Here is a 72,089-nt window from a genome sequence, read left to right on the forward strand (position 1 = left end):
AACAGCTGTCATGACGTCACCTGTATGATTAGGTGACGTCGCCAGCAAGAGACGCTGTCAGTGGACCAACACGAGACTATTTTCTGCTAGCAGATGCGCGCGCTTCTTGCGTTTCCACCCCGGACGCTGAGGAAGGGCACACAAATAGGTGGATAGACGAGCCGACGAACGCAACCTAGCGAAGGAAAGAGCGAAACGAGAAAGTGCGTGCAACTCCGCCAGCGTTCTTTGTAGACTCGTGCACAACTACAACGCCACAACTAAATTTCGACCTCTGGGTTGTTTACCTCGACATTGCTGACATTTTTGACACAATGCTACTGAATGAGTGAACTTTCATGACTCTTCTGAGCCGCTTTATTTTACGCTTCGTATGAATTATTTCACGTGTGATGCATGGATTGTGTTTTCTGAGGTTTTTTTTTAAGTTTCGGGACAAGTACGTCGATGCAGTGCTTAACAATATTTCTAAATGTTGTCCATAACATATTTACCGTCGACTGTTCGTCTGAGGAGAGGTCCGCGAAGTTAGGAAATTCATGAGCAAGGTATGTCATGATGGCAGCGTCGTCCGCTGTGTTAAATGCAAGCACCTGTTTTGATGTGGTTTCGGTAGGAATATGACTTGGATATTGCAAACAACACGAAACTATTTTGTGGTTAGACAAGCCTTCCAATGGCCCTACTTTAAAGGTAGATTTTGAAAAGTGATCGCTTATAAAGACAAGATCTAGAACAAAGTGGAAGAGCCTTGAATACGCGTTTGAACTGTGACGACTTGTGCAAGGTTAAATGTGAGCATGATATCTGTAAGCACGTTACCAGTTTTCGTCGCCGGATTCAGCGAGTCCCTTTTTCACTTCAGGTAGATTAAAGGTAATAATGTTCCTGTCACGAGGTACGTGTGCAAGCATATAATCAAAAAGTACTTCTAAAAATGATACTTTAGCATCAGGTGGTCTGGAGACAGCACTGATGTAGGTTATTTCATTCATAACGTAGAATTTACACCATATTGCCTCTGTAACAGAAGTTATGGGCATAAGTGAGTGCACGGAATATGTGGCATTTTTTCTATTCGCTACCGGAACTGTCCCTCTTTTGGCATACCACTACTGCATTTACTATTTGTCTATGAATATTACAATCACAGTTGGCAACTTTAGATGGAATAAATGGATGCACACATTTTAGTCCACAGCAAAGCTAATGGGCGCAGTAGGGGTAGTAAAAGGGCCGCTGTACGAGGGCTCCACTGGCTGCCATGGATCTCTGGGTTTGGTAGAGGAGAGCGCGTCGACATCGTCTTCGTAAATATCTCTTTTTAGGTCCTTTGCTCGAGTTTGGGAAAATTGATCTCGCGGTGTACCGATGTACATACCAACGTGATGTGGGCGCGAGTGCACTTCTCTCAAAGAGCATGCGTCCGTGTACATGCATAGCGTTTATTGCGCATGTTTTTATTGCCTATGTCAGCCTCACAACTGTGCCCTTTGCAAGGCTCTCAAGCCGGTGACTTTTTTCCGTGTGTTTCTCTGATTCTTGATTACACCTCGTGGTGCGGACGGATGCTTCTCAGGAATCGTGGTCACTGGCGCTGATATCAACAGATAATGAATCCGCTCTCTCGTTGACTTCCCCCCCTTCGCCCCAGAAACAGTAAGGTTGAAGTCTGGGTCAGTTGGTACATAACGTTGAAACAATGAACCATTCATAAGTACGGCAAAGAAAGGATGGAAGTGTCACACATGACGGCTGGACTATCAGTTGAGTCGACCACTTCCCTCATTTGTCCTTTTGATTGCATTAGCCATAGGTAGGGAAACTTTTAACATCATTTAAACATCGTTATATATAACTGGCCGATATCAGCAAGCAGTACACAAGACTGGCCATTACTTCGTAAACAGTGGCTAGTGGTCATCACTGCTTGTAGCATGCAAGAGTATGGTTCCAAGCGTCCTTACTAAAATAGTAAAAACTAAACGAAAATGGCAATTTGGTGTCAGGACCTGAGTAACTCTTCGACTTGATCATAAATTGTCCTAGGTGTCGCTAGAGCGTGTCAGACTTTGCCACACGTTGTCAGACATCGCGAGACGTTGTGTGCGAGTTTCGAAAAATGGCTTCGTGTGAAAGGGACCAGGACATCATTCTCAAAGTTTTTAGTCCATAACTTCGCTTTCTTACTATACGGATGCCTTAGTTATGTGTCCAACGCTAGCACTGGCAGTGTTTTTTTCTTAAACGTTGTTATAGCTTCTTTTGTGAATACGGTCCTTGAGGATCAAGTCGAGCTTATGTGCGATTTAAAACCAGTCAACACTGCTTAGAGGATGCAACACAAGTAGAAGAAGTAGACAGTCCTGAGCTCGTCCAGTCACTTCGTCTACATGTGTTATCTTGTCCACACGAATTTAGCTCACATTGATCTCGCACGAGTTAGCCCCACAACACGGTTTACTCACGTAAGATGTTTCGCTCCCGACTTCTTTTTGTAGCAGCACCTGCAATAAAAAAATTGAAATTCCTCACCTCCACTCTTTTATATCGAGCAATATAGCTATTGGTTTAACATTTGCGAATTAAATTATACTGGTTGGTAGCTACGCTTGGAATAGGAGACACCCTGGTCACTTTATAGAGTTAATGTTTGAGTAATGTTACCAGGATACGTCCTATCAGCAGCATGCTTACCCCTCTGTCTTACGCATCAAAGAACACAGTCCTCGACACTGTAACAAGCAAGAGTCACTGACTTCCAGCGACCTTGCCAAACAGCTCACGTCCGACGCCTTTACAAAATTGGAGAGGAGGTGCGGCATAGCATTGCGTCCGGTTCTCGCCCTTCTGATACAGGTGATCGCGCCGTACTTGAATGTATCCTCCAATAATAGCTGCTCACGTTCAATACTCCTTTAGGCGTTAAACGAATTCTTCTTGGGACCTGTATAAAAGCAACAGCGAAGGGCTGCGAATTCGCAGTCTTGTTATCATCTCGACAAGAGGAACACTACCCCTTCAACGATCCACCATGTTCACCAAGGTGCAGTGGAGTTCGTCTCTTCTGTAGTTGGCCGCCATCGCTGACGGCGACGGGCTTACGCATCTCTTTTTTCTGGAATCGTGCATTGCAGGTCCTTCTCTGCTGCCTTGTGGCCGTCGCTGCCTCTGCTCCCGTCGAGGAATACGTAAGTTTTCGCTCATTGTTACGTCAGCTTCAATGCAAATTTCGAGGTTGCCTTAAGAACAATAGTTTGTTGAGCTGAATGGTAACCTATATATTTGCATCGAAAAAATTGAACTTTAACTTCGCATTAAGTGGCACTTAGAAGCTCAAAATACAATTAAATATTTTGACTGCCGTCTGAACGGCAGCGATTTCTTGTCGTCGGCGTGCTGCAAAACATTCTTATCGGTCATCTGAGGCGAGATGGCGCCCACGCAAGCAGGTAGTTAGCTACACGGTGCTCCGGCCGCGAGAAAAGTCGTTTAAGCAACGTAAAAAAAAACTCTGTATACATTTGTTTCTTGTCAATGCTTAAATATCTATTAGAATTACTTAATCTAAAAAGGACAGCACTTGCGAAGGCATCGTTGTCGAGAAACATTTGGAGCCGTCTTAGGCCTCAATATAATCAACTTGTCGACGACGTAGTCGAAATACAACGATTGTTTAAACGAGCACAGCGGTCGATTCCTCCAAGCGCGAAAACACGAAACTTGTGATGTTGCAGTTATAAATTTATATTTGTTTCCAGCCGCAACAACTGATTCATCTAAATTTTCTAAACGACCAGTGCAAGTGGCGCTTGGAATATAAAAATCTGTAGCACCTTCGATAGAGGTGCCAAATTGACTAATACATTGCAGTTATGCGAAGGTCGAATAACTGTTGCAAGGATCATCCTATAGTAGAAAGTAATCTAGTCCTACGCAGAAATTTCCCATTCCGACTAAGCGCTTTCAGTCTGGATACAGCCTGCTTGAACAGAGAAAAAAGCAGAGGAGTGTTGGAAAATTAAGTGTTATCTTCCCGCTCTCTTTCCTCTGTGCAGCCACCGCAGCCATACAGCTTCAGCTACGACACCACCGACGAGTTCGGCACCCGCCTGACCCGCGAGGAGTCCGGTGACGCCAACAACAACAAGGTCGGCTCCTACAGCTACACCGACGCCAACGGCATCTCCCGTACCGTCAAGTACACCGCCGATGCCGAGGGTTTCCACGCCACCGTCGAGACCAACGAGCCAGGAACCAAGAGCTCCAACCCAGCCGATGCCCTGTACACCTCCGCCGCCGTTGAGGTCGCCCCAGCCCCAGCCGCCGCTGTCGTCGCCAAGCCCGTTGTCGCCGCCGTGAAGCCCGTGGTCGTTCAGGCCGCCCCAGCTCCAGTCACCGTTCACGCCGTTCAGGCCGTGCACCCAGCCCAGTTCGACGTGCACGCTGTGCACCCTGCTCAGTTCGCCGTGCACGCTGCCCCCGTTGCCTACACCACTGGCCACCAAGTGGCCCCCCTGACCCTGGTCCACGCAGCTCCCTTCACCATCGGCAAGGCCAAAGCTTAAGCGAAGCATCACTATACATCACCAACACGGACCACGTTGGCAAACACGTTGATTAAACCCGCGCACGTTGCTGCTGCCGGAAGCCAATGGCAACGCATCGTGCACCCCGACTGAACCAATACTACACGAAATACTTTGGAGGTCTTGCTGCTCGTCACTATTTATGTTTAACGAAGAAGTTTATCACATGTTCCCGTTGACAAAGACATTTTAAATAAATACCGCATTTTTTTTTAAAACCAACTGCAGTTGTTAGTTGAAGCCCACATCTACATTTCACACTGCACATTGGATATATTTGGGTCAAAATCTTTCACTGTACGTTCAGTTTCACGTAATCAGTCTTTTATATTGCCTTATCTTAACAGGTGGAAAAGAACCATGGTGTATTGCCATGTTTTACCCTTTTCAGCATAAAAGTTATCAAATGAAATTCCTTCGCTAGACGCCCTAGTCTTGATAACGAATGCGCAAGCAGAGTCTGTTCTGTTATTCTGCAGAAACATACTACTACGTAGAACTGAGAATTGGTTAAAAAGGAATCTGGAAGCATAACAATAATAATTGTTGACGTTTTATGTCCCAAAATCGACTTGACTATGCGAGACGCCTTAATGGAGGGCTACGGAGCTTTTGATCACCTGGTATTCTTTCACGTGCACCTATATCTGAGCACACGGGCCTCTAGCATTTTCTCTTCATCGAAATGTGGACGCCGCGGCTGGAATTACATATCGCGACCTTGTGGTCAGCAGTCGAGCACCATAACTACTAGGCTACCGCGGGGGGTTCTGAATGGATTCTGAAGTCTTCTGACGCGAACTTTTCGAACACGCAATCCATACTTATGTGGCTTTTTTGTATAAATTAGCACCAAAATATTGTTGTTCACCCGATTTCAACTACACTTTCGCCGAAATCTTTAAGGCTGCTATACGTTCAATCTTCCCCGATGTAGAGCAATATGTTCTTGAATGTTGCTAGGTGATTATGTAAAACATAATTTTTGCGATCTCTCTTTTACCACCAATATTTTCATAATAACCAAATGCGCGTGTTTAAGCAATGCGAACGACGAGACAGGGAAGAAATCCGGCAGATCACACGCATTGTTGTAACCGGTTTGATGCGAAGCAGTCAGCGAGTAGCTGCCTATATATGCTGCATATATATAGGTGCCTATATAGACACTGCCTTTCGCAAGCTGCACCGAAATGTCTGGGAAAATTCCAGATTATTTTAGAATCTCTTTAGTAGCACGGAATGTTGCCGTAGCTTTGAAGCAAGTTTCTCATTGTGGCGGCAACGTTTTGTCAACATTGGGTGGCACTAGGGTCCTCAATAGCCTTGAGCGCGCCAGCGCGAACAGAGTTTATTTTAGAACTAGCGCTGCCACCATTGATAAGACTCGAAGTTTGATGCCACATGTATAACTGCCGGCGAGCCTAACCGCAGATCAGATTACTCGACGGCTGACGACTGTTCCTGCCGCTATCAGTGTACAGCGTGATTCGCTTGTACGTTGGCTTTCATTTTCCGGGCACAGGTTCGTCTGAATAAAGAGTTTCGTATTTCCCAGTCTTTTTGCCGGCTTCGTCAACGTCATGACCACGTGATAGTACCTATGTATGTGCGTGTGTACGTTTGTATATGTGTGCGTGTACATAACACATATGCAAAAATAAAAAACTTCGGTGAAGGCCCGACCCCACCTCCCACCCCTTATCTACGTCAGTGGTAGGCGTATAGATAGATAGATAGATAGATAGATAGATAGATAGATAGATAGATAGATAGATAGATAGATAGATAGATAGATAGATAGATAGAAAGATAGATAGATAGATAGATAGATAGATAGATAGATAGATAGATAGATAGATAGATAGATAGATAGATAGATAGATAGATAGATAGATAGATAGATAGATAGATAGATAGAAACGGTCAAAGCGCATTTGGTTCGCTAAGAAATTCTTCGCATTTAAGTACCAACAGTACACAGTGCGGTAAAAGGAAGCACACAATGTCCGTCATTCTCGCTGTTTCGCGACAATGCTTACGTGAGCCAACTAACATGACTCCTTCTACAGAAGTACGTGCTCTCTCAGTGCGCCGTAGCGATGCCTTTTCCGACGTTAAACATTTTCGTGATTTTTGTGCTTCGCAAGTGGTCAGAACAACGGTACAATCTGAATCACACTTGTCTAGAGCAGCCGGTTGGCCGCTTCAGCCACCCTTTTTTGCTAAAAATATGCAGAGAGCGACGCCGGAATGAAACCAAACCTAGCCATACCGTATATCGCATCACTGTGCTACCATTGAAGCACGCACGGAAGCTTGTAGCTAACATAAAGTAGCAGCTGCGGACGGCGCCACCTTCCACAGCCACGTGCTCGACCGCTCCAGACATGTGTGATTCAGACTGCAAGCCCACGAAAACGACGGGATAGGCCGCACGTGAGTGGTGGATAAGACTATAGCATGGAATCAAGCATAACTTACACTCTTAATCAGGTATTGGCTAAATGCTGGCTATATCCGGGAAACGAGACGGAAAATCTCCAATTCCCTCGCTATATCTAGCACTTTAAGCGGGACCTGATTAAGAGTCTATCGCTGCAAAACAGCGGTCGAGGCCTTTCTTCAAGATGAAGATAAAAGGAACAGTATATAGAATGCACAGAAAGGTATTAAAAAAAGATATTTAAAGCAGTTACGCATGCCTAGCACCTCTTCCGCTTTACTTTTTCTGAAAACCTTATGTCTTTCTATTGTTATTGCGGAAACAAGCCTTTGTTAACTTGAAGAACTGTTACTAGTTGCGCTTAACCCTACAAAGCCTTCAGACATTGTAGACTTAACTATCTATGATAGGTCAGGAAAGCCGTAACTCACCTTACTTGCCAATACAGCACTCAGTGATCTGAATTCATTAGATGACGCAATGCACAAGATGTCCGCCGTAGCACTCACGGCATAAATTAGCACTGACGCTTTATTTATGAGAATGTCTCAAAATATTATCAATAAGTTTCCTTTGTTCACTCCAGATTTTAGCGGCATAGTGCCAATAAAGCTCCTAGAGCTCTGCAATCATGCAACAGAAAAATGATCTCGATGCAATACCTAAAACATCTGGAATGGCCTCGTAGGCAAAAGATGTTTCTGAAATAATGGAAGTTTGGCCAGCTGGTATTCCATTTCAGCAGGCAGCGCACAAGACAAGACAAGGCGGGTTGAAAACGGATGAAGGCAAGCGGTAACTTCGAACAAAGTTATTTCTACAGCATCCTCTCCATATTTAGGGGTGTGATGCTGTATCAATAAATCATTTGGTAGTTATGCGTTTCCCTTCATCCGTTTCCAACCTGTCCTTGTATTGCGCTGCGCGTTAGATGCTGAGATTAATTTATGGTATAAACGAATGTAACTGCTAAATGTTTCCTGATTTTGCGCCTGAGCATTGCTTCAACCTCTTTCGATTTAAGGAATGCTCGTGCGTGTACACATAGGAGTTACGAAATCTACACACCCGGTCTGAGTCTTTGCTTGCGTGGAAGTCTTAACAAGCGTTTCTTTGAATCTCAATGCCTTAGATGCCTCATCAAACGCGAACGTTAATGGACCATTGGCGGCGTCGCCGGTGCCACTATGACGTCACATAACATTCCGACATGTGATGGCATCATCATATGACATCATCGTTTGGTCAAAAGTGGGATGAAGGCCAGAAAGCTTGAAATGCCTACAATTCTGGAGGCATTGTGAAACCACGTTAGGTGCAGAAAGATTTCGGGGTAAGGGACCTAGAATGATTCGTACATCGATTGAGCAGAAAAACAAGATGCCTTTCGCATTTGCATATGGGACCCTGTGAGGACCCTGTCATCATCATCAGCAAAAGCATCAACAAGATGAGCAGCTGCGTAAGTTGGCGTGTTGCCTTACGGACACGTAGTGGGCCGTTCGCCGATTCGCAAAAGGAAGAATTACGGCGTAGTGGGCACTGCGCAGCTGTACTTGCAGTAGGCGTTCTTCGTTTGAAACGGCCAATGTTACGCGCACAGGCGTTCGTTTCCATGACGCAATGTTGATGCATGCACCGAAAACCGAAGCGAGACTAGCAATTGAGAAAGCGATGCGCACGAGGCCTGATTACATTATCGCGTTCTACGCTTGAAGGCGAAGCTCAAGCGTCCTCCATGTTTTTTACAGCACTGCATCTTTTTCATGCTTTCAGGCACTGACTGCGGGGCGCGAGGGCTCATGAACTACACGGATAGTTTCCTAACCACGTGTGTACACGTATTTCCGCACATGAGTGTTGTGGTCAAGAGCAGCAAGCAAATTTGCTTCACTGCTGTTATGTAAGTTTACTTTTTTAGGTAGTAGAAATCTCAACAGGGTTTGTTGCTGAGCTAGTTGGTTCATCACTTGAGAAATACAGGTATAGCGCAAAAAAGTATGGGGACGAAGTGAAGCCATGAACTGACAAAAACGGGCGCCACGTGTTTGTCAGGTAATGTGTTCGCTTAGTTCCCTACCCTTTAGCGTTATGCTTATTTTGCTCAAAAAGTATCGGGTTCGCCGAGTGCTTCCCATGTGCTTTTAAACGCAGTTGCATTTAATATTATTATTGCTTGTGAAGTACGATAAAAATGTGGTTCCAGTGTGGTGTACACAAAGTTTTCATGTTGCTATATGTTGCAACAAGCTATGCACTGAAAATTGGACGCACTCCTTTCTCAAACGGCATGCCCCTAAGAGGACATTATGGAGGGAACGCACACCATAATAGAAGGCTGAGGCGTGCTCCCAAATAGGGATAGTTAGCCTTTTTTTAACTACTGATAGACATCATAACAGTGGGTGCAAATGGTCAAACCGGGGAATTCCCGGCGTCACGCCAGGATCGGCTAGCTTACATAGACCCAACGACGGATTGCCAACAACGGCTAGCTTACATAAACAGAATGACGGCTTGCCGACATCGGCTGAATTACGGCAGGCCCATATAGAACCGACGCTGGCGAACCCATATCGGCCCATTGTCGGCAAGTCCACATTGTATCGATGCGGGTGCAAGTGGCGCGAGCGTGATTTGCCGACGCCGGCCCAGTGTTGTTGCCGACATCTTCCGACGTTAGGCCACGATCGCTCCAATGTCAATGTGCTGCCTGGGCAGGAAGACGCAGTTATGCCCTCTCCTATTGCACTATGAGTCACCATGGCAGGTTGCGAATCACTCGTAGTAAAAATATACAGACGAAACTTACACACATTCAGTTAGATCAGATGGCATCTGCTACTACCAGTGTGCTCGAGCACGTAGTGAATACGTGTGTCGTTTGCCTTCAGTTCGCACTTATGCGGCTTCAAATTGTCCTGCAATTTTGCCTTTTGCGTGGCAGCAAATGGTGCCTTTTTGAAGGCAGCACAGGAGAGAATCCCACCTGGTCAATGACTGCTGCCGATCGAGACAAATGTAAGAGGGAACACCTAGTTTATGTGATCCTGAAAAGCCTCCGTGCTGGATCACGCAATGCTTCAGAGTTCGCCTGCCTATCCGATATTTGTAATGTGCGCAATAATACGTACTGAAAAGTATAAATTGTGTTTCTATTTTATCTGTTAAGCAAACGTCTACAAGGTTAAGAAAATGCTTGGAATGGCGCCGTTTAAAAGTCTGCTATGAATTTGTCACCAAACAAGGGGCAGCATGTATCAAAAGAATTGTTGAGAGTAATAGCAAAGAATGAATGAATGAAAACTCCACGCAGAACGTACTTTGGGAGTTTTCCGAAGATGATTTTTTTTAATTTAACTCCTTGGAATTGTCTGAGTGGTGCGTAATACGTAAAGCTTATTTATAAGTTGCAGCTTTCCCTAGAACGTTGTTTTCGGGCGGCACCAATATGGCGCCTTTATCCTTTTCCCTATATTTTTCGCCAGCGTCTGAAACGGCGCTAGATGTGTTAACGAGCTCATATGGTTCAGATATATTTACGTTTTGCAATAGTGGATGTTTAACCCCGCGAACATTACAGGCCAACAAGTGTGATCTTCTCGTAAAGCATCTTCTCGTAAAGTTCTTCATCGCCATTTATTGGATCAATAATATCCGCTCACTATGGCGGGCTACTACTGTGACCCTAATGCCTAAGCGGCACGTGTATATTTTGGTCAATGTATGCAGTGTAGCAATATCTTGAAGTGCTGAACTGCCAGCTGCCTGTACCTGGGATGACTGGCTGGGGTCGAACACTTGAAAGCGTTCAAGGAACATTTTTAACAAGTCACAGTTTCGCCGCAAAGGCAAAGCAATTGATGCGATAGCAAGAAATTGGAATGTCACACGAAGAACGACGTGCAACTCGCTACTTGGAGCGCGGCGCTGAAGCACAAAGAAGGACGCCCATAAAAACGCACAGGTATACACAGGACAAGCGTCAACTAACAACTGTCACAGTTGTTACGTCTTTGCGCTTGAGCAACGGGCTGCAAGTGTGGAGAATGGAGAATCAGACGATCTTAGATATTTCTTTTTCTTTTAAACTGCTTTGTGTGGAGTGACCCTCAGCGTATCCTGCCACAACGGGGCATATGACGCAAGGTGTGCCTAGTGTTCTTTTTTTTTGCGTTCCACATCACGAGTGGGTACAAAAAAGGGCCACTTTCTCGTGTGTGTCTCAAGGACATTTTCTCAAGAACGTGTTTGCTGATAGCAAACACGTTCAAGCTCCTCCGAGATATGCGTGCCACCAGCCGTAAATGGTGTATATAAATACAGAGTTGAAAACTGGGGCCCCAAGGAGCTTGGGGACCCAAGAAGTTAGCGAGCCGCCAGGGCACATGCGAAGAACCTAAGCACTCTTGGTCTCTTGGGTTAGCGTTGTCTCAAGACGCCAAAATATAAAACTAGCGTGGGTCCCCAAGGCGCCTTAGGTCGCCAGCGATATGACGCAGAAGCAGCGCGGGCCACGACAAGGTAAGGCCCTCGTCCCGCAAGATTTTAATTTCGCGACGTGTGGCACCCTGCGCGTTTGACCTTATGCAGGGTGCCTTTCTCCCAAATCTCAAACTCTGCTGCTCGTCCCAACGCAAGAGCAGCCTACCCAACGCAGCGTGGGGACTTAGCATCTTTTGTCTCCAAAGCTCAAGCTCTCTAGAGCTCGCCGGTATTTCACCTGCGCATGCATGGCGTGTGGTTCAGGTGTCCAACCAAGCGCGCTGAGGAGCAAGGGGTCACTGATTCGAATACCCAGTCGGGTGCTTCGGAATATTTTTCTTCTGCTTTATTTTTCTTTTTTTTCTATATACATACACATACCTATCTAGGACATGACGGCGACGGCGGCGGCAAACATCCCGCCGCGAGTGCCAATATAATTGTTATCGCAATAAAAACACAAATTCACGCCATTGCAACGGCAAGCCTCTAATGTGTATTTTGTTGGTGTATCCTCAATTCTCGTGAGCTTTGTGTACTTCACATGTCAAGGACTGGCGCAAAAGAAAAAGAAAAACGGTGCTTTGCCCAGCGGCGGTCGCATTTTTGACGGAGGCGAGAATTGCGAGAGGCCCGTGTACTTAGATTTAGGTGCACGTTAAAGAATCCCAGGTGGTCGAAATTACTCGAGTCCTCCACTACGGCGTGCCTTATAATCATATCGCGATTTTCGCACTTAAAACCTCAGAACATCAAAACTATTTTTGAATGTGGCTGCCACAAATATCGATGATTCGATTAATCGATGAAAGAAAACTCGACGATTAATACACGAAAAAAATTTTAACAAAAGCTGACGCCGTCTCTTACGCATTCACCTAAGATTACTGGAAGGCGAAAACCATCTTATTTTTCTTTTTCGTCTCAGTAGGTTGTATTGATCCCCGGTGCCGAAAAGTTTCTGCACCTTGGGTGGCTATGCATTTCTTCCGGGATTGGAAGCCATGCAAGCTTACTGCACTCCGGGATCGGACCACCTATGACCAAGTGGTGATGTCATGAAATGAGCCACAATGACTTCAAGAGGACCTCGTGATGACGTCACAGGGGCCGTCATCGCATGATGCTGATTTTGCATCGCTTGTGTACACACTGACGCCGACGGTCACTTTTCGTGTTTCATGGGGCAACTAAGGCTTTCGCCTTGATTAATTCACATGTCCATTCCTTCTTTTAGAGGTATAGTAGGACGAAGCTCGGAGAGCCTTGAAGACTTGCACCCTATGGAAGAATAATGTCGATGGAATACTCTAAACAACTACAAATGCCCCGTACGCAACACTGATTTTTGGCATCAACTTGAGTTACTGCTCAATGTTTCCTAATTTTACGGATAAATTTCGCGCATAATTACTATGCGTAATTTTTGCGTAAATATTGCTGGAATACTTTTTACGAGCTAAAAGAATGTTCTTGGATGAACATGTAAAACATTTTCATGAGTGCTCATTGAGGCTATGAGAAAACAGTCGAGAACATTATCTGTCACTCCTTCGGCTTTGACCCAAACACTGTCCTTTGGGTCTTGAAGAGAGAAGGCCATCGCTATTTTGCGAAATCGACCTACCCGGCCTGACTCGTTTCCAGCGTGCAAATGATAACAAGCGTTTCCATTTCATTGCTCTCTTTCTCTCTCTCTCTCAATGTGATCACCAAACCAGAAAACTTTCTCATCTGCTTCCTTTCTATTTTTCATATTGATCTCTCAACATTGCGTTTAAGCAGTGAGCACCAACTTTCGAAAAAGACATGCTGTGAATTACCGAGTAGACATTATCATCTCAAACTGCTGTCCCTTATTGGTCTCCAATCTCTTTCTACTCGAAAGTATGTTTTCTTGGCTATAACGCTGCCAAATGTGCGCAAATATGTTGCGTTCATTCGATTGGTTACCGGAACTGTCCACATTTTTGCATTCTAATGCTGCATTTATTCATGAACCTACTATTTTTCTATGAATATTACATTCTCTGTCGACAATTTTACATGGAATAAATGGATACATAAAAATAGTCCGCAGTAAAGCGAAAGGGCGCAGTAGGGGTAGTAAAAGGACCACAATTATAGCGGTCTACTTGCTTCCCCTACAACACGATTCACTGGTCATGGCATGAATAACGCAAAATACCTGTCGCGTACGTTATGAAACCCTATCTCTCAGTCACGTGTGGCACATACCCGAATATCAGAGTTAATGTTATGCGGGTATGTGCCACAGGTGATACAGAGTTTCAACCAACACTGTAACGGCGAACACACACATTGACAGGCAACGAAAGGCGTGATAATAATAATTGTTCGGGTTTTATGTCCTAAAACCACTATATGATTATGAGAGATGTCATAGCGAAGGGCTCCGAAACTTTTGAACCTCTGGTATTCTTTAACGTGCACCGAGATTGCACAGTACACGGGCATCTAGCATTTTGCATAAATCGAAATGCGACCGCGGCGGCCGGGATGAACTCGCGACCTTCAGTTCAGCAGCCGGGCACCGTAACCGCTATACCACCGCGGCCGACGCAAGAAAAGTGTGGGAGCTGTAGACAGAACACCCCTGGAAGACGCTCAACTACCATCCACTCGTCCACGTGGTTCGCAACGTGGACCACGTGGATTGCACAAAACCCGGGTTCAATGCTTCCTACAATAAATCTGCCGAGAGAACCGGGCCTCTCATCATTACCGGTGACTTCAACATTGACTTATCAAGACCCAACAACGCCTCGACCTTATACTGTGTGAAATACGGCTTCCATGTGGACCGGGCATCAAAAGACCTCGCTGCCACATCAAGGACAGGCGACTATATAGATCATTTCATCGTAAGAGGCATCCAAGGTTTCCACCAGCTGTACTATACCTCGCACTTCACTACACTTAGACCCTTCGTAGCCGTGATCACAAACGGATCGGGTAACAAGTCCGGTTTAGCTGCTGTGCTCACTGATCACGGTGATGATCTTGTTCAAGAACTGTCAAGAACCCCTCCTACACATACACATAGGTTCGTGAAACGTGCGTGCGTTCTCCGTCATATCGGACAAGTATAGGCAAAACTGTAACGCATTTCTAACAACTGCAACTGTGACTGTAACGTACGTGCAGTGCTCCTGCGCATGCCACTCGGCTGCGTACCATATATCTAGGGAAGCATTCCTTAATGTGAATCTGTGCTTCTTGTGCATTTATGCTTCTTCTTTGTCCTGTTCGAATTCGTGCTATCCAGTATTGAAGAATATAAGCACTACATATCAGGTTACCGCGTGTCGTGTTGGTAACACTGATGTTGCTGTTGGCATCGCTTTGCAACTGTAAACAACTCGTTATATAATACATATGCGACTCTTCAACAAATGAGTGTGGGTATACCACTTCCACATTTCTCTAGCGTCATTCCATAAAGTTTCGCTCAATGCGAAAAATTACGCCACAGTCACCATCCCGCGCATGCTGAGCATAACATCGATTCCCACTGTACGTGGGATCTGCCGATTTTTTAGGGGCGAAGCTCTTTATGCCGTGGGTCTGTTCATCCTCCGTTTGTAGGTTGGTTTGTAGTAGCCGCCCCTAGTTCGTGAGAAGCGTGCGTTCTGGTATGCAGTAAAAGAAGACGACGACGTTGACGAGTGACACTCTCGTGCGTGTTCGCCTGTGTGGCGTTCTTTCTTATAGACCCTTTCGCTGTTTACAAACAAAGCTGCTGGACGACTTCCGGTCTCGTGCGCCGGTGTTGCCGAGTAGCGTTGGCGAGGAACAAAAGCCTTAGCGAGTAACCGGCACATTTTCAACACTTTTCTCCCTGTGTCCGGCCAAATATTTTATATAAATATTTTTCTAAGCTGCACACACAGTAATATAAGAGTTAGTCCTTCACTTCAAGCGCCTTCTTTTTACCTGAAAGCGGAAAAAGTCTCTCCTTACTCTGGCAGAACTTCAAAAGCACGCTTTCTGCTTCGGCGTTAGAGAGTGATAATTGAAGTGACCGGAAGTTTCTTGGGTGCAACACCTGCTGCTGCTATCGCAATCTTGAAACCGACCGAAAAGGCGAATTTACTACGTCTCGTGTTTTCAACGACACCCGAAGACAATATTTCAGAAGTAACGCGCCATGAGGCTCCCTCTTGGCACGCTTTCTCTTTAGCTCAGAGTCGCCAGATGGAAGACAAGGCTGCGGAACGGAGGGCACGGAAGGCGGCGGCAGCGCGCGCTCGTAGACAGAATCCTGAGGTGAGAGCCCGCGAGGCCGAAGCTGCACGTCGACGACACGAAGCATATTCCGCCGTTCGAGCCCACGAGGCCGAAGCTGCTCAACAAGCTGCACGGCTGCGGCGCGAAGACCCCGCCGTTCGAGCCCGCGAGGCCGAAGCTGCTCGACAAGCTGCACGGCTGCGGCGAGAAGACCATCCGAGGGACGTGTATAGACCTGGTATTTTCTAATTTCCAGTTGCAACTCGTACAAGAACCGCTGTCCCTTCACTTCACGGACCATAAAGCCGTGATAATGAAGGGACAACGCAAGCGAAGCTTCATCTAATTAAGAAAAATAAAAGTTTCATGTTTGTATTATAAACACCATGTTTCTCACTCTTCATATGATGATTGATGGGGCGTTACACAGAGCATTCACGGTTTACCGATGATTCTCTCCGGAGCTTCGCCCCACTCATCATCATTCACCACGTGGATATGCTGTGATTTTTTTTCCTGGTCACTACATGTCAGACTAGTGAATATGCTCCGCCGCGGTGGTCTAGTGGCTATGGCGCTCGACTGTTGACCCAAAGGTCGCGGGCTCGAATCCCGGCCGCGGCGGCTGCATTTTCGATGGAGGCGAAAATGTTTGAGGCCCGTGTACTTGTATTTATGTGCACGTTAGAGAACCTCAAGTGGTCGCAATTTCCAGAGCCCTCCACTACGGCGTCCTTCATAATCATATCGTGGCTTTGGGACGTTAAACCCCAGATAATATTATTGTTACACTAGTCAATTTTTTGTGCATTAGAAACAACTTAGGGATCAGAAATGTACCTTTTCTTGTTCCTGATGAAACTTAAGTCTACAAACAACCTTGTAAGAAGCTTCTGCCGAAGCAGGTTGGAAATGATAGTTTTCCTAAGAGGCTCGTTCCCCCCAAGAATGCGAACTCAGAAAAACGACTTTAGATATTTGACAACATGCCATTTATTGCGATGGTCAAAAACTTTTATCAAAGTGACCTCCTGCATAAATATGGCCTTCGTCATACATTACAGTGTTTCCTCACAATTTCATGCAATCCTCTTCAATTTTTCGCAGCTTTCGAGCTGTGAATGTTGCTCACAACACGTGTTGGTCACAAAATGAAATATGCACTGATCGCAATGAATTCCCAGGAAAACGAACATATAAGCTCAGTGGCACACAAACACAGCAGGAGTAACTCAGGATTGGCGCGAAAGCAGCGGCACATGATGACGTCATACATTTCCGCCAATTTCAGCTTCAGTTCTTGTTTTCCAACGACTTTGCTGTCGGCGCGTGGCTCAAAATATCACTTGTTATTTTATTTGTTTATTCTCTCACGCACTTTCGATAGAAGGTTTTCTGTGACTTAAAAGCGCTAAAAACAAACAATGTAACACGGGCATTCACTTTGCGTTCGGCTTCTTGCCTGCTTTGCAGCCGGGTCTTGAAAGGGGCATTTCAGAGACGCTCTCCCCAGCAAATCCGCGCCAGCCACTGGTAAAAAGATATTTTATTTTTTTCTGCTGCACAGATGATAACAAATCTTGGTGAGCATGGTATTTAATGAACCATCTATCCAAAACATCTCAAAGTTTAAAATGCATATTTTTTCGAAAATCGGGTTTTAGCTGCGCATTCCCCCTTAAAAATAGTAACAGCTTCTTTTGTGAATATGGTCCCTGACTATCAAGTCGATTTCATGTACGATTTAAACTGGGCTAAACCTCCTTCGAGGACACAACAGAAATAGAGGTAGACAGCCCCGAGCTCGTCCAGTCACTTCTTTTACATCTGTTACTTTGTCCACGCGATTTTAACTCACTTTAAATGTCGGACGAACTAGCCCGCACCACGTTTTACTGACGTAAGGTGTTTTGTTCCTGACACCTTTATGTAGCAGCGCCAATAATAAACAAAAACTGAAATTCCTCACCTCCACTGTTTTATATCGAGCAATATAACTATTGGTTTCACACTTGTCAATTATATTATGCAGATTGGCAAGCACGCTTGGAGTAGGAGATACCCTAAATACTTTACTTTCTAAATAGAGTTAAAGTTACTTTCTAATAGAGTTAAATTTAGAGTAATGTTACCAGGATATATCTTTTCAGGAGCATGCTTACCCATGGATCTTATGCATCAAAGAAAGCAGTCCTCAGCACTGTAACAAGCAAGAGTCACTGACTTCCAGCGACCTTGCCAAACAGCTCACGTCCGACGCTTTTACAAAAGTGGAGAGGAGGTGCGGCATAGCACTGCGTCCGGTTCTCGCCCTTCTGATACAGGTGATCGCGCTGTACCTGAATGTATCCTCTAATAATAGCTGCTCACGTTCAATACTCCTTTAGTCGTTAGACTAATTCGTATTGGGACCCGTATAAAAGCAACTGCTCCGGCTGCGATGGCCCAGTCTTGTTCTCATCTCGACAAAAGGAACACTATCCTTTCAACGAGCCACCATGTTCACCAAGGTGCAGTGGAGCGCGTCTCCGTAGCATTTGTGCGACTTTCTAGATGGCCGTCATCGATGACGACGAGGGGCTTACGCATCTCTTTTTTTTTTCTGGAATCGTTCATTGCAGGTACTTCTCTGCTGCCTTCTGGCCGTCGCTGCCTCTGCTCCCGTTGAGGAATACGTGAGTTTTCGTTCAGTTTCAACGTAAGCTTCAATGCAAATATCAAATTTCACTTGAGAACAATGGTTTGTTGAACTAGGTGGTAGTCTACATATATTTGTAACGAGAAAATTGAAATTTAACTTGGCATTAGGTGGCACCTAAAAACTCAACATACAACTAATAATTTTGACTGCCGTCAGAACTGCAGCCATTTGTTGTCGTCGGCCTGCTTCAAAACATTCTTATCAGCCATGGGGGGCGAGATGGTTCGCACGCAAGCAGGTAGCTAACTACACGGCGCATCGGCCACAAGCAAAGTTCTTAAAGCAAGGTATAAAACACTGTCTACATGCGTTCCCTGTAAGTGCTTAAATATGTCTCAGTTACTTAATCAAAAAAGGACAGCACTCGCGAAGGCATCGTTGTCGAGAAACAATTGGAGCCATCTTAGGCTTCAATATATGCAACTTGTTGACGACGTAGTCGAAAAACAACGAATGTTTAAATGAGCACAGTGGTCGATTCTTACAAACGCAAAAACATGAAGCCTGTGATGTTGCAGTTGTAAATTTATATTTGTTTCCAGCCGCAACAACTAAATAATCTAATTTTTCTAAACGACCAGTGCAAGTGGCGCTTGGAATATAAAAATCTGTAGCGCTTTCGATAAAGGCGCCAAATTGACTAATACATTGCAATTATAGCAAGTTGAATTACTGTTGCTAGGACCATCCAAGTAGATCGTAATTTAGTCCTACGCACCAATTTCCCATTCCCACTAAGTGCTTTTAGTCTGGACGCAGCTTACTCCAACAGAGAAAAAAGACAGAGGAGTGTTGGAACTTTGAGAGCTTTATTCCTGCTCTTTTCCCCTCCGTGCAGCCACCACAGCCATACAGCTTCAGCTACGACACCACCGACGAGTTCGGCACCCGCCTGACCCGCGAGGAGTCCGGTGACGCCAACAACAACAAGGTCGGCTCCTACAGCTACACCGACGCCAACGGCATCTCCCGTACCGTCAAGTACACCGCCGATGCCGAGGGTTTCCACGCCACCGTCGAGACCAACGAGCCAGGAACCAAGAGCTCCAACCCAGCCGATGCCCTGTACACCTCCGCCGCCGTTGAGGTCGCCCCAGCCCCAGCTGCCGCTGTCGTCGCCAAGCCCGTTGTCGCCGCCGTGAAGCCCGTGGTCGTCCAGGCCGCCCCAGCTCCAGTCACCGTTCACGCCGTTCAGGCCGTGCACCCAGCCCAGTTCGCCGTGCACGCTGTGCACCCCGCTCAGTTCGCCGTGCACGCTGCCCCCGTTGCCTACACCACTGGCCACCACGTGGCCCCCTTGACCCTGGTCCACCCAGCTCCCTTCACCATCGGCAAGGCCAAGGCTTAAGCGAAGCATCATTATAAATCACGAACACACACCACGTAGACAAACAAGTTTATCAAACCAGCACACGTGTCTGCTGCCGGAGGCCACGGCAACCCATCATCCAACCCGACGAAACCAATACTACACCGAATATTTGGTTTTGCTACTCGTCACTATTTATGTTTAACGAAGAAGTTTATCACATGTTGCCGTTGACAAAGAAATTTTAAATAAATATACATTTTTGCAAAACCGACTGAAGCCCACATCTACATTTCACTGTGCAGGAGGGATCGATTTGGGTGAAAATCTTTCACTGTAAGCTCAGTTTCACGTAATCGATAATTTATATTGCCGTATCTTATCAGGTGAAAAAAACCATTGTGAATTGCCATGTTGTACACATCTCAGCATAGAAGTTATCAAAAGAAATCGATTCGTCACATGCCCTAGTCTTGACCATGTATGCGTGCGTATATTATGTTCTTTTTTCCACAGATACATACCATGTAGAACCCAGACTTGGTTGAAAAAGAATATGGAGGCATAATATTAAAAATCTCCAGGTTTTACGTCCAAAAACCTCGACCATCTTATGAGAGACGTCTTAGTGGATGGCTGCAGAGGTTTTGATCACCTGGGATTCTTTCCCGCGCACCTAAATCTAAGCACACGGGCCTCTAGCGTTTTCCCTTCATCAAAATGTGGCCGAAGCGGCTGGAATTAGATACCGCGACCTTGTGGTCAGCAGCCGAGCACCATAACCACTAGACTACCATGGGGGGTTCTGGATGGAATCAGTCTTCTGACGCGAACTTTCCGAACACACAATCAATACATATGTGGTTTTTTAAATGCGAAGCATTTCTTAGCGAACCTCAGGCACTTTGGGCGTTTCTATCTACGTATCTATCTATCTATCTATCTAGCCGCCTACGTCTGGGAGCTCTCGCGGTCGTCCTCATAGGTTCTAATATACCAAAATTTGCATTGCATAGGATGAGTGCATGACGAACACGATCCACTGGTGATGACATGAATAACGCAAAATACCTGTTGCGCACATCATGAAACACTTTCTCTCAGTCACGTGTGGCACATACCCGCATACCACAGATCATGGTATGCGGGTATGTGCCACAGGTGATAACAGAGTGACAATAAACGCAGTAACCGCGAACATACACATTCACACGGAAGGAAAGTGATCAATAATAGTAATTGTTGGTGTTTTACGTTCCAAAACCAGGGTATGATTATGAGAGGCGCCATAGTGAAGGGTTCCGGAAGTTTTAATTATCTGGTCTTCCTTAACCTGCAGTGGCATCGCAAATACACGGGCCTCTAGCATTTCGCCTCCATCGAAATGCGACCGCCGCGGCCGGGATCGAACCCGCGACCTTCGGGTCAGCAGCCGAGCACCGTAACCACTACCCCACAGCGGCCGACGCAAGGAAGGTTAGGGAGCTGAAGACAGAGCACCCCTGGAAGTCGCTGGACTGCCATCCACTTGTCCACGCGGTCCACAACGTCGACCACGCGGATTACGCAAAAACCGGGGTGAATGCTTCCTATAATTCTGCCGAGAGAGCCATGTCCCTTATGATTACCGGTGACTTCAGCATTGATTTATCAAAACCCAACAACGCCTGCTTCTTAGACAACATTAATGAGGGCTTGAATGGGGACAGGGCATCACAAGACGTCGGTGCCACGTCCAGGACAGAAGGCATAGTCGATCATTTCTTCGTGTAAATCCATTCGCGGTTTCCACCATCTCTACACCAGCACTACACTTATGGCTCATTCACACTGGGGAATCCGCCGGCCACAGCGACCGGAATGCTCCTGTCGCCGAAACACAGCGTCGTTCGCACATCACGCGCACCGCGCCTCCGGATAGCCATATTGCGCCATCTGTCGAGTACGCCATCAACCACGGGTGAGCGCGGGATGGATTCGTAGTTGCCCGGATGTTCTCATGATGTTGTCGCGGCTCGCAACTACGCCATGCAATTTTGCGGGTCTTCAGCGCTGCTATAAACGACCATGCTCGTTTCAACGCTCTTTGCGACTAGGGCGTGCAAGGCAGCTACATCGCAATGCTTGAACTGGTGCTAGCTGCATCAGAAACAAAGTACCATAGACAGCAGTACTCGTACATACCAGTCAGTCCAAGCTCGTTGCCAATTTTAACACGAAAGTGTTTTATGCCGGGGACCACCAAGACTTCAGTGACGTATTTCCGTCACGGAAATGACGTCGAAAAAGTACGCACAATCAGATGGCAAAGAAAAAAAAGGTACCGCCAAACGGGCATCGAACCCACGACCGCTCGGTCCGCAACAGCAGATGCCGGGCACGCTATCCACTGCGCCACGGTCTTTTTTTTTTTTTTTTTTTCTTTATTGCCTGCTTTTGACAAGAAAGAAACAAAAACAAGAAGAAACGCTATTTACAATACAAACACTGGTTGCGTAAAAAGGGAGAGGGATCGACAGGAAAAAAAAAAGGAAAGGCCATACTGGGACTAATGAGGACGCTCTAAACCTCCTTCATTTGCAAAAGAAGCTCTACACGATCTAACCAATCAGGAACATCTTCAAGAAGTTTTTGTTCTTCAACAAAACGGGTTACGCTTTCTTTGAAGTATTGACGCGCCGGACGGGCGTCCGCATCAGCGTGCCGTATGGCCATCCTGCACTTCCATATGCTGTGGAGTGCAATCAAAATTATCAGATCAAAAGGTGTCCCGTCATCACTTTCAACAGAGAGATATCGAATTCCAGGGGGGTCTAAGGGGAAATATTTTTGATGGTACGCCGCAGTACGTCCCATAAAAACACAGCGTCCCAGCAGTCGAGGAACATGTGGTCTATTGTTTCTACTTTTCTGCATATTAAGCAATCGGTTCCCCATGGCACAAACATGCCTTTTTCCTCCAGCCAAGGTTTGACAGGAAGTGTACCTGAATGTAGTTGAAAGAAGAATGTTTTCATTCCTGCAGGTACCATCATTCTTTTGACCCTTTTTAGTACATTTCTCCATCGACCCTCAGGGTACATGGTTCTATACAGCGGTACAGGTAGTACAACGTCACAAAGGTCTTTGTACAATTTCTTCCGTGTCACAGTGGAAAGATAATCGAGAGAAAAGCGAGCGGACAAAAAATCACTAGCTAAAACTACTTCTTTTAAAAATCCATGTAAGCTTCCAGGCAAATATTTCGTGGATACAACAATGTTCGGCAACCGTTTGCACAGGCGAAGCTGGCACACAGTGCGCAGAAAAGGGTCCTGTACATTGCGTAAGAACAGAAAGCGATTTACAACCTGGCGCAAAAAGAGGTGTGTCAATCCCAGCCCCCCATTTCTGACTCGCAAGAACAAATTAGTCCGACTTGTCCTTTCGAGCGCATCGGACGCGGGATGTCTTGCTCCGTTGGAGCGGTGTTGGCGGCCCAGGCGGGTCGCGGTAACAGGATTTCTTCAGCAAAGGGTGAAGATTATCAGGTGATTTTGCCTTCTCTGCCGACAGGACGCATCGTAGCCAACACGGTGTTTATGCATGGTGACCCGAGGGCCAGACCTTTTCGCATCGAAGACTACAGGGACACGCTCGCTAAACTTGGTGCGCTCCCCGACGTTGTTGCGTTGGGGGCTTACCAGATGAACCACGTGTGGGCTGTTACGCTGAAAACTGCCGAGGCAACGAGTAAGCTCCTGGCTGCTAAGGATGTAAAAGTGAAAGACCGCCCATGTCTGCTCATCGACCCCGACAACCAGGGCCTGCGCATCAAGATTCATTGGGTGCTGCACGGCGTCTCTGATGAAGATGTGCGCGTTGCATTTTTGCCTTATGGAAGGGTGACCGAAGTCACGCGGGAAAAATGGCGTGCATATGGCGTCACTGAGAAAGCGTCCACGACGAGGACCGCGTCGCTGAAGCTGAAAAGCGGCATTAAAATTGATGATATTCCGCATCAGCTGAAGATCGCGGGCGAGATGGCCTTGGTTGTCGTGCCGGGCAGGGCGCCTTTGTGTCTACGATGCAAGAATACAGGCCACATACGTCGAGACTGTCAAGTGCCACGTTGCAACCTGTGTCGCCGTTTCGGTCACGATGAGGCGCAGTGCACTAATTCAGTCGCATCATACGCCGCCGTGACAGCGCCTGCTAAAAACGATGACCTCGCAGAACACATGATGGACGAGGCTGACGCAGAGGAAACAGCGCGAGGGACCGGTAACAACGTTTCGACAATGACAAAACTAAGCCCTCCCTCGGATGAAGGTGAGCAGATCGTCAGTAAGGAGACCATGGGCGAAAGTTCTCCCAGTGGCGGCGACGCTTCGCGCGTTCCCACGACCACGGAGGCAGCGGGCAGCGCAAGTTCAGAAGAGAGGATGACAAGTTCCCACGAGACGCTATCTATGGACGTAACGGGGTCTGCGACTCCTAGTGCTGTCGTGAAGAGATCTCGGGAGGACAATTGCGACGCGCATGATGCTTTTGACGACGCCATAGGCGGCGAACCACCGGCGAAGACAGCGACGACGCGAAGGCTTCGTTATCGACCACGGCCGAACATCTCGGTCGAGGCCGAACGGAGTGCGGCGGATGAGACGCCGCCGCATACCTGATGTTCCGCTCAACTGGACGCTGACTGCCTTGTTGTTTTGTAAGGTAAGCGTCTTGCTCCCGGCCTCCCCTTTTTAATCAGCCATGAATTTTAATAAGACGCTTCGTGTAGCTACTATAAACGTTAGAGGGCTAGCTGCAAAAAGAAAACAGAATCAGTTGTACCGATTGGTCAGTGAATATGAACTAGATTTAATAGCGGTTCAAGAAACTAAGGTTGCTGGTAAAGCGGAGGCCGAGAGCATGGTGCGGCCGTTTCTAGCTCGGTATCATGCTTTAGTTAATCATGCAGTTGACACATCGGCTGGGTGCGTGTTATTTGTACGGCAGGCACTAAATGTTAAACTGCAGGCAGTGACCACCAGTGTGCCAGGACGGATCGTGGTATGTGATTTTGTGTTAGCGTCGCTTGAGTGGCGAGTTATCTGCGTTTACGCTCCCACTAGTGCAGAAGAAAGGCGCGAATTTTTTGATCAAATCAGACAACATTGTGTTAGTGAAAAACGAGTTATACTATTAGGGGACTTTAATTGTGTATTGTCAGCACAAGATAAATCAAGTAAACGGCCCTTCAGAGACGCTAGTACGGCCGTTCTCAGTGAGATATTGGAGTTGAGCAACTTGGTAGACGTTGCTGATTGTCTTGGTGGTGGGCGCACACCCCGTTTCACTCATTTCCAGGGGAGCAGCCACGCCCGCTTGGATAGAGCCTATGTTGGGCCCGAGCTCATACACCTGTGTCAAGAGTATCGTGTGGAGTGCGTGTCATTTAGCAATCACTGCTTAGTCAGTTTCTTCATTAATGGCCGCAAAGGAAAAAAGTTTGACTGGCACCAATGGAAATTAAATTCTAAATTGTTAAATGACGACATCTTTTCTGCGGATGTCGAAAACAGCTTTGAAAAAATGGAAAGTGATAGACCAAAAAGGTGGGGAGAAAAGTGGGAATTGTTTAAACAAGAAATTAAAATGAAAGCATTGGAGCGTTCGACCGCCATAAATCGAAAGGCAAGAGAAGAAGAATCACTCCTCAAGGCTAACTTGCAAAAATTGTTAATCGAAGAGAATGAGAGACCAGGCATGTTTGCTGATGACATCCGTGTAGTGAAACGAAAGCTGGAGCAGTTTGACATAAGCAGATATCGTGGTGCACTTGTGCGGGGAAGAATGGAACGCATAATGGCTGGTGAAACGCCGACAAAGAGAGCACTGGGCGTAGAAAAGTGGCATGCGCGACGCAATCAGATTACAGAAATCGAAATTCAGGGTGGAGTCACGGAGGAAGCCGATCAAATCGGGAATGCCTTCTATGAACACTATCGTGGATTGTTCGCAAGTTCTACTGTAGAAATGGCGCGATATGAAAAAGAGTTTTTGCACATGATGCCGAGAATTAGCGATGAAACTAAGGCAGTCTTAGAACATCAAATCTCTGTAGAAGAAGTTAAGTACTCAATAGAAAAAATGAATGCTGGGAAATCGCCTGGGCCGGATGGATTAACGGCAGAGTTTTACAAAACATTTAAGCATGCTATTGCTCCAGTTTTAGCGGAAGTGTACAATGAAGCTTTTGGCCTTAACTGCTTGCCACCGTCGTTTTCAGGATCGCACACTATTCTAATTCCAAAATCAGAAGACCCGATGGTCCTCCGTAGAGTGACAGCATACCGCCCCATATGTTTAACAAACTGTGATTATAAAATTTTTATGAGAATTCTAGCGAAACGTCTCCAAACTGTCATTAAAGAATTAGTAGGGCCGCATCAAACATGTGGCATTAAAGGTCGATCAATTTTCACGAATATACATACAGCACGCAGTGTACTAGAGTGCTGCGACGTAATGGAAACCGCGGTGGCAATGCTGCAAATCGATTTAGAAAAGGCCTTTGACAAGGTCCCTCATGAAATACTTCTCTGTCTTCTAGATTATGTCAATGTAGGAAAAGTAATTAGAGACGGAGTGGCTATGGCGTACCGCGATTGCTCAACACAACTGATTGTCAATAAGGTTGCCGGTGCGCCCATCAGTGTTCAGAGATCTGTGCGTCAAGGGTGCCCCTTATCTCCGCTGTTGTTTTGTTTATATATTGAACCATTTTGTCTCAGCGTTATAAACAGTGAATGTATACGTGGATTTAAACTGCATGAGGTCGAAGTGCGGCTTCTCGCCTATGCAGATGACGTCGCCATTCTTTGCACTGACTATGAGAGCATTACACATGCGGTAGAAAAGGTCAAGCAATACTGTTCTGCAGCCGGAAGTACGGTGAACTGGGGAAAGTGCATAGGTTTCTGGCATGGTGAATGGTCCGCGAACCCCGAAATTTTTGCTAATATCCCTTTCGTTAACAAACCCGTGAAATATCTCGGGGCGCCCTTACATCGCTACAAAGACAGCGACCCATACTGGCAGGAACAGGCTGCTGAGTTGCGTGATCGGACGAACAAATGGAATGGATGGAAATGGTCCATATTTTCTAGAGCAACTGTATGTAACTTATTTTTGGTCAGTAAGATTTGGTATGTGCTTCAGGTTCTTCACTGCTCGAGAATTAACATCCAAAAATTTCACCGTGTTCTTGCAGTGTTCGTGTGGGGGTCAACTGCGCCACGGTCACAGACTCTGGAGGCTTTACGAACGCGCCTTTTATATCTACCACTCTCCCGGTCGGTTGGGTGGTGTTGACCTCTCGGAGTGGTAAGGTAAAGTAATTCGTCATTTTTGTGGCCTCCGCGACTAGCACCTGCAACGCGTTGAGGCGTCCGTCCCATTCGGCAATGTCTTAACACACCGCGAGGTGGTGACCTTTGCCCAAGCGTCGTAAAAGCGTTGGCCTCGCTCAGCACATCACGCTAATACAAACCAAAAATAGCTCTGCGACGCGCGCCTGCCTCACCTGGCTGTAACACAGCGTTCCATGCTCACGCGCTCGCCCCGAGAAAAGTCGCGGCCGGGCTACCGGGGCGGCACGACGCGCTTTGCGTTTCCCTTTAGTCCGGCCGTGGTGTTCAATCACATTTTAACATGCCGCTGGATTCCGACCGAGTTCTGCGTCCAATATGCGACGCTCTTCTGGCTATCACACTTCGTTCTCTGATTACGCTTTCACCGCTTACTACAGCTACCACAAGGGTTTGTTTAATCATTTAACATGGACGTTAGTCGTCGGGATGGAGCTGTACCACCAATCATCAAAGTGGGTGCATACACGTTAAACGGCACCATTAGCTGCCAGACATCAATATACATTGTGCAAACTCTCTTATATCAATGTACAGTAAACATTCAATTACTTCTGTGAGGGCACGCTTTACTTTCGTGTTATTCCGATTCCTATGACGGAGGGATCAACCGTGTTTTTTATTCCACAAATCGTCCTTCAGTAAACTGTCCTTGTGCTTCGGGTGGCGTTTGTCGTAAAGGACGAGGTAGTTCCGCACCGTTTCGATTAGCAATTCCGCTATGTGGATGTTTTTCGACTGCGACGGGACGAGCGTGTCGGACTTGGCCGCCATGTTTTCAAGTTCCGCGGCGAGCGGATCCGGTGGCGGTTGCCGAAAAAATCGGTCCGGGAGCGATCGGCGCGGAGAGGGCCGATTCGGCGAATCTGGCCGCCGCCGAACCGGATTCTGCAGCTCTCCGGTCGCCGGAATGCTCAGTGTGAACGAGCCATTACACTGTTCGTAGCCACGATCACCGACGGATCCGATAACAAGTCATGTCCAGCTGCTGGTGCTCACTGATCACGGTGATGATGACCTTATTCAAGAACTGCCAAGAACCCCTTCCACATATGCGCACGGGTTCGTGAAACGTGCGTGCGTTCTTCGTCATAACGGATAAGTATAAGCATAACAACTGTTACGCAACTCTAACAACTGCAACTGTGACTGTAACGTACGTGCAGTGCGCCTGCGCGTGCCACTCGGCTGTGTATATATCTAGGGAAACTTTTCTGATTTAAGCTTAGTTTCGAGTAGCGCCTGTCCTGTGCATCTGTGTTCTTTCATTGTCCTATTCGAATTCGCGCTATCCAGTATTGAAGAATATAAGCACTGCATATCAGCTTACTGCGTTTGGTGGTGGTAACACCTATGTTGCTCTTTGCATCGTTAAGCAACTGTAAATATGGTTATATAATACACGTGCTACTCTTCAAAATATTTATGTGCATATATCATTTGCACATTTCTCTAGCGTCATTCCGTACCGTTTCGCGTAATGTGAAAAATTGCGACACAGTCATCTTCGTGCGCATGCTTCGCATAACATCGATTCTCACGGTACGTAAGATCTGCCGAATCTTTTTGTATAAATAAACACCAAAATATTGTATTTCACCCAATTTTCAACTACACCTTCGCGGAAATCTTTAAGGCCGCTATACGTTCACTCTTCACCGATGTGAAACAAGCTTTTCTTGAATGTTCCTTGGGGATTACGTGAAACTCAATTTTTGCGATCACTCTTTTACCACCAATATTTTCGAACCAGCTGAGTGCGTTGAAGGAGTGCGAACGACGGGGCAGTAAAAAATTCCGGCAGATCAACGCATTGTTGGAATTGGTTTCATGCGAATCAGTCGGCGAGTAGCTGCCTATATATAGCTGCCTATGTAGCCACTACCTTTCGCAAATCGTGCCCGAATGTCTGGTCTTCCAGATTATTTTAGAATGATCTCACAGGCCCTAGCGCGCAAACGCGAACAGAGTTTACTCTAGAACTTGCGCGGCCACCAGCGTTAAGACTCGAACGTTCGATGCCACATGTATAAATGCCGGTGCGCCTAACTGCAGATCAGATTATTCGACGGCCGACGAATGTTCACGCCGCTGTCAGTGTGCAGCGTGAATCGCTTGTACGTGGGCTTTCAATTTCAGGGCGCAGTTTCGCCCAAATAAAGGGTTGATGACGACTCGATAAATTCGAAGCGGACGGCACCAGCTGCGGTGGGTGCAGCCATTTTTTTAGCGATGCGGTCTGCTCCCTTTACTCGCCCGGCGTGTGCAAGCAGACGCCAGAGAGACGCTGAGCAGACGACGCGACGAGGATGAATTCATGTGGAGGGGCTAATCGCATTTCCTATTGGCTAAGGGGCCCTGTAGCCTTCAGAGTGCCGAATGGAACTTCTGAAATGGAGTATAGTTTATGAAATCTAGAAAAGTCTCCCTGCTGGATCACGCAATACTTTAGAGTTCGGCTGCCTACAGCCGATATTTGTAATCTGCGCAATATTGTGTACTGCAAATTATAAATTGTGTTTCTATTTTATCTTTCAAGCAAACGTCTAGAAGGTAAAGAAAATGCTTGGAATGGCACTGTTTAAATATCTGCACCGAATTCGTCACCAAGCAAGGGGCAGCATCTACCAAAAGAATTGTTGAGAGTTCTAGCAATGAATTAATGAATGAATTCACGCAGAACGTACTTTAGGAGTTGTCCAAAGAAGCTTTTTTTTTTAAATAACCTCCTCGGAGTTGTCTAAGTGGTGCGTAATACGTAAAGCTTATTTGTAGGTTGCAGCTTTCCCTAGAACATTGTTTTCGGGTGGCACCGATATGGCGCCTTTCACCTTCTCCCTATGTTTTTCGTCAGCGTCTGAATCGGCGCTAGAGGAGCCGCATTCAGAGGCCACCGTAACGCCGGGTGGGCAATAATTTTCGCAATGTCTGAATTTTCCTTGTGTGTAAAATCCTACATTCCAGCTTTACATCTTCTCCTCGAGCGGGTTTTTATTCCACTACCACGAAATTCAACGAAGCGTTCACGCAAAGTGTTCTCCGTTTGCATTTGTTTTGCACAGTGTGTACAACACGTTCATACGGTACAGATATATTTACGTTTTGCAATAGGGGGTGTTTAGCCCCGCGAACATTAGAAGCCAAAGAAGCGTGGTCAGGTCGTACGGGAGTTCTTTATCGTCATCTATAGGATTTATAATATCCGCTCAATATGGCAGGCTCCTACAGTGACCCTAATGCCTAAGCGGCGTGTGTATATTTTGGTCAATGTAGGTAGCGCAGCGTTATCTTGAAGTCTGAACTGTAAATTGCCTAGGCAGTACCTGGCATGGCTGGCCAGGGTCGAACACCTGAAAGCGCTTAAATGATATTAAAAAAACAAAACACGGTTGATCCCTCCGTCATAGGAATCGGAATAACACGAAAGTAAAGCGTGCCCTCACAGAAGTAATTGAATGTTTACTGTACATTGATATAAGAGAGTTTGCACAATGTATATTGATGTCTGGCAGCTAATGGTGCCGTTTAACGTGTATGCACCCACTTTGATGATTGGTGGTACAGCTCCATCCCGACGACTAACGTCCATGTTAAATGATTAAACAAACCCTTGTGGTAGCTGTAGTAAGCGGTGAAAGCGTAATCAGAGAACGAAGTGTGATAGCCAGAAGAGCGTCGCATATTGGACGCAGAACTCGGTCGGAATCCAGCGGCATGTTAAAATGTGATTGAACACCACGGCCGGACTAAAGGGAAACGCAAAGCGCGTCGTGCCGCCCCGGTAGCCCGGCCGCGACTTTTCTCGGGGCGAGCGCGTGAGCATGGAACGCTGTGTTACAGCCAGGTGAGGCAGGCGCGCGTCGCAGAGCTATTTTTGGTTTGTATTAGCGTGATGTGCTGAGCGAGGCCAACGCTTTTACGACGCTTGGGCAAAGGTCACCACCTCGCGGTGTGTTAAGACATTGCCGAATGGGACGGACGCCTCAACGCGTTGCAGGTGCTAGTCGCGGAGGCCACAAAAATGACGAATTACTTTACCTTACCACTCCGAGAGGTCAACACCACCCAACCGACCGGGAGAGTGGTAGATATAAAAGGCGCGTTCGTAAAGCCTCCAGAGTCTGTGACCGTGGCGCAGTGGATAGCGTGCCCGGCATCTGCTGTTGCGGACCGAGCGGTCGTGGGTTCGATGCCCGTTTGGCGGTACCTTTTTTTTCTTTGCCATCTGATTGTGCGTACTTTTTCGACGTCATTTCCGTGACGGAAATACGTCACTGAAGTCTTGGTGGTCCCCGGCATAAAACACTTTCGTGTTAAAAAGTCACAGTTTCGTCGCAAGGGCGAAGCAATGAATGCGATAGCAAAAAATTAGAATCTCACACTAGGAACGACAAGCAACTCAATACATGAAGCGCGCCGCTGAAGCACAAGGAAGGGCGCCAGAAAAGAACGCACAGGTATACACAGGACAAGCGTGAGCTAACAACTGCCACAGTTATTACATCTTCGCGCTTGAGTAATGGGCTGCAAGTGCCGACAATAGAGAATCATATTATCTTATATATTAAATGCGAAGCATTTCTTAGCGAACCTTTGGAACTTTGAGCGTTCCTATCTATCTATCTATCTATCTATCTATCTATCTATCTATCTATCTATCTATCTATCTATCTATCTATCTATCTATCTGTCTATCTATCTATCTATCTATCTGGCCACCTACGTCTGGGTGCTCTCATGGTCGCCTACTTAACTTGGTGTCGACCAAAATTGGCATGGGAGGGTAGGAAGATGTGGCGAATATGACTGGCGGGTCATGATATGAATAAGGCGAAAATCCTGTCGCGTACGTCGTCAAACCCGTTCGTCCAGACACGTGTGGCACATACCCGTTTACCCCGGGCCGTGGTGTACGGGTATGCGCCACAGGGGATTGACAGTTTATATCTACCCAGGAATGGCGAGAACAGACATTGGTAACTTAAATGCGAGAGCGTTAAGAAAAACCGTCATCGGCAGCGGTGACCCGACGAATAAAAAGAATAAAAATTCGGCAGATCCCACGTGCCGTGGGAGTCGATGTTATGCGAAGCATGCGGCGGGAAGGTGACTGTGGCGTAATTTTTTTTACTGAGCGACACGTTACAAAATGACGCTAAAGATTTGTATAAATTTTATGCGCACACATTGTTGAAGAGCCGCATATGTGTTATATAACCACTTGTTTACGGTTGCGTAACGCTGCCAATGGCAACGTCGGTATTACCAACGCCAGAAGCGGTAAGCTTATATGTAGTGTACGTGTCTCGAGAACGCACGCATGTTCAATGAACTCGTGTGCATGTGTGGAAAGAGTTCTTGACAGTTCTTGAACAAGAAATCATCACCGTGATCTGTGAGCATCAGCAGCTGGTCATGACTTGTTATCGGATCCGGTCGTGATCGCGGTGACGAGGGGTCCATGTGTAGTGAAGTATGAAGTATAGTACAGCTGCTGGAAATTGTGGATCCCTCGGTCATTTCGTCGACAAATTGTCTTTCGATAGAGGAGGCGACATGTCGGAACCTGAAGTCACCTTTCGCGTTGGTGAGCTTTAGGCCGTCAAGGCTGGTAGGTCTGGATAGTGCTACGTAAACAAACATCAATGGATGACGGTTGTCGTATTCGTAGACTATCTGGGCGTATGTGGCCTACGTAGCCTAGTCTACAAAGCGGCTGTCAGTCAATCTGGCATCATTCTAGGTCAGCATGAGGTCATCGCCCAGCCTTGTAAGAAATGAAGAGGACACTACTTCGTTCTGGCAGACTAAGTGCACTTTACGGCTTCCATGTGGACCGGGCATCAAAAGACCTCGCTGCCACACCAAGGACAGGCGACATTATAGATCATTTCATCGTAAGAGGCATCCAAGGTTTCCACCAGCTGTACTATACCTCATACTTCACTACACATGGACCCCTCGTCACCGCGATCACGACCGGATCCGATAACAAGTCATGTCCAGCTGCTGATGCTCACTGACCACGGTGATGATGACCTTGTTCAAGAACTGTGAAGAACCTCTTCCACACGTGCACACGGGTTCGTGAAACGTGTGTGCGTTCTCCATCATAACGGCCAAGTGTAAGTGCTACATATCAGCTTACCGCTTCTGGTGTTGGTAATACTCACGTTGCCGTTGGCAGCGTTATCCAACTGTAAACAAGTGGTTATATAACACATATGCGGCTCTTCAACATGTATGTGTGCGTATAAAATAAATACAAATCTTTAGCGTCACTTTGTAACGTTTCGCTCAGTAAAAAGATTACGCCACAGTCACCTTCCCGCCGCATGCTTCGCATAACATCGACTCCCACGGTACGTGGGATCTGCCGATTTTTCTTTTTCTTTTAAACTGCGGCACGTGGAGTGGCTCTCTGCGTATCCGGCCAAGGTGCGCCCGGGGTTCTTTTCTTTTTTCGTTCCACATCAGGAGTGCGTACAGAAAGGGGCCACTTTGTTGTGCGCGTCTCAAGGGGGTCGATTCCACGAAAGATCAAAAAACGGTGTATATTTGATGTTTCCGATTTTCCTGATAATTTTGTATGTTGTGCACATATGACTGCACAGCACGAAATCGCAGTTCGTTTTCAAATAAAAAATTTTTTCATCACAGGAAAATTCGACAAGTGTCGCCGGTTGACGACGACCATTTTACGAAGAGTGCGTTTTCGTAAATTCGCAATCATGCTGGCAGCTACTGAAGCTATATATTACAAATATCTTTCTTTTTGGCGGAAGTAGAAGTAAAGAGGAAATAGCTGGTATGATTTCATGGAATTCTGAGCAAATTATGTATTTTTAAAAATTCACGAAAAACGCTGCGTTTTTGAAAATCAGTCAAATTTGGGACGCTATGGCTAGTTCTGTGAACATCTTAGCTTGTTCATATTTGCATTATGAATAGGCCTTTATGTGAATAATAAACCTCTGCATTTGTATTTCTCTAATAATTTTCAAAGTAGTAAATTTTCATGCTCGAAACACCAAAAAGAGAAAAGTGCTCCTCGATTCAAAAATCTATAATAAAAAAAAAACCAATCTCAATTTTGTTCAAAGTCCCCCAAAACGTTCTCAAAGGACTGCAGAATGATATTATGAAAAAACATGTTGCATCATTTTTATTAGGACAAAAGCAGAAAATGTCAAACATTGTGTTTCCAGAGCGTGGTGGCTACTGCGTGAATGACATCTCTAGTAACAAGAAAATACAGTAACACGTCTTTTTATTTCTCTGAGCTTCGCTAAACAACAGTAATGATCTATTGTCGGAAAGCGGAACTGTTTTGTAAAGAAAAAAAGATCGTTCCAATTAAATGCATTTGCGACACCACTTATATTCCTCGTCGACGGGCAGCACGGACATTTTCATTCCTCTGGATAATTTTTTTTGAGTAAATGCGCTTATATAAAAGCAACGAAGCTAAACGCGAAATTTGTGTAGCTGAGTCGATCATGCATTGTAATAATGTGAGAAATCGCAAATAGCGACAGTGGTGAACGGCGAGTACGGCAGTGCTCAGCAGCCACACATTGTTTGCCAGGCTTCGTCGCTTTGCAGGAGAGAATGCTGGGTGTCGATTGCGTTGGTTACACGATACATTTTTCACCGCTCGTCGCTCTCCCGCCCGGTCTCTGGATCCGCACCGTGCGGATCGTGTGGCGGATCGAGTGGCCCGCGCTACACGCCTTCGTGTAAACGGAGTAGCATGCGTTAGGCGGACAGGTGCAAAGGGCGGCGCGATAGACGCCCGCCTGAGTAGATGACAGCAACGAGCACGGCTGTGCCAGTCAGCCAAACACCACCTGAGATAGAAGTTAAGCATCCAAATTGTGCTTCACTTTGATGCGATCACTGTCCTACGCTCTGAAGGTGGCTATGGGTAGGCGTTATAGCCATGACCGAGATTTTGTACGGACTGCCTCATGGTGCACAAAAAGAAAATTCCGCTGCAGCGGAATTTTCGTTATGTAGAAGATATCGGATCGAGTCTCTTTTGTGGAGGGTCATGAAGTAGGATGCGCGCTCAATTCATGAGGGAGACCAGATCTGCCAGTACTGCTTCAAGAGATACAAGGAGATGCAAAACAAAGCAGATGCAATGCAAACAAAACGTGTTTTGTCCGTGGCCAAAACTGCTGCCACCAATCTTCACGTAATCGATTCTTTTTAAACTCTGCATTGATCACATAAGGTTTGACAACGTACACATTTGGGCCAACAAAAACCACACGTCTTGGCGACCGCTCTCCAGACATTCATTTCCATTCATGAAGAGACCTTGGCTTTTATACCAATCTCTCAATTCTGGCACACCACATCATCATAAGACACGCATGGAGGGAATGCGTTCTTTAGCACTCAAGATATGAATTATACTCAACTGAAATAGATGAAAGAAAAGGAGGCTACAACTGAAAGTGCCTACTGTGGACTGAGGGATGTCTAACACTGGCGTGAAGTCGCAAACCACGCAAATGCATTTAATTGGAACGATCTTTTTTCTTTACAAAACAGTTTCCACTTTCCGACAATACATCATTACTGTTGTTTAGGGAAGCTCAGAGAAGAAAAAGACGTGTTAATGTATTTTCTTGTTACTAGAGATGTCCTTCACGCAGTAGCCACCACGCTCTGGAAACACAATGTTTGACATTTTCTGCTTTTGTCCTAATAAAAATGATGCAACATGTTTTTTCATAATATCATTCTGCAGTCCTTTGAGAACGTTTTGGGGGACTTTGAACAAAATTGAGATTGGTTTTTTTTTTATTATAGATTTTTGAATCGAGGAGCACTTTTCTCTTTTTGGTGTTTCGAGCATGAAAATTTACTACTTTGAAAATCATTAGAAAAATAGAAATGCAGAGGTTCATTATTCACATAAAGGCCTATTGATACTGCAAATATGAACAAGCTAACGTCTTCGCAGAAGTAGCCATAGCATCCCAAATTTGACTGATTTTCAAAAACGCAGCGTTTTTTTGAATTTTTAAAAATACATAATTTGCTCAGAATTCCATGAAATCATAAGAACTATTTCCTCTTTACTTCTACTTCCGCCACAAAGAAAGATATTTGTAATATATAGCTTCAGTAGATGCCAGCATGATCGCGGATTTACGAAAACGCACTCTTCGTAAACTGGTTGTCGTCAACCGGCGACACTTGTCGAATTTTCCTGTGATGAAAAATTTTTTTATTTGAAAACGAACTACGACTTCGTGCTGTGCAGTCATATGTGCAAAACATACAAAATTATCAGGAAAATCGGAAACATCAAATATACACCCTTTTTTTATCTTTCGTGGAATCGACCTGGGCAGTTTTCAAATTGAAAGATAGTGTAGGAGTGTTGCGTGATAGCAAAGACGTTCAAGCTCTTCCGAGATCTGCATACCACCAGCAGCGGCATAGAGTTTTTTACTATAATACCTAGAGGATAATCTGGCGCTAGTGTCTACGCGGGCTCCTTCAGCGGCGCTTCAACGACCATGGAAGTTATGGAATGTACAGGCTTCGGATCTGGTTCGTATGGCCTTCGTTCTTGAGATTCGCGACGCTTGTTTGTCGAGTGTAAAACAAAGTGATATGAAATTACTTCCAATTAAAACTTCTTTAAATCTTTTTGACGTAAAGCTCATTGCAAGATGTTTCCGTGAGCGTGAGATGGAAGTGAAACCTGGACAAATTCAACCACCAGGGTATGCATTGCTTTACAATTGTGTTCAAGACGCTACATCTACGCGCAGTGGTTAGTGCACGATGCTTTGCTAAAACTACCATATACAAAGAGTAAAACTGCAACGTCGCAGAAAACCAAGAGATCTAGCGGTCTTCAGCCTCTCCGAACAACAAAGGCACTGCTTGAGTGCTTTGCAACCCACCCCACTACCCACGCTTCGCGAATAAGGAAACTAAAGCTGTCGAAAAAGATCCGTAGACAGTTCGCTAGCTATCGCAATCTAATCCGAAGCCTGTACTTCCCAACATTCCCACGGTGGTTGAACGATCGCATCGCCAGTTTCCTCTCTAGGTTATTGTATGAAACTCTATGACCAGCCGTAAATGGTGTATATAGATAGATAGTTTTGAGAAGTGGGGCTCCAAGGAGCAAGGGGATCCAAGAAGTTGCCAGAACGCATGCGCAGAACCCAAGCCACTCATGGGCTCTTGAGTTGGCGTTGTCTCAAGGCCCATAAATCGAAACCCAGCGTGGGTGCCCAATACTTCATGGGTCGCCAGCGAGACGACGCAGATGCAGCGCGGGCCACGACGTGGTAGTGCCAGCGAAACGCATGATTTTAATTTCGACACGTGTGGCGCCCCGCGTGTTTGACCCAACGCAGCTTGCGCTTGTCCCGATTGTGAAGCTATGCTGCTCGTCCGAAGCAAGAGCAGCCTACCCAATGCACCTTGGGGACTTAGCATCGTGGGCACCGAATTCTCAAACTCTTTAACAGCTCGCCGTTATTTCGCCTGCGCATACATGACCCGTGGTTCAGTTGTCGAACCAAGCGCGCTGTGTAGCGAGGGGTCGCGAATTCGAATACCAGGTCGGGTGCTTTGGATTCTTTTTCTTCTGCTTTATTTTTCTTTAGATACCTAGATATACATATCCGCGACACACACACACACACACACACACACACACACACACACACAAACACACACACACACACACACACACACACACACACACACACACACACACATATATATATATATATATATATATATATATATATATATATATATATATATATATATATATATATATATATATATATATCCGGAACATCACGGCGACGGCAAAAATACGCCGAGAGGTCCTCATAATTGCTATTGCATTAAAATACAAACCCGCGCCATAGTAACGGACAGCCTCTATGAGTATTTTGTTGGTGTATCCTCAATTCTCGTGCAATTCATGCTACTTTACATGTCGAGGACTGGCGCAAAAGAAAAAAAAACGGTGCTTTGCCCAGCGGCGGTCGCATTTTTGATGGAGGCGAGAAATGCGAGAGGCCCGTGTACTTAGATTTAGGTACACGTTAAAGAATACCAGCTGGTCGATATTTCTGGAGTCCTCCACTACGGCGTGCCTTATAATCACATCATGATTTTGGCACTCAAAACCTCAGAACATCAAAATTATTTTTGAATGTGCCTGCCACAATTATCGATGATTCGATTAATTGACGAAAGAAAACTCCACGATTAATCCACGAAAAACTTTTTAACAAAAACATACGCGGTCTCTTAGGCATTCATCATGTGATGACGTCACAAGGTGACGTCATCACATGATGCTTAATTTTTATCGCGTGTGTTCACACCGACGCCGATGGTCACTTGTTTGTGACCACCCCAAGAAAACGTTTTACTAGGTCACTTTTGGTGTTTCATGGGGCATCTAAGGCGTTCGCCTTGATATATTCACTGTGTCCATTCCCTATTTTAGCGGTATAGTGCGACCAAGGCCGGGTAGCCTGGAAGTCTTGCGTGCTATAGAAGAGTTATGGTGATAGAATAACCGAAACAACTACAAATACCCCGTACGCAACATTTATATCTGGTATCAACCTAAGTCACTGCACAATGTTTCCTAATTTTACGCATAGTTTTCGCAAAAATATTCTGGAATACTTTTTACGCGCTAAAAGAATGTTCTTGCATGAACATGTAAAATTTTTTCATGAGCGCTAATTAAAGCTAAGAGGAAACAGTCGAGAACATTATATGCCACTCCTTCGGCTTTGGCCGATACACTATCCTTTGCTTCTTGCACAGAGTAGGCGATCGTTGGTTTGCGAAATCAACCTACCCGGCCTGACTCGTTTGCAGCGTAAAAAGCCTAACAAACGTTCCCGTTTCAGAGCTCTCTTTCTCTCTCTCTCTCTCTCTCATTGTGATCACCGAACCAGGAAACTTTCTCGTCTGCCTCCTTTCTATTGCCCCTACCGATCTCTGAACATTACGTTTAAGCAATGAGCTTGAATTTTCGAAAAAGACATGCTGTGAATTACCGCGTAGACATTGTCATCTCAAACTGCTGTCTCTTATTGGTCTCCAGTCCTTTTCTACTCGAAAGTAAATTTCCTTGGCTACAACGCTACCAAATATGCGCAAATATGTTGCGTTCTTTCGATTGGTTATCGGAACTGTCCTTATTTTTGCATTCTACTGCTACACATATGCATGAATTTGCTATTTGTCTATGTATATTACATTCCCTCTTGGCAGTTTTCGATAGAATAAATGGACGAATAAATTTAGTCCACAGTAAGGCTAAAGGGCGCAGTAGGGGTAGTAAAATGACCACTATTCGAGAGCTCCGCTGGCTTCCGCAGATCGCTGGGTTGTTTAGAGGACAGCCAGTTGACTCCATTTTTGTAAACAAGTCAAGCCTCGCCCTGCTTCATTTTAGGTTACTTTTCAAGTTTGGAAAAAGTGATCTCACTGGGTCCCGATTTAATACCAGCGTGATTGGGACGCATGCTCTCTTAGAGCATGTGTCCGTGTCCAAGCATAGCGTTTCACGCATACGTTTTTAATGCATATGTCAATCTCTCAGATGTGTCCTTTGTAAGGTACCGGTGCGGGTGACTTTTTAAAGACGATAGTCCTTCTTGGGGAACTTAAACGCAGAAATTTTGGTCTGTCTGTCTTTCTGTTTGTCGGCACGTCCCTCGATTCAGCCACTCGGCCAAAGTTGAACTCCTTGCACAAGGGCCAGCCATCGTGAACGGCTCACTAGGTTCATACTTGTCTACATGGTTGTCCAAAAAGCAAACATTACGCATATCTGAGGCGCAACATCACTAGATAAGTATTAGGTGGTGTGTTCCTTTAATAGAAAATACATAGATACGTAATTCTAGAGACCCTAGTTTCCTAAGCTGCGCTGAAAATGCGACTGCGCCGAAACTTGGCTTCCACCGTGCCCTCTGCGCGAGCTCATTGTTGTGTTTCGGTTTCAGTTCAGTATTGCACTGTACGAGTGCCATGGGGCACCGCTCTGGCATTTTGGAGAGTACTCGTTGAGTGCGGACGTTTCTTCTGCTTCGGCGCTTCGCGCCAAACCGCGTGTTCGGGCTGGCTGGCGTCCCCGCCGGTCGCGTTGGTCACCGCCGGTCTTGCCTGCTGCTGCGCCGGGACTACCAGCCCGCAACACAGCATTCACGTTTCCCGACGTATTGCCAGATGGCGTTCATATCTCACGCAGCGCTTCTTCTATCGTCTTTACACGACATTTGCAGCGAAGCACGTAGATACGCGGCCAATTTTTTCCATGTGTTTCTCTGATTCTTGATAATACCTCGTGGTGCTGACGGATGCTTCTCTCGAATCGTGGGCACTGGCGCTGATTTCGCGAGATAATCAACCTGCTCTGTCGTTGACCCCCCCCCCCCCATTTTCACCCCAGCAGGAGTAAGGTTGAATGAAGTCTGGGTCAGTCGGTACAAAACGCTGAAAGAATGAGCCAGTGAAAAGGATTAAATAGAAACGAGAGAAGTGGCACAAACGACGGCTGGACTGCCAGCTATGTAGGGCACTTCTGTCTTTTGTCCTTTTGACTGCATTAGCCATAGGTTGGGAAACATTTGAGATCATTTAACCATCAATAGGCATAACTGGCCGATATCAGGCAGGAGTGTAAAACAATGGCCATCATTTTGTAAACGTTGGCCCGTGGTCATCAGTACTAGTAGCATGCAAGATTATGTTGGCAAGCGTCCCTAAAAAAAGCAACAACTACAAGGCGAAGAAAATCTGGTCTCAGGATCTGAGTAACTCTTCGACTTCATCATAACTTCTGCTGGACGTCGCTATTGTGAATGAGACGTCGCCAGACGTTGTCAGACATCGCGAGGCCTTGTGTGCGGCTTTTGAAAAATGGCTTCGTGTGGAAACGACCAGGACAGCATTCTTGAAGGTTTTAGTCCATAACTTCACCTTCTTACTAGCCGGATGCCTTAGTTATGTGTCCAACGCTAGCACGGGCGGTGATTTACCCAAGTTGTAATAGCTTCCTTTGTGAATACGGTCCTTGACGATCAAGTCGACCTCATGTACGATTTAAACTGAGTTAAAAGTGCTACGAGGATACAACATAAGTAGAACACGCACATAGTCCTGAGCTCATCCAGGCACTTCTACATGTGTTCTCTTGTGCACGCGACTTTAGCTCACTCAAATGTCGCACGAACTAACCCCCCCCCCCACACACACACCAGCACGGTTTACTCACGTGAGGTGTTTCGTTCCTGACTCCTTATTGTAACAGCGCCTGTAATAAAAAAAAACTGAAATTCCTCACCTCCACTCTTCTATATCGAGCAATATAACTATTGCTTTCACATTTGCGAATTCAACTATACAGGTTGGCAGCTACGCTTGGAATAGGAGACATCCTGGTCACTTTATACAGTTAAAATTTGAGTAATGTTACCAGGATACGTCCTATCAACAGCATGCTTACCCGTCTGTCTTATGCATCAAAGAACACCGTCCTCGACACTGTAACAAGCAAGAGTCACTGACTTCCAGCGACCTTGCCAAACAGCTCACGTCCGACGCCTTTACAAAAGTGGAGAGGAGGTGCGGCATAGCATTGCGTCCGGTTCTCGCCCTTCTGATACAGGTGATCGCGCCGCACCTGAATGTATCCTCCAATAATAGCTGCTCACGTTCAATACTCCTTTAAGCGTTAGACGAATTCTTCTTGGGACCAGTATAAAAGCAACAGCGCGGGCTGCGAAGGCCCAGTCTTGTTGTCATCTCGACAAGAGGAACACTGCCCCTTCAACGAGCAACCATGTTCACCAAGGTGCAGTGGAGCTCGTCTCTGTCGCGTTTGTGCCATTTTCTAGTTGGCCGCCATCAATGACGACGAGGGACTTACGCATCTATTTTTGTTTCTGGAATCGTGCATTGCAGGTCCTTCTCTGCTGCATTCTGGCCGTCGCTGCCTCTGCTCCCGTTGAGGAATACGTGAGTTTTCACTCAATGTCTACGTCAGCTTCAATGAAAATTTCCAGTTTGACTTCAGAAGGCTGGTTTGTTGAACTAGGTTGTAATTTATACATTTGCCTCATGAAAACTGAATTATAACCTGGCAATAGATGGCACCTAAAAGTTCAACATAAAATTAAATATTTTGACTGCCGTCAGAATTGCAGCCATTTGTTATCGTCGGCCTGCTGCAAAACATTCTTATCAGTCATGTGGGGCGATATGGTTCGCACGCAAGCAGGTAGCTAACTGCACGGTCCTTCGGCCGCAATCAAATTCGTTAAAGCAACGTATGAAACACTGTCTACATACGCGCCTTTTAAATGCTTAAGTATGTCTCAGATTTGCTTATCTGAGACATGAGGCATCTTTGTCGAGAAACATTTGAAGCCGCCTTAGGCTTCAATATATGACACTTGTCCGCGACGTAGTCGAAATAACAATTGTTTAAATGACCGTAAAGGTCGATTCTTATCACATCAAAAACACGAAGCCTTTTATGTTGCAGATATAAATTTATGTTTGTTTACACCCGCAACCACTGAATCATCCCATTGTTCTCAACGACGAGCGCAAGTGGTGCGTGGAATATAAAAATCTGTAGCGCTTTAGATAGAGGCGCTAAATGTACTCTTGCTTTGCAGTTATGCCAAGGTGAAGTCCTGCCGCTAGGACCATCCTAGCAGATTGTAATCTAGTCCTACGCACAAATTTCCCATTCTGACTAAGTGGTTTCAGTGTGGATACAGCCTACTCCAAGAAAGAAAATAAGACAGGGGAGTGTTGGAACATTGAGAGTTTTATTCCTGCTCTTTTCCTCCGTGCAGCCACCACAGCCATACAGCTTCAGCTACGACACCACCGACGAGTTCGGCACCCGCCTGACCCGCGAGGAGTCCGGTGACGCCAACAACAACAAGGTCGGATCCTACAGCTACACCGACGCCAACGGCATCTCCCGTACCGTCAAGTACACCGCCGATGCCGAGGGTTTCCACGCCACCGTCGAGACCAACGAGCCAGGAACCAAGAGCTCCAACCCAGCCGATGCCCTGTACACCTCCGCCGCCGTTGAGGTCGCCCCTGCCCCAGCTGCCGCTGTCGTCGCCAAGCCTGTTGTCGCCGCCGTGAAGCCCGTGGTCGTTCAGGCCGCCCCAGCCCCAGTCACCGTTCACGCCGTTCAGGCCGTGCACCCAGCTCAGTTCGCCGTGCATGCTGTGCGCCCCGCTCAGTTCGCCGTGCACGCTGCTCCCGTTGCTTACGCCACTGGCCACCACGTGGCCCCCTTGACCCTGGTCCACCCTGCTCCCTACACCGCCAAGGCTTAAGCGAAGCATTATTATACATCACCAACACAGACCACGCAGACAAACAAGTTGATCAATCCCACACACGTGGCTGCAGCTGGAGCCCGCGGCAACCCATCGTCCACTCCAACTGAACCAATACTAGACAGAATATTTCGGAGGTCTTGCTGCTCGTCACTATTTATGTTTAACGTAGATGTTTATCAAATGTTCCCGTTGACAAAGAAAGTTTAAATAAATACACATTTTTTTTCCAAAACCTACTGAAGTTGTTAGTCGAAGCCCACATCTGCGTTTCACTGTGTACGATGGATCGATTTGGGTAAAAATCTTTCACTGTGGGCTCAGTTTCACGTAATCGATCTTTTATATTGCCGTATCTTATCAGGTGAAAAAGACCCATCGTGTATTGCGACGTTTCACATTTCTCAGCATAGAAGTTATCAAAGGATATCCAGTCGCCACACGCCCTAGTCTTGATAGCGAATGCGCACGTAGATTCTCTTCTTTCTTTCCACAGAAGCAGAATTGGTTGAAAAAGGTTGTGGAACTATAATAAGGATAATTGTTGAGGTTTTACGTCCCGCAACCTTGACTTGATTGTGCCATACGCCTTAGTAGAGGGCTACGGAGGTTTTCATCACCTGGGATTCTTTCACGTGCCCCTAAATCTGAGCGCACGGGCCTCCAGCATTTTCCCTCCATCGAAATGCTGCGCCGTGGCTGGAATTTGATACCACGACCTTTTGTTCAGCACTCGAGCACCTTAACCACAAGACCACAGCGGGGGGGGGGGGGGGGGGGGGGGTGGATTCTTAATCTTCTGACGCGAAATTTTAGAACACGTATTCCATACATGTGTGGTTTTTTTTTATGGATTAACGCAAAATATAATATTTCACCCAAGTTTCTACTACACGTTCGCAGAAAAATTTCAGGCTATTATACGTCGAGCCTTAACCAATGTAAAATAAGCTTTCTTCAATGTTACTAGGTGATTATGTGAAACGTAATTTTTGCGATCTCCCTTTTTACCACCAATATTTTCGAATCAACTGAGTGCGTTGAAGCAGCGTGAACGACGGGACTGTGAAAAATTCAGGCATATCAACGCATTGTCGGAATCGCTTTCACACGAAGCAGTCAGCGGCTAGCTGCCTATATATGATGCATATATATAGCTGCCTACATAGCCACTGCCTTTCGCCAGCCACGGCCGAATGTCTGGGAAGCCTCTTGATTATTTTTTAATCTTCTGATAGGCTTGAGCACGCAAACGCGAAAAGAGTTTATTCTAGAACTAGCGCGGCCACCGGCAATAACACTCGAATGTTCGATGCCACGTGTATAAATGCCACACCGCCATCAGTGACGACTGTTCACACCGCGATCAGAGTACAGCGTCAATCGCTTGTACGTAAGCTTTCATTTTCCAGGCACAGGCTCGCCCAAATAGAGAGTTTCGTATTTTCCAGTCTTGTTGCCGCCCTCCTTCGTCAATGTCACGACGACGTGACAATACCCTATGTATGTTCGTGCGTGTATTTGTATGTGTGCGTGTAAATACACAGGCAAAAGCGAAAAATATCGGTGAAGGCCCAACCGCCCCCCCCTGACCCATTATCTACGCTGGTGGTAGGCGTATAGATAGATAGATAGATAGATAGATAGATAGATAGATAGATAGATAGATAGATAGATAGATAGATAGATAGATAGATAGATAGATAGATAGATAGATAGATAGATAGATAGATAGATAGATAGATAGAAATAGTCAAAGCGCACCTAGTTCGCTAAGAAATGCTTCGTATTTAATTACAAACCGAGAAAGTGCAGTAGAAAGGAAATAAACAAGGGCCGTCGTTTCGCGCTGTTTTGTGACAATGTTTACGTAAACCAAGTAGCCAAGCCATGACCCCTTGTACAGCAGTATGTGCTCTCTCAGTATGCCGTAGCGATGCCTTTTCTGACGCTAAAACATTTTCGTGATTTTCGTGCTTCGCAAGTGGTCAGAGCAACCATACAATTTCAATCACACTTGGCTAGAGCGGCCGATTGGCCGCTTCAGTTACCGTTTTTTGCTAAAGATATGCAGAGAGTGACGCCGTGGTGAAACGAAACGTAGTCATACTGCATGCTACGTTCTTGTGTCATGATTGAAGCATGAAGGTAAGCTTGTAGCTAACACAAGGTAGCAGCTGCGGACTGCGACAGCCTCCACAGCCATGTGCTCGACCGCTTCAGACAAGTGTGATTCAGACTGTAAGTCCACGATAACAAATGCATAGGCCGCACGTGAGTGGTGGATAAGACTATATCATGGAATCAAACATTACGTACACTCTTAATCAGGTCCTGGCTAAATGGTGGCTATATCCCGTAAACCAGACAAAACATGTCCCGTTTCTTGGCTATATCTAGCACTTTAAGCGGGACCTGATTAAGAGTCTATTGCCGCAAAACAGCGGTTGAGGCTTGTCTTCTAGCTGAAGATAAAAGGCACAGGTAGAATGCACACAGATACGTCTCAAAATATATTTAAAGCAATACGCATGCCTAGTAGCTTTTTCGCCTTACGTTTTCTGAAACCCTTATGTTTTTCTATTTTTTATTGCGGAAAACAAGCCTTTGTTAATCTGAAGAATTGTTACTAGTGGCGCTTAACCCTACAAAGCCTTCAGACAATGTACACTGAACTATCTATAATAGGTCAGGAAAGACCTAAATCAGCTTACTTGCCAATATAGCACTCTGTGAGCTGCGTTTATTAGACGATGCAATGCACAAGATGTCCGCCGTAGCATTCTCGCCATGAAGTAGCATTGATGCCTGATATATGAGAATGTCTGGGAATATTAACTATAAGTTTCCTGTGGCCATTCCTCATTTTAGCGGCATAGTGCGAATAAAGCTCGTAGAGCTCTGCAATCTTCATGCAACAGAAAAAATCATCTCGATGCAATACCCAAAACATCCACAACTGCCCCGTACGCAAAAGGGGGTTATGAATTTGTTGAAATAACGGAAGTTTGGCCGTGCTGGTATTCCGCTTCAGCAGCTAGCGCATGAAACCAGACAAGGACGGGTTGAAAATGGACGAAGACAAGCGGTACTTGCGATAAGAATGACTAGTACATCGACTGAGCAGAAAAAAAAAAGATGGTTTTCGCATTTGCATATAGGATCCTGTGAGTTTTTTCACGTCTCTCTCTCTCTCTCTTTTGTAACGGTAAAAAAAATTACTGCGTCCTAAAAAACGAAAAATAATATATCGAAGTAAAATAGAAAGGAGGTTCTGTATGAAACTAGCACTGTGAATAAGTATAGAAACACCATAGTGGCGGCACCGCTAATAGCACTGACAACTAAGCAAATAGTATCGCCAGCTTACCCGCTAAGGTCCCACAGTAGAAAATTCAGTGCCCATGAAAAATAGCATAAAACGCCTCGGGGTGACACTCACGAGTATTTTGTACGATATTGTTTCTCGAATATCTTTCCTTACAACTTTAATGTGTTTCTTTAAAATTTCTATTATCTTAATGCAAACTCAATTTCGCTATTTTACTAAGCCGCAAGCAGAATTTTTGCAAAGGTATATTCAAGGCACGCCCAGATCATTTTATATTTGTCCTGAAGATCACCTTGACGTAACATTAAACTCAAGTGGAATGTAAATACGTCAATATAAATGTCACAGATGGTTAAAAATACCAATAAGCAGATAACTAATTTTGGCAACACGTCACAAAAGACATATTAGATTAAAGAGACGGGAAAGAACAACGCAGATATTTAGGTAATGTATGGGTTGCAAAAGGACAGCTAGGAAAGTACTTGTGCTAACAATTTAAAATTAAAAACACTTTCAACAAGAATAGCAGGAAGCACAAAGATACAGTATGCCAATATATCTTCTGCTATGTAAATGCTTGTTCTAATGCTTGTAGCATTGGTAGCAGTGGTGGGATCGTTGTTGCTATCTTATTTGCATATAAGTCAACCTTATCGCCTCTAAGTCAAACTTAAATCCATCACATCCTTCAAATCGCTGATTTGTGAAAGGACCGAAACGCAAAACAACCCTATTCTTGCATACTTCAGGCTTTTTAACGAAGCACTCCACAAAAGAACCTCCGATAAGGACACTATAGAGCAGCATTAGAATTGGCGCGAAAGACGCTGCACGCATTGGAGTACACAGCACACTGTCATGGCACCGACAAAACTAAGAAGAACAATAATTGAAAATAAATGCGGGCAGTTTGCACTAAGTCGCTCAAAGCTTGGCACAGCGAAGCACGGTCTCGTCGCCACTCGTACTCGCCGTCGAGCGACACGTCTAGCTTCGAGATGCGCGGCTTCCTCCTCGGGTGTACGCAGCCAGGCTATTTGCGCGCCATGTCTCCGTTCTCATTCTTTCTGTGCAACGCTTTACTCTCTCCTTCCTCCTTTTCTTCCTCATCTCCCTCACATACCTCTTCCTCACGCCGACTTCACTTTCCCGCCCCCTTGCTACACTATACGATACAAGGCTAAGCTATGCTCAGGTTGCGTTCCTGGATAGCCGAGTGGTCAGGACGCTCCCCTTCGGTTCGAGGGTACGCGGGTTCGAATCCCGCCTAGTGAACAACTTTTTTCGCAAGAAAATTTCTATTTCTCTTTCTTTTTAACTTTCTTTCCGTCTCTCTCTTTGTTTCTCTCTTTGTTTTCTTCTCTCTCCCTCTCTGTACTCGCTCTCAAGAAGCCGCACAGTGGCACATACCCGTTAGGATGATAGTTTTCGGCGATCGACTCACAGGGATCAGTTTCCTAAACAGGTTCGCTGTTATAGCAAAAGGTTGGCTGCGCGTAGACAATCGTGCATTTCTTTTTGTCGAGAACGCGCAAGCGCCGCCACGTGATTCCGCTCCACTATCAGGGGCGGCAAACATGATCACCTGCCCTTACTGCAGGATTCTGCCGTAAGGATAAAAGAATGTCGCTGCCTTTAGCTTTATTCAGGTGGCTTAGTGGCAGCAGCATCAGCTTCCGAAGCGCAGTTCAGCTTTCATATACTGTATTAACAGCAGAGCTGTTAAACTTTTCGTTGCGCCGCGTGGTCCGAACAGAAAGGAACCGGCGCGCGCTCGCTCCTCCTCTTCTGCTTCTGCTCCCACATCTCATCTTCTGCTTCGTTCCCACAGCACGTGCGCCAAATTTTCCGGCCCTGCAATGCAATAACTATGACAGGAGAGTATGTTACGTTATTAAAATCCCGTAACATTCCGTAACAAGCAGTCACCTGTTAAAATCATGATACGTCACGTAACAACTACTCACGTCACTAAAAATCACGTAACATCACGTAACGTCTAGTGAGGTGAATAAAACCACGAAAAATTTGGCCAGGCGACCAAAATCGCGTGTCATCTCGTAACATCTACTCAAGGGATTAAAATTCACGTAACATCGCGTAACTAGTCACTTCACTAAGACCTCGTGACATGACGTAAGCGTTAGACACGTGACATGTTCTCGCCATAAACCATGTAACAACTACTCACGTGACTAGAATCTCGTAACAGCTAGTCACGTGACTGAAATCACGTAACACCGCGTAACACCTAGCCCCGTGTCTAAAATCACGTTAAAACTAGTCACGTGACTAAAATCACGTAGCAGCGCAACAACTAGTCCCGTGACTAAGGTGCATACATCACGTAACAGCTAGCCACATGACTTCGATCAAGCTACATCCCGTAACAACTAGTCACGACCCATGTTCCCGCCATAAACCACGTAACAACTGGTCACGTGAGTCAAAATAACGTAACATCGCGTAACACCTAGTCACGTGACATGTTCTCGCCAAAACCCCGTGACACGTGCGTAATGTGGGGAACCGACTGAAACCAGAGAATGATAGCCAATCTTAATCATACTTTGTTCTACCAGCAAAAACAGCATTTCTAGCAAAAGTTTCGCATCACCAGTAAAAATTTCTGAAAAAATAGCTTGAACAATAACTCCGCTGGTGGTTCCAGTATTGCTCCACTAACGCAAGCTGCGGTTTCTCTTTTTTGTTTCGCACGGTGAAGTTGCGGTAGCACTATATTGTACCTTAAGACACACGATGCCTTGCTTCATACATCGCAAATACAGATACTGATACCCGTCTTGCGAGACGGATCGCGATAGAGATGCAAGAAATCCAAAAAATATTTCACATAGCATCTAAGATACGTGTGTCTTCGATACTGCCCAGCGCTCACTAACATTTCGCGCGATTTTCTATTAAGAATAATAATAGCTTAGGAGTTCTTTTGTGAATACGGGCCCTGACTATCCATTCGATCATGTAAGATTAAACGTGAGGTGAAGCTGCTTGAAGGACGGAACATAAGTAAAAGAAGTGGACAGTCCTGCGCTCGTCCTGCCTACTTCTACGTGTGCACTATGCTCCACGCCATATTATATCAATTTAAATTTCGTGCTAACTACTCTCCCAACGGATTTTACTCACGTAGGATGTTTCATTTCTCACTTCTCTTGGTAACCAGTGCCTCGAATAGTAAAAAAAGCTGTCAAATTCCTCTCTACTCCTTTATATCCAGCTATACAAAAATTGGCTTCACACTTTCTAGTGCAACTAAATGGCTTCATAGGCATGCTTGGACAAGAAAATACCGTCGCAAATTTACTCGATGAATAAAGCTAAATGTTTGAAGGAATGTTATCAGTGCATCTCCTATTCCCAGTCTGCTTGCCAACCTCTTTTATACATCAAATAACACAGTCCTCATCGCTGTAATGAGGAAGAGTCACTGACATCCAGCGACCTTGCAAAGCAACTCACGTCCGCCGCCTTTGCAAAACAGGAGAGGAGGTTCAGTATCGCATTGCGTCCGGTCTCACCCTTATGATACAGGTAATTCCACCGTTCCTGAATGTATTCTCCAATAATAGCTGGCCCCTTTCAATACTCCTCGAATTATCGCACTAATTGATTTTAGGAATCGTATAAAAGCATCAGCGCTGACTGCGAAGGCCCAGTCTTACTTTCATCTCGACAAGAGGAACACTACCCCTTCAACGAACTACCATGTACACCAAGGTGCGGTGTAGCTCGTCTCTGTAACATTTGTGCCGTTCTCTACTTGACCGGTATAGATGGTGACGAGGGGCTTACGCATTTAATTTTTCTGGAATCGTGCATTGCAGGTCCTTCTCTGCTGCCTTCTGGCCGTCGCTGCCTCTGCTCCCGTTGAGGAATACGTGAGTTTTCGCTGAATGTCTACGTTAGCTTCAGTGCAAATTCTGGGAGCCTGATTTTAGAAGAACAGCTTGTTGAGCTAGTTGCCAGTCCATTCGCCTCAAGAAAATGCAATTTCAACCTTGGGTTAAGTGGCACTTAAAAGCTCAAAATATAATTTGATTTTTGACGGCCGTAAGAACTGCAACCATTTGATGTCGTCGGACTCCTGTAAAGCATTCCTAGCGATATTGTCATGCGGCAAGATTGGTTTCACACCGGAAAGTAGCGAACTACACTGCCCCTCGGCCTCTAGAAAGGCACTAAAGTAGCGTATAACTGTCTACATGCGTTCCTAAAAATGTCTAAATATGCCTCATATTTACTTACTCAAAAAAGGACAACACGTACGAGGGCATCGTTGCTGAGGAACATTCGGATTCTTCTTAAGTTTTAATATTCCGAAATATGTATCGACGAGATAGTCAAGGCACAACCAATGATTAAACAAGCGTACTGGTAGATTCTTATCATGGCAGAAACGCGAAGCACTCGACGTTTCAGATATAAACTTATGTTTGTCCCAGCAACAATTTAATGATGCCATCGTTCTCAGCGACCAATGAAAGTGCAGCTTTGAATACCCCCTACAGATCCGCTAAATTGTCTGATATCTTACAGTCATGCCAAACTGAATCGCTCTTGAAAAGAGCATCCTAGTGGGCGAACCTGATTTAGTACTATGCATAAATTTTCCATTCCGAGATAGTGCTTTCAGTCTGCTCGAACAGAGGAAAAAAACAGAGGAGTGTTGAAACATTAAGAGTTATAATCCTGCTCTTTTTACTCCGTGCAGCCACCACAGCCATACAGCTTCAGCTATGACACCACCGACGAGTTCGGAACCCGCCTGACCCGCGAGGAGTCCGGTGACGCCGCCAACAACAAGGTCGGCTCCTACAGCTACACCGACGCCAACGGCATCTCCCGTACCGTCAGGTACACCGCCGATGCCGAGGGTTTCCACGCCACCGTCGAGACCAACGAGCCAGGAACCAAGAGCTCGAACCCAGCCGATGCCCTGTACACCTCCGCCGCCGTTGAGGTCGCCCCAGCCCCAGCTGCCCCTGTCGTCGCTAAGCCTATTGTCGCCGCCGTGAAGCCCGTGGTCGTTCAGGCCGCCCCAGCTCCAGTCACCGTTCACGCCGTTCAGGCCGTGCACCCAGCTCAGTTCGCCGTGCACGCTGTGCACCCAGCTCAGTACGCCGTGCACGCTGCACCCGTTACCTACGCCACTGGTCACCACGTCGCCCCCTTGACCCTGGTCCACCCAGCTCCCTTCACCATCGGCACGGCCAAGGCTTAAGCAAACCGTCTTCATACACGAATACAGAACACGGAAACGACGAATAATACGATCACGCACGCACGCGTGGCTTCTGCTGGAGGCTGCGGCAGCCCATCTTCCATCACGGCTGAGCAAATACTGCACATACTCTTTCGGGAAGACTCTCTCCATTAGGTTCTCCTGTTTTGCACTGTTAATATTTAAGGAAGAAGTTTATCACGTGTTCCCGTTGACAAAGACATTTTAAATAAACACGATTTTATTCGCAATCTTGTGCACTTGGTTGCTGAAGCTGATATCAGCATGTCACTATGCAGGACGTATGGACGTAGGACGTAGTGAAAATATTTCATTATACGTTAAGCTTCATGTAATGGATCTTTCATATTGACGTATCTTATCAATACGACAAGTGAAACAGAGCCTTCGTGTATTGCCCTGTTCGTGCTCTCCTCTATAGAGATAATAACTACCTAAATGCTTCACACTTGCTCATGAAATTAAATATTATATATATTGAAGTAATGCGGGCACCCCGTATTCCCAGCCTGCCTGCCAACCTTTTTTGTAGATCAAATGATACAGTGCGCCGCAATGTGCGTTCCGAAAAAAATATATTTAGGTGTTTGTTTACCCGTTGCAATGCGTATGTAAATTGCATATCTAATAACGCTAGACGCCTGCCAGCATATCGGCCTTTTTTGCATCTGAAAACCGTTTTTGACACTCCTTAACGTAGACTTACGCTATGCAAGCCCTCTGTCCAATGTACATTTGAGTACATGTCTCCTATCTCGGTTACTACTAAAGTAACCTTAAGTTACACTCGTGAAGGAGCCCTAAACTGGGCTTCTCGCTTCACACTTTAGAATTTTTACGTGCCACCACGCAACTCCAGGACAGCTTGGACACGACTAAACTGAAAATAAGGAGACTCCCTCTAGCTGCAACGAGGATTAAAAACACTTTTACCTTGCACGCAGACCTTATTCTCTTTCTCAACCGCGGCTCAACAGAGCCCAGGTCCTCACACTTCAGCTTTTCCAAACGAATACTTATCCTAACCAGCGTTTATGACACGCGATCTATCCAGATACTTATACCGACAATTGTTTTCCGTCATGCGGAGCAATATGCACGTTAGATCAGATTCTCTGGAGGTGTGCACGGTTACACTCAACAATCTAGAAAAACTCATCCATGTAGGATGCGACCTTATTCAGCCCTCTTCTGGCCCACGAACTCTGGGCGGTCCTGCAGGCCCACGATGCAGTTGTGACTTGGCCTTCCGGTCCCTACAAGGGAGCGGCCCGATGCGTGTTGATATACGCTTTGCAGGACCTCAATAAAGTGTTTCATAGCATACCATACCAGTGTACTTTTTCTCCACTGAAGGTTACTCTTAACTTCTCAGGCCTTTGTTAGCAACTTAATTGGCTCGCTTACGTTCGTTTCATAACTTTTATAACAGTTTTTACATTTCAAATATAAACTCGTGATTGACTGCGATAAAATTTCATCTCGCCATGATCATTTCCTAATAACGAATGTTACGTCCCATTTCCGTATCACATGCTTCGAATATTTCATGCTTAGGACTAGCAGTGATGGTACCACCCTTCTTCTTCGGTTGCTACCATCATTGATATTTTTTGTTCGTAAGTAAATTTCCTTCTGCGGTATCCAGTATATACTTATTTTCGATATTAAGACTTCCTTTGGTTTGCTGACATCGTCTGAAAAGGAAACGAACGAGAGCACCGCTGACTGAGGTTCTCGTACTGGTCCCGTCTTTTTGGGCGTAATAAAGTGTTCCCCACCACCACCATTTACGGCGCTCGCGGCAATTTTCTGTATTTTTATCTCACAACGTAATACGGGTTGTAGAAAAAACAGTCAAATGGTTTGTAAGAAAAGGAGACTGACACACAGCTTTACCTAAGGCATTTGCACCTCAATCTTCAGATATGAGCTGCACGACATCTCATCACCAACAAATTTAGTGGCATTGATGAGCTGTGTATATTGCATTAAGTTATCTGCTGCGAAATTTTATGTCAAAACAATAACCTAATACCGTGTCAAAAGCATAACCGACACGTGCTACGTGAAGGCAGCTGGAAAAAAAATTTTTCACGCTCGTTGTCACGGCTACGAGTGGCGCTGGCGAATACTATTATATGCATGAAAATACCCAGTAAAGCGGACGGGAAAGCGACCACCGCCTTAGCTCAATTGGTGGAGAATCGGACGCGTTATCCAAAGGTTCTAGATTTTGGTACCCACCGACGGCCAACTTGCTTTTTAGGCCACTTAGTTCCTTTCCATTTATGTTATATTTTTTTCCACACTACAGTTAAACCCTAAAAATAATCTCCCGTGCATCTTTCCTGGTTTCATTGTATGTTGGTTTCATCAGGTTGTGTCTTACAAAAAACGAGCCCTTGATTCATTCCCCTTCGTTTGTTATAATCTGATTTAGAGGCACACAGCAGTGGAAACTGCAAATTACGTTTAACACATAGAATTCTTGAACATGCATCTGTATCAAGTAAGCAAGCGTTTATGTCTTCTTTTTTTCTTTTCACTTTGTCATCTAAGTGCGACCACACATAATATAAAATGACACCGAGCGGAATTTCAGCTCCGTGTTATGTTTTGATTTCTCGGTCCTGCCCTTATCCCTTCGTCACGTTTCCGCAATAGCTTTAGCCCGTCTAACCGACTATTATTCGTTACAACCTATGAAAAAATGCAAGCTCCAACCACAGTCATCACTGTCTCAACCAGAGAGAATTTGTGTAGACGTTCCGATCAACCACATTTGCTCATTTCTGTGACATCCATCCCATTTCGCGTGTTTTTGAGATGGTTGGTGCTCCTATAAAGGCACATGTTCGGGCCGCTAGTTTGAAGTCGCAATCTTCAATGTCATCCCAAATTTCACCATAAATTCTGGCGTAGCTGCTTAGCCAAAGGTCGTATTGTAGGCAGGAACGAAGAATCTTTAGTTTTCGATATGCGTGTGTTTTTTGGTTTTTTTTTTACATTAGCACTGAAAAAGGTACTTACGTTTTGAAAGGAAACCAGCTTGCAAAACACCCTTACATTGGTGATTGACAAGCGCCCCGCCGTTCTCTGGGTGCAGTCGGTGTATTTATTCTCAGGATTTAAACGACTGTAGAACACTACAGAACTTTTCTTAGTTACCCACCAATTTATCAATGAATTTCATGTGTTTTTAATAAACCCGCGTGCCTGTTGCGAAATTTCTTACGTATACAATCGAAACATAGACATAATTAAACGAAAAAATGATAAACAAGTATTTGGTGTAAGCATAATTGGTCTTTTGTACTGCCGTTTCCATAAGATTTTGGTAAAAATTGTGATTTAATAGAAGTTTCAGCTACATCTTCAAGAATCTACTGAGGGTGTCTTTTTCTTAGCATTTATGTCAGCAGGTATCGAATGTTTCTCAGCCTAGCAAAATGCTTCTTGAATGTGTTTGTCTTCGTGATAAGCAATCGTCACAAAATGTGCGATAACAACACACTGAAGCTGGCGCTTGCTCTTCTGTTTTGTCATTCATTATCCATTTATGACAGCGGTACGGGCCAACCACTTAGTTGTGTCAATGCATTAGGTACGGGCACAAATTTTGGCCATGGCGGGCATAAAATGGTTGTGAAGAACGAAGTAGCGGCGACACATGTGCAGGGTGATCCCTTCTGAAATTAAGTTCGGAACATTCGTTTTTGAGCGCACAGGAACATACAAAGAATTTAAAAGACGAATAACGGATGTATATCGACGATGGATCTCAATGTAGTTGATGGAGAACATCCGTTTTATCAAAACCACAGATATCACACTCGACAAACGCAACAATTAAGACTTAACCGACCGATAGTCCACAATGTCCACGGCCATCAAACAATGTCATTTGCGAGCGCAAAAATCTGGAACATTATTCTTACTCTGATTAAAATGCAATGTATTCTACAGTCACTCACGAACCCTTTCTTTCGGGGAGCTGCCAGTCACATTATTACTATGCTATTTGCAAAAGACTACTGCGTATGCATGTCACATTGATTCCGTATTTTTCTTTTTCGAATATGAGTGCATTTGACAAAGTGAATGGGATTTGCGATTGCATTTTAAATGCGAAGTATTTCTTAGCGAACCTCACGCACTTTGGCCGTTTCTATCTATCTATCTATCTATCTATCTATCTATCTATCTATCTATCTATCTATCTATCTATCTATCTATCTATCTATCTATCTATCTATCTATCTATCTATCTATCTATCTATCTATCTATCTATCTATCTATCTATCTATCTATCTATCTATCTATCTATCTATCTATCTATCTATCTATCTATCTATCTATCTATCTATCTATCTAGCCGCCTACGTCTGGGCGCTTTCCTGGTTGTCTCCATAACTTGTAATATACCAGAATTGGCATAGCAGGGGATCAGTGCATGACGAACAGTATTCACTGGTCATGACATGAATAACGCAAAACACATGTCGAGTACGTTCTGATATCAGTCACGTGTGGCTTATACCCGTATACCACAGTTCATCCTACGCTGGTATGTGCCACTGGTGATTCACAGTCTCAACGAACACAGTCACCGCGAACATACGCATTGAAACGCAACGCAAGTGAGGGAGCTGAAGGCAGAACTTCCCTGGCAGACACTCGACTTCCATCCACTCGTCCGCGTGGTCTGCCAGAATGACGCATTGTTCTCCATTTTTTATGAGGCTGGGCGATGGCCTCATGCTCACCGAGTATGACGTCACATTGAGTGAGAGCTGCTTTGTGACACCTGAAGAAGCCGCAGCCAAGTGCCCTGATGGCATACAGCTATACTACAGCAATGCGGACGTCGACCGCTATAACGCACGTTGCCTCGACGCTGCGGGCAACATATGTCATGCCGCATGCCGTAGCGTGACTGACCATAAGAACGAGCAGATACACAGGGATTCCCTGACCAGGTGGCCAAGATGAACAAAGGCGATGCATGGGTAGCCGGTCAGCCTCAATTTGCCTGAGTATCGGCAAGGCGTGCATGATCACTGCCATGATCGAAGTAAGCTACGGCCTCGTTAATGGACACACGGGCACGTCGTGATACATCGAGCGTGACGAACACGGCAACCTCTTGCGACTGTGGCTTGAATTTCCAATCTGCATGGTAGGCATTGTCGTCCCAGCCAGGACGAAGCACATCACTACCGCACGCAGCTCAATAGAATTGAAATGGATGCCCGTGGTAATGCGAACAATCACAACCAGAAAAATATCTTGTAACAGGATACAGTTTTTCATTTCGAAAGCAAAACCCGCAACTATATATGTCACAAAGGGCCACAAATGCCAAGGTACTCTACGGATACGGTAAGAGCCAAACACTGAAGTGGGCTACGCAGCAATTTCCAGGGCTACCAGCCTCGACGGCCTATACCTCTCCAACGCAAAACGTGACTTCAGGTTCCGACATGTCACCGGCTTTATCAACAGACAGTTTGGCGACGACATGACCCGGCTAGCTAGGAAACAGGCCTCTAGACATTGTCTTGTACCGGACTACCTCCATCATTCGATGCCACAGCCACAACAATCACCTAACGCTCGCCGCTTTCAACGTACATTCTAAGCACGCGTACGTGCACGACCTCAAGACGATCTGCGCACAGAAACTGCCGTGTTAGCACTTTCTGAAACCTGCAGCGATGAGCCCACTATGTGGCCCACAGCAAGCGGTTTCATTGCAGGTGAGGCGGCGTGCGCACATATAAGAGCAAGGCGATGCGCAACTTTGACGCTGGCCGTATCGCAGTTCGCCGGCCGCCAGACCAGAACACGCACAGAGAAGCCTGCGTTGCGCACACGAATTAAAATAACAAAGACATTCCGCTCACCGTCATCTACCTGAAAACTCTCAAGAATCCCTTCCACACATGCACAGGGGTTCGTGAAACGTGCGTGCGTTCTCCATCACAACGCAGAACTATGGGCACTACATATCAGCTTACCGCGTCTGGTGTTGTTAATACCCATGTTGCTGTTGGTATCGTTATGCAACTGCAAACAACTGGTTATATAACACATGTGTGAGTCTTCAACATATGTGCGTGCGTGTACCATTTGGACATATATTTAGAGTTATTTCGTAACGCCTCGCTCAATGTAAAAATTACGCGACTGTCCCTATCCCGCTGCATGCTTCGCATAACATCGATATCCACGGTGCGTGGGAAATGACTAATTTTTTTAGGTTAATATAGTACTCGCTTGTTAATGCTGTGACGCAGGCCTTCTTTCTAACTGGTTCATAACTAGCCATATCGGCTACGGATCCAGATGTTCTCTCTAAAATTTCGTGCATCTTTTCAGTGAAAATAAAGACATTATTATTTGTCTTCTCTCACGTCATACAAGCTGGAGCATTTATACTGTATAATCAGTGTATTTTTTCCCTATCGTGTTTCTTTTAAATCTTGTTTGCTCTTTGCTACAAATCCCAACTACGCCATATCAGCTCATATCAACCTATAAGGCTACTGAAAAATATATGCAATATTAGCCAGGAATGCACTTCGTTCAGAAACCGGGTTTTACGGAGGCTGATTTAAGAAAAGATAATTTTCACCCAGCACTTCGCATCAACGCGCAAGCTTCGGCGGTATGGACCTGCATTCCTACGTTGTTTCTATTTTGTTTATTTAAGCATTCCCCCATGTTACAAGCAACCAGGAGTGCAGGTTCTATGGGGAGGGCTAAAGTAGTTCGATCAAGAGTCAGCGACGTTTTGAAGTCTCGCATGCGACGGCCTTGTGGAAGGTCTTTGCCACGCCCTCTCTCTCAGACACTCGTCGCGTGCGCCGTGTTTTGCTTCGAAGCACAGAGCAAAGCATCAGTTTGTTATTTTCTCATCATCTTCTTTTAGTAGCAGATCACGTCCCTGTCTTCAGCAGTTTGGGAATGCGCTTTACGGGGGTATAAAAGCTCGGCCACTTTGCCGAGAAAAGTCAGTCAGTTCTGATCCTCAGGAACAGCGCAGCTACATCAACTACCATGTTCGCCAAGGTGCTGTGGATACATCTTCTATCTAGATCCGAGGCTTAAAGCTTCGCGTCTGCCGGCTGCTGGTTTCTTATTCGTGGGGTGCTTTCTCTTTCAGGTCGCCTTCTTCTGCTTCGTCGCCGTCGCCGCTTCGGCTCCTCTTGAGGATTACGTAAGCTGTTACCATTTCTACAATAGTTACTCTGCCGTAGTTTCCGCACTTGTATATCAATTAATAATCTTTCATCCCAGATATTAAGCTGTAAACCCTTATCTTCTGACAAGTGCAGATTTCACAATGCTCAAAGCTCGTCATCAGATGAATAATGCTGAGATGCAGATAAGAGAGAGAGAGAGAGAAGAGGGAGAAAGGAAAGACAGGGCGGTTAACCAGAAGCAGTCTCCGGTTTGCTACCCTGCACATGGGAAGGGGAAAGGGGGTACGCAGATAAGAGATTGAAAGAGGCAGTATAGATGAACGACCAGGCCTAGGATTATGGTACACTGTTTGTGTTAACAGCATTTCATTATGCTCAATTGTTTTTTGCCAAACATAGTGTAGCAGAATAAGCAAATACCCAAATTTTTCTTTAACGCCTTGTCCATAACGGAGATTAGGAGACGTGAGACACTTCAGACTCCAGCCTTGTTTAAGTGTCACAGAGACAGGGTTAAGTGAAATCTAGCACTAGGCTGACATCTTTAGAGTGCGATTTCGTATACTTAAACATTGGCTCATTTAAAATGATGTCAACACATACTAAGCCGGGGCAACTACGCTTGTTTCACGCAGCCACCACAGCCATACAGCTTCAGCTACGACAGCACCGACGAGTTCGGCACCCGCCTGACCCGCGAGGAGTCCGGTGACGCCAACAACAACAAGGTCGGCTCCTACAGCTACACTGACGCCAACGGCATCGCCCGTACTGTCAAGTACACCGCTGATGCTGAGGGTTTCCACGCCACCGTTGAGACTAACGAGCCAGGAACCAAGACCTCCAACCCAGCCGATGCCCTGTACAGCTCTAGCGCCGTCGAGGTCGCCCCAGCCCCAGCTGCCGCCATCGTCGCCAAGCCCGTCGTCACCGCTGTGAAGCCCGTCGTCGTGCAGGCCGCCCCAGCCACCGTCGCCGTGCACGCCACCCCTGTCGTTCACGCCACCCCTGTTGCCGTGCACGCTGTGCACCCAGCTCAGTACGCCTTGCACCCAGCTCAGTACGCCGTGGCCGGAGCTCCACTCACCTACGCCCACCAGGTGTCTCCAGTCACTGTCGTCCACCCAGCTCCTTTCACCTATGCGAAGAGCGCTTAAGAAGTACGCGACAATGATCAGCCATCGACAGCAAAGCGAATAGGCTACAGGCCAGCAGAAATCAATTACTCTATGAATTGGCTCAATACTTAAGGACGAAACGTTCCCGAACTTCTGCTATAAGTCTTTCTCGGCTCGGAAAGTCGACATCTAGTCTCTCTCGAGTCTTGTTACTTACATGTAGATGTGTATCATTGGTTTATCAGAGAATATATGCCGTTGTTGCTGCTTCTGCTAGAATAAATATTGATGTTACATATATAATTTCAAAACTACTGCGTTTTATTTTCCTCCCTCCAGAGACCATAATCTTTAAGCATGCGAATATATAACGGTTTTGTATTACCTCACCAAGGAAATTAATTATACGGTGACAGGTTACACGAATACTGCAATATATAAATACTGATGCTTTTTTATACAAATTGACGCCCAGATAGCCGCTTCTGCTTCACCTCATGGAAACCATATTCTTGTTGATTTTGATGACTGAGAGCACTGCGAAAAGCCCCGCTGCCCTACCAATTACTTTCCTCTTGTTTAGTGGACGACCACGCATGCCACTATCGCTGGACAAGTTAAACGCCTCGACTTCAGTACTTCGACTTCTTATTTGTGCGAAATGCCGCATAAGAAAATTCCTCGCTTAAGGAAAACTTAAGCAGGCTCTCAGTACCAGATTACATTCAGTTCATGGATCTCAGTGCGTGCCAGAATATGTAGGCGGTGCCTCTGCAAACCTGTCGTGTTTAGCATTGCGACATGGCTGTACGTTCTCGTCCAAAGCAATGGCCTTCTCGAGGTCGACTGGTGCGGTAACGCCTCAAGCGAAGGATGTATTTTTCTGGAAGCGCAAGAACAAAATTCTTGATTTCTTTTCACCTCGAACAAAGGGAAGAAGACATTTTTTTGTTGTTGTTGTACAAACGCTTAAAGACCAGCCTGAATCAAAGTTCTGACTTTCACCTCTGTGTTGGAGAAGGCGAACATGTGAAAAACAAAGAAAGAGGGATAGAGAGGCGGCGTTAGCAGTCAGGATGAGGATGGGGGGGGGGGGGGGACTTGAATAGCCAAGCACTCTGCACAGTTTCATATTCAGCCTGCGCTCGTGCAAAAATTTCATGAGAGCTTTGATCATATCATGTTCACGACAAGGATCCGGAGACGGTGTCTTCTCAATAGAAGATTTTATTGCGATAGCAATTATATGGACACTCTCGGCTGGGTTTTGCCGTTCCCGTCGTCGTCGTCATGCACCGTATGTATATATATACAAAAATTCCCAAAGAAAAATAGTTCAGAAAAATGCTTCCGAAGCGCGGAATCGAACCAGCGAACTATCGTTCCGCAGCGTGTGGCGCTAACCACTACGCCACCAAACGCAGATCCTTCAGGAAGCTAACGGCGAGCGTTATATACACACCCTTTACCTCTGGCAGGACTCAAAGACGGCAGGCGCTTGTAAGCGTTTCTTCATTACCAGCGAGATGGCGCGAGGAGCGCAGCGAGCGAATTTAAAAGTCGTCGGAGCTCGCTCGCTTCTAACATTTGCGCAGGGAGAAGCTTGCCCTTCCGCTGTCTGCTCGCGTGATAGTTGCTGCTCGGGGGCAGATATTTCTGCAGCGTAGCGGCGCGTCCATCACGGGCCGCTTTTCTTGCTATCGCATTCATTGTTTCGCCCTTCAGGCGAAACTGTGACTTTTTAGATAATAGTGGTTATACAAATGTCAGCAAACTTTTTTTTTACAGTGATTGTCTTTGCACGGTATATTATATGGTAGGCGGGCGTACATGTTCTGTGGTCTCACGAATAGTGCATTCTCAGCAGTGCGGAATGTCTGCACGGCCGATACAATGAACAAGTTATTCTTGAAAAGACATGGTTAAAGCAGGAAGATGCGGCTACACAAGGACGATCATGAGTCCTAGGGGTGTGCGAATATTCGCAAATTTCCAATGACGGATCAAAGCGCGTTATATTTAATTCGGTATTCGAATTGCATAGTACCTACATATCAGAAATATCGAATATTTTTTTCAATAATAAGCATCGATGAAGAAACCTCAAGGGAACGAAACGGTAGAACATAAAGGGGTAAAGTTTCTTTTTTAATAATCGAATTGCCAAGATGCATGCAGCAAAGGTTTTACGGGATTATTGACGCTGTCTTGATTGCAGGATGAAGGCATTTTTGCTTAAAGCTCCAGTGTCCCCGAAGCCACAGTGTCATCACACCACTATCTTCATCATGACAATCATGATGATGTTTACTGATGAATATTGCTTGATATTTATATATCAGTTTATTTAACAGCTGTTGACAAAGTGCACCAAGAATACTATAGCCACTCCTGTATTTCAATCTGCAGTTACAAACTATTTATAAGGCTATAGTTGCTGCTGTATACGAGCTTGCCTAAGTTTATAAAATTGTATTATTTTTTGTCAGTTAAAAGTAATCGTAATGTTCAATCGTTAAAGCTAGTTACATAACCATTCTTAGGCTCCTTTGAAAATGATTGCCTTACTATTCGAAAACTATTCGAATAGTATTCGATTCGTATTCGTACTCGGTTAGTATTACATTCGGTTGTAAAATTTACTACTTGCACACCCCTACGCATTACGATTATGCGAGCGGTCTGTCAGATTAGTCAACACACGTTTAATATATTTCAAAGAGTTATAAATAAACCGGAGGCGATGACACGCAGTACAGATGCATAAAGAGATTTCGAAGCGAGGTTATGATAGCTCATACGTATTTGAAAGATTTCGAAAGAGAAGAAATAAGAAACAACAATGAAAAGAAATAAGCTGCATCTAGTTTATTGCACTAAATGACCTTCATTGCAGGTTGGCTCTCCTATGCTTAACAGCTTTATTTTTAAAGTTTTTTTTTTAAGCTGGAGTTTTCAAGTTTAAATAATTATACTACCTATTTTGCATCAAAGGCTGAAGGTGTAAGTTGTAATATTGTCACTTGTGTAGCCAAGTTCTCGTGAGACACTAATCTGATTTCTATTCTGTGCGTCTCTCATAACTATGGTGTGCAAGACTTTCTAAGCCCACGAGCACGTACGACTCACGCGCTTTTGCTTATCTACCTTTACGCAGATGAGCTCTTTGTTTAAAAGCCAAGAGAAGGAAAAGATAAGCGATCGAAAACGTTCGCTGCCAGCGCCAGGGTCAAGCATCCGCTCCCTGGTAAACAAACACAAACATACCCCTACGTAACAAAAAACCCCACTCTTACAACATTGTTTTTATTGCGTCGGCAGTAGGACCATCAGCTTGAAAAAAACGTCTATCGATTTGATCTGGAGACTGAGGCACGTGCGCAGCTGCGAACGGGGACTGTAAGGAAAGGCCCCCGCCGATACAGTGACGTTGCTAAATAAATAAATGTACATAAATAAAAATGTTTCCACGAGTGAACATGAACCCTGGGCTCCTATGCTGTATAAGTCCGATGCCCTGACCACTACGCCATGGGCACATTAATTATAGGGTGGAATAAAGCCCCTTTAATAACGTCTCCGCTTGCAAGGAAACACGTTTAAACACTTTATTTAACTCGTTTACTTAACACTGATGGTTAGTGAATAATTTTTCGCGTAGAAGCCAGTGCGTTGAGCGGCTTCACACGTTCCCACAACGAAGACCGACTGCCATCACCAAGGTCTGCACCACCACTGGCGGCGCTGTTGGTCAATCTTTGTAGTCGGGTTGCTCAGGTTGCTCGACACTACTCGGTGAACCATCCCCCGACGTACGGGATTGGACAAGGCAGTCCAATCCAATATTTTATTTAGCTCTCTCTTTAAAAAAAGCAGCCATGAAAAGCAACGAAAACGTGTACCTTGAAAAGATGGTCGGCCGCTTCAAATGAGAGCAAAGGCCACTAGAATAGCAAGAGAGTGCATAACAAAAACGTTACATGGGTGGTAAGTTGCCAGAAAATAAGACTGATAGGTAACCTTTACGACTCACAAACAATGTCAACGATATGAAACAAATTATTAAGCGAATCATTTTTAACTCATAGATTTCGGGGTCTTAGGCAAAAAAAAATGGCGCAATTTACATTAGTGTGCAAGACTGGAACCAACAGTAGAGTAGTAGAGTAGAGTAGATCCTATAACTTTGGCACGCACAATTGGCACACACCCACGCTGCTGGACGGTCTTGCTTGTTTCTCTTCGTTTTTCTCTTTCTATGTTGTTTTTTTTATCAAGTTTTTGCTTCTGTTCCTTTATATTTCTTTCGTTCTCTCTAAATCTCTTTCTTTCTCTCTTTCTCGCTGCTTCTAAGTATCACAGTCTATCTTTCTCTCTCTACTCGTTCGCTCACCCATACGAGTTATTGCATCCCACGCCGGGCAAATCGGCCAAGCGGGAGAGAGCGCGCCGGGCGCACGTGCTAGGGGAGCGAAGCAGCTAGTGGATGAAGAAGAGGACGAAGACAGCGATCGCGAGCATAATTATAGTAGTTTTCGCGAACGCTCCACGGGGGTTCGCCATTCATGAACAGCTCCGCTGACAAAAACCAGGCGCCCGTGAGCACGAACAAATGCGGCCCTCGAATGTGCGCCGGTCATACGCGTATTTGTATGCGCCGTTTTCCAATAGCTCGTGCTCTCTCGATGGTGGGCTTGTCGGCGATGCGTCTTTTCTGATATGGCAATTTGATATTTAATCGAGGTGACTTGCCATTTAAACCACTGGCACATTTCAGTGCTGCCTGTATATGAGCACATGACCGTCGCTGTTGCCTGTAGCAAAACTGAAGCATTGCGCTGCTAAGCACGTAGATGGAGGTCCAATTTACGGCATGGAGGAAGGAAACAGCAGCGATTACGCAGTGCGAAAGAAAGAAAGAAAGAAAGAAAGAAAGAAAGAAAGAAAGAAAGAAAGAAAGAAAGAAAGAAAGAAAGAAAGAAAGAAAGAAAGAAAGAAAGAAAGAAAGAAAGAAAGAAAGAAAGAAAGAAAGAAAGAAAGAAAGAAAAGTAGTAGGTCAGGCACGTGCATCCCGACCTTCGCTTACCCCCAATTTCCCGACAGAGCAAGGGCACCTGAATTCTTATACAAAAAGAAATGACGAAACAATATGACATGCTTACACAAGAACGGGAGTTCAGAAATTAAAAACGAATTCCACTCACATTCACCGCTAAACCCACACTGATTTTTGTGGTCAATGACATCTGCTTTTCACTCTTTCGTGAATATTTTGTCATTTAAAAAGGCGTCACACACAAAAAATTACCTGTTCACTTAGTGTTAAACGAATGCGATGTTTCGTCTTAATTGAATTGGTAAACGGGTTCTATAAGTGGCGCTTTCTTGTTCTTGGTCACCGACGTGCTGGCATATGATAAGAAACACACGGGGCCCACTCAGGTGGTACCAGGTTGATCTTTCGACTGCAGTATATGTTGTAAATAAATTAGTATAATGAATTCAGCCTTCTCACAGAAAATAGACTTTCGTATACCATATTGCGAGAGGCTCAAACCTTGAGGCTTCGTCCGTTTCATGAACTACCGTATGCCTCCGCCGGTATTTCGGGTGCCGCGCATTCAGCGAAATACCTGGGAGTGACAAACGATTGCAAATTCCACCTCCCAGTTTGAGGCAGCTGGCTTCCTTTCCCTTATTTTTTTCCTGAATGCGCGTAACGTACGGCTTTATTTGTCATGACTACCTGCTGAGAATTGAATTACACCAACTGTGCCAACAGCAACTTTCGTGACACAGCCACATCTTACTACGGCCGCACATTCAATCTCAATCCCAAATCTTCCGCACAGGCTGCCGAAATAATTCCTGTCGGGGAGTCCAATATATTTGCAACCAATTGCCCAGGCAACGTACAGTGCTTCACAGATCTATGCAACGTGTCCATACGTTCCCGTTCCAATGACATAATGATATTCCTGCAACTTAGTATTCATTTGCCCAGGCTTGCAAGCGCAGCGTCTATCTCCTACTGAAAGCCAGCTTCACTACAGTGCAATGGGCAAGTCTGATCACTAGATGCAAAGCAGCACATACCACGAGACGCTGATTCAATGCATGCATAACGCCGACCTCATACCGCGCATATAATGCATCAAGCATTACACTGAATACTCTTGCATCGTAAGTTATTACATACACTATAATAAGAGGCACATTTTGTAGCCCAACAGTGGACATTGCAGAAGGTTTTTACACTGAATAACAAATGGGCCACCAGATAAACATCATCAGGTACCTGGGCTTATCGGTCTTCAAGGCAATGATGCAAATACCGAGGGAATTAAGAGCGCCTTTGTATATTGGCGCAATATACAAATTGCTTTTTAAGAACTCCTACAAACTCCGCGTTTGCTCATGTAACACGGAGCGTGCCTCGATGTCTAGGCACCGGCGGACCACCAGCACAAGCGTCTGTACAGTTCAACACTGAAGTTTGGCACATCACGTAAGCTTAGTGCGAATGATGAAATGTGGCGTATGACAGCAAAGTGATTAAATTTCGCAACGGTTTTAGGGCCACGAGGATGAAAGCCAACTAATGCCGGTGTGTGTTAGTGCGCTCAGTATCAAACGTGAATTAGCGGCGCACAGCCATCAATGCCGCCGGCGTTGGAGCCACCAATTTGAACAACTTGTACCAGGGTCGTTCAATATTTTTCTGCCGGTACTAAACGTAATCATCAGTGATTCAGTGGTTATAAAACGAATATTTCATTGCACATGCCACACTTCAATCGGCAGCAACATTTTTAGGCTCTCGGTTTCATGTAGTGATACGCAATTTCTTTAACAGGCAACGATTCATTGGTTGCTGAATTGAGGACAGCTAGGAGAGACCCAAAATCGACCACTACCATGGGGCTTGTTTAGGTAAATTTAATTTTAGCGTGTTCTGATGGGTATATGAGTATACATCATCTTCCTACTGTAATAAGTCACAAATTATTGCATTCTTCATTATGATATGGTAGTTGGTATTTAAACAAACGTGGTGAGCAGTCATTTGCTCGAAAAAATATAACACAATCTGCGGTAAGCTATGTAATGTAGGTAATGTAAAAAACTATGTGTAAAACTGTGTATAAGTTTCAAAGCTTAACTGGTACTACGGTGTAAAGAATAAAATTGGATGATAATATACCGGACTCCGCTGACGTTGCACAAAAAGGCTTCCTTCGAGAAGGATAAGTAAACTCCGTGCCATTCTTTTCTCGCCCTGTAAAAATATTAGCCGTAGTACTTTCCCTCAACAGCACTTAGAAGCAATAGTATAACACAAAGTACAGCACAATTTTGCTTTCATAAACCTCTTAAACCATTTCTTAGATATCCCCTCCACCGCCCCTTTCTTTTCCGTCCACTGCTGCATTCGTAATATTCAGGATCCACTCTAAGTACAGCTTCTCACAAACAACTGAAGATTGCTTGCGCCTCTCCGAACAATTCTTGTTGTGTTTATTGAACATTGCGAAGCGAAAACGGAAGTTTCACTTTGGTTTCGACAACGTCTCGAGCTTAGCGCAAGACTCGGAGCGTCATCGCTTACTGTCAAGAGCTTCTTTATGCCCGGCCTCTCTACGGGGCTCCTGCTATTCTACGAGGCCACGTAAGATTAACTGCGCCGAATAACGCACGATCGTCTAGTATTTCCTAGGTCCGTGCGTCTGATGCAACGGCCGCTGTTTACAGCCCTGGGCATCTGCTTTGACTTTGTGTTCTATAGCGCCAGGGCAAACGCACGGTGCCATAACTTAGTTTTGCCCGCTCAGACTCTGGGCGCGCACGGCTATTGGCGGGCTCTTAAGTGAACAGAGTCACGCACTGGTGCGGTCAAACCGGTCATGAGGTCCATGTATGCAACCAAGAGCAGAAATAAGCTGTTGAAATCTGCCAATCTCTTTTGCTTAGCGCCACATTTAGGGAAAAAAAAAGGCACAAAAATAGGTTACTTTCAATTTCAACCACACCACTGACTAGGATTACTTCTTTTTTTGGCAACCCGTATTGAACAGTGGGGTAGCTCAACTTGGAAGCGGCTCCCACGCTTGCTTAATTTAAATCGAGTAAGACAATGAATGCGCATAAAAAGTCGAGATTGAAACAAGTTTGCCCCCAACTTTCTGTGAAATTAGATTTTCTATGTGGCTACCGGAATGGCGAATTCTTTCACAAAGGAGAAGGAGAGTCACACTATAGCGTATACAATTTACAGGCTCCTCTTTCGAGATGGTCAAGATTAGGATGCGCGCTACGTGTCGTGAAATAAAAAAAGCTCCGCATACGCTGAGCAACTCTAACGGCCGCGATGCTTCTCCGGAGAGGGTGGTAGCGTCCGTACCCAACTGACTGCATGACCGAAAGACGCCCTTTCCCTCAGCGCTCACAGTGCTGCGGCTATCGTCAGCGCGTATTGTGAGCGTGGTCGTGGAATGTCGTCTCTCCCAGCTCTGATTGGCGGAGGGCGCTGGCATCTTGCGTCAATGAAGACCAGGTAGCCTGCGACTCTTGAGGAGCAAGGAGTATATAAGGACTGGGAGGTACAGAGTAACCATTGTCCATCAAACAGGAGCCAGAGCCTGCCGACAAGATGTTCTCCAAGGCACGTACCCCGTCTCCTATCCCCGCTTTCGTTCATGGATTACACTTGAACGAAGGATGCCCGTTTGGAAAAGCACGCGACATTACCAGTGTTCAACGCTCAACATTGTTCACGCCTGTTACTCTCCTTTACGCTGCAGGTCCTTCTGTGCTGCGTTCTCGCCTTCGCTGCCGCCCAGCAGCCAAGCCTGGACGGCGTAAGACAATTTTCAATACTTCAACTACCAAGTGGAGAATAATAGTTCGGTCATTTTAAAGACTGAACAATTGGAATCTCACTACATGCCTGTTATAGCCTAAATTGCGCCACATGTCTTTCTTTCATGCCGGCGTCTTGTTTAATAGTAGGTTGTCTTCCTTTCAACTTCGCTCAGAGCAGCGTACAATATCAGCGTATATTTATAGAAGCCTTGCGAGAGCCATGCAGTTTCTTTATATAGGACGTCATCTCTCTTTGAAAAAGATTTAGCCATTCACACCAGATGAAGGAATAGCGAGCAGAAGTGTGAAAGCCCATCAATCAGAAAAACAAACAATTTTGTGGTAATTACTTACTTATGTCAACATCTATGCATATGGAATTCCGAATATTTTTTTTTATATTCGTGGTGTCTCAAAAATAAGCACTGTGGAAGGTACATCGCTATAAGAGCTGTTTTCACAAATTAGGATGTCTGACATATCATGTGCGGGTAGAGAGACTGCTAGTAATAATCAATGTTTTCGTTTTTCACGCTAACTAATGCGTGCTGTCATCGTTCCTGCCTTTCTTAGACATGGCGCCATAAGAATATACCTATCATGCAGCCTTTTCCACAGACCAATGATTCCTTTAGATTTCGCATTCGTTCTTTACTTTGAAGCAATCATAACAGACGTCCTGTTGCCGCATTTCAGCCACCACAGCCATACAGCTTCAGCTACGACAACACCGACGAGTTCGGCACCCGCATCAGCCAGACTGAGACCGGTGACGAGAACAACAACAAGGTCGGCTCCTACAGCTACACCGACGCCAACGGCATCTCCCGTACCGTCAAGTACACCGCTGACGCCGACGGTTTCCACGCCGTGGTCGAGACCAACGAGCCAGGAACCAAGTCCTCCAACCCAGCTGACGCCCAGTACATCTCCAACGCCGCCGAGGTTGCCCCAGCTCCAGTTGCCGTAAAGCCAGCTCCAGTCGTCGTCAAGGCCACCCCAGTGGTGCACACCGTCCAAGCTGCCCCAGTCGCTGTGCACGCTGTGCACGCCGCCCCAACCTTTGCCATCCACGCCGCCCCAGTCGCCCTCCACCATGTGTCCCCAGTCGCCGTAGCCGCCCACCCAGTCGCCTTCCACGCTCCCCTCACCTACACCCTCGGCCGCGCCAAGAGCCGTTAAGAAACACATGTAGTCCTATTACAATTAGCTGCATTAAATAATTTAATTTGCCACAGAAATTCAAGCGTCTACGCCTCTTTATTGATTCAACTACACTCCGTGATTCAACTACACTCCATTATTAATGCGGCACTTTGGAAAGCTGCCCATTCATATCTCTTTAAAGCAGCAGTACGTTTAGCTCCGATTCTTTTCTTCTGCCGATAGGCATCAAAAGTCTTCGCGATATAAGTAGGCGGTTGACTGGCCAAGTGACGTTGTCTTATTCTCTCAATTTAATGCAGCGTATACATGCATATAGGCAGCATTCTCATGACGTCAATGTGCGCCATTTTGTCGTCGCATGCGCAGTTTCAACTGCAGTTGTGAATATAATGAGACCACGATACAGCGCATATTTTCACTGCGCTGGTTTTACAATAAAATGACAGCCTCTGTCATGTCACTGCATGCCCCATATACGACCAGCGGGCGTCCTGAGCAAAGAGGAATGGCATGTTCCTAACCCCTTAAGATATATACAAGATCAACGCCACAATCTAGAGATAATATCGAGATATCGAACTAATAAAACGCACATGATGGTGCATGTCGACGTCGACAGCAGAAAAACGCAAGAGCGATTCATTTTGTTCTATAGATGCATTACAATGAATGCATTCCCATACAAGAAATATACAGAAGGAATAAGGTACTTTTATACGCAACACCGATACCGTTCTGCCAAACCAAAGAAACCCATTTTCACCAGCGTTAAGTCTTTCAGAAGAAAAACCTATAGACAGACTATGGCAGAAACCTTCTAAAAACTCGACAGCTCGATATTAAGCGCGAAGATTAGTAGTGTAAATTTATTCAGAGTAATTCCTCACGCTTCTAATTTAACATCGTATAGGCGTTGCTGAAGTCTGGCATTTTCGTTGAGAATGTGCCTTCTCTAGATACGCGAAATAGTTTGTAACCAATTTTGCTTTTTAGCATACTTTGACGTGCCGCTCAAGGAAAACTATGTGAAACAAGACGAATCACTAAAGAAATTGACAGAAGGTTGTGAACCACTGCAAAGGAGAAAAAAGGATAAGGATGAAATTGTTTCATGGTCATAGCCATATTTAATACAAATTAACTAAATTAGATTATGCTGATGCCCTTCTATATTGCGTAGCAAATTAGGAATATGAATCCCATTGTGCAGGTGTCCATTTATGTTGGAGACGTTCACATTATTTTCCAATACTTCCCATGCATCACCATCAAATCTGCTTTTGCGCCACAAGTCCACAATATAGCATTAGCGATCTCAAAAGAAAGTCAATGTGAGAAGCTTCAAAGTCGCTTCGTTCTTGACGGAAAATTCAGCGACACTGATCACGCCATCTCCGATCTGATACTCCGACCCATTTCCACAAAAGGATCTTTCTGCTAGTCACGCAAATCTTTCAGCAAACTGCAATGAACCAATTGCAGAATTCTTGAGGAATTCTAAACGCCATCGCGCAATTTAAATTCCGACCACGGTATGCAACACACACTTTGT

The 72,089-nt window shown here is 45.6% G+C and overlaps 3 protein-coding genes across 7 annotated transcripts; all 3 read left to right on the forward strand.

Annotated features, from left to right (window-relative positions):
- Positions 1-2,986: 2,986 nt before the first annotated feature.
- On the forward strand, positions 2,987-43,590 carry LOC125757691 (cuticle protein 16.8-like). 5 transcript variants are annotated; one of them, XM_049413579.1, is made up of 4 exons: positions 3,020-3,046; positions 18,393-18,446; positions 19,311-19,646; positions 19,716-19,835. In XM_049413579.1, the coding sequence occupies exons 1-4, from the start codon at positions 3,035-3,037 to the stop codon at positions 19,818-19,820; spliced, it is 507 nt and encodes a 168-aa protein (XP_049269536.1). In that variant the 5' UTR covers positions 3,020-3,034; the 3' UTR covers positions 19,821-19,835. The 5 variants fall into 5 exon arrangements, with proteins under 5 accessions (XP_049269534.1, XP_049269536.1, XP_049269532.1 ...); XM_049413578.1 differs by lacking the exon at positions 3,020-3,046 and adding an exon at positions 18,225-18,281; XM_049413577.1 differs by lacking the exons at positions 18,393-18,446; positions 19,311-19,646; positions 19,716-19,835 and adding exons at positions 42,173-42,226; positions 43,075-43,590 and having other exon boundaries at positions 2,987-3,046.
- Positions 43,591-50,630: 7,040 nt separating this feature from the next.
- LOC119387596 (cuticle protein 16.8) lies at positions 50,631-52,161 on the forward strand. Its single transcript, XM_037655028.2, has 3 exons — positions 50,631-50,653; positions 50,761-50,814; positions 51,648-52,161. Exons 1-3 carry the CDS (start codon positions 50,642-50,644, stop codon positions 52,155-52,157), a joined length of 576 nt encoding a protein of 191 aa, XP_037510956.1. The 5' UTR covers positions 50,631-50,641; the 3' UTR covers positions 52,158-52,161.
- A 16,966-nt stretch (positions 52,162-69,127) lies between these two features.
- On the forward strand, positions 69,128-70,600 carry LOC125756163 (cuticle protein 16.8-like). Its single transcript, XM_037655029.2, has 3 exons — positions 69,128-69,170; positions 69,310-69,366; positions 70,067-70,600. The coding sequence occupies exons 1-3, from the start codon at positions 69,159-69,161 to the stop codon at positions 70,550-70,552; spliced, it is 555 nt and encodes a 184-aa protein (XP_037510957.1). The 5' UTR covers positions 69,128-69,158; the 3' UTR covers positions 70,553-70,600.
- The last annotated feature ends 1,489 nt before the right edge of the window (positions 70,601-72,089 follow it).

Source organism: Rhipicephalus sanguineus, chromosome 3 (assembly GCF_013339695.2).
Source record: "Rhipicephalus sanguineus isolate Rsan-2018 chromosome 3, BIME_Rsan_1.4, whole genome shotgun sequence".
NCBI lineage: Eukaryota > Metazoa > Arthropoda > Arachnida > Ixodida > Ixodidae > Rhipicephalus > Rhipicephalus sanguineus.

Coding starts and splice junctions, on each gene's coding strand:
- LOC119387596 (XM_037655028.2), top strand. Junction 50,815..51,647: donor CTGCTCCCGTTGAGGAATAC/GTGAGTTTTCGC, acceptor TACTCCGTGCAG/CCACCACAGCCATACAGCTT.
- LOC125757691 (XM_049413577.1), top strand. Junction 42,227..43,074: donor CTGCTCCCGTTGAGGAATAC/GTGAGTTTTCAC, acceptor TCCTCCGTGCAG/CCACCACAGCCATACAGCTT.
- LOC125756163 (XM_037655029.2), top strand. Junction 69,367..70,066: donor AGCAGCCAAGCCTGGACGGC/GTAAGACAATTT, acceptor GCCGCATTTCAG/CCACCACAGCCATACAGCTT.